Here is a 72,089-nt window from a genome sequence, read left to right on the forward strand (position 1 = left end):
AAACATCGCTCTCAATCCTGCCATCCAGTCTAACCATTCCCCCACTCAGTTCCCATACTGTTTCAACCCTCACTCATTTGTGTTTTGCTCTTTAGAAATTATGTCGTCACCTAAAGTGTTACTGATGCTATAAGTCTACATACCAAGCACTAATTACTTCAGCAACTGCCCCAAAATGACTAGTGACATTTCAATTTAAACATCCTACACTTCCTTGTCTCCACTGTGAAATAAATCCACCAACACTAGTTGCTCTTCTGTTGTGTGTCGTGCATGCAGTGTTTTTATATTTGCTATAGAAGCAATTTGTCTCATTTTTGTGATCTGTGTGTGTCTATATATAAAATAAAATGTGTGTGCGTGTGTGTGCGTGTGTGTGTGTGTGTGTGTGTGTGTGTGTGCGCGCGTGTGTGTGTGTGTGATCGCACTGGGGTGTCTCCAGCACATCCATGCACCTGAGACCCCTCCCACCCCCACAAGGGCAGCCAGACCATTACATTAATTAACTAGCGAGGGGGGTTGATGGGATGGAGAGAGAAAGAAGGAATGGAAGAGGGTTGAGAGACAGAGGCATGAGAGATACAGAAAGTGGTTTTGAGTGAGAGAGGAAAGAGAGATGGAGGTTAGGTTTTGGGGATGGGAGTGGTGTTGGGGGGGTAACTTTTTCTGCAGAGGCAGCAAATGGGTGGGGGCCATTGCCTTCCTTCCTGCCGTTAATCCCTGAGTGACTTTCGCTGCGTACAGTAAGGAGCGCAGTGCAGCCCAGTGCCCCTGCAAATTAATCTAGCAAAGAGCCTGGGATGTGCCCACCCCACCCCACCCCACCCCCCCAATCCCCCACTTTCCATCTCCCCTCCTCCACTTCCCATTGCCTGCTAAAAGACTTGGGAAGGAGAGGGAGAAAGAGAGAGAGGGAGGAAAAGGAGGAGAACGAGGGAGACGGAGATAAGCTGCTGCTGTATTGTCCAATGAGTGGAGAAAATGTGGCGGAGAGAAGGCAAAGGGGACAAATGCGTGGAGGAGGGAATGACAGGAGGTGGTGAGTAAGAAAGGAGGGGGTGGAAGAGATAAGGAAGACAGCGCAGCAAAGGATGACCGTGCGCCCTTGCTCCAGTGACATCACTCAGGAACACAGTGATGTCACTGACTGCGAGGAGCTTTTCTGCCACTGTATCATGACGTCACTCTTCCTCCAGCTTACAAACACATGTGTCATTCTAAAGGTCCCCTATGATTCACTTTTAATGAATGAGCACATGGTCTTAACTTCACAGTCCAAGTTCACTTCAAATTTATTAAAGGAGTAGTTTTTGAAAAAGTTCTTTGCTTTCTTTCTGTGAGTGAGATTATACAAAGCCGATGAAGAGTTTGAGTCATGCTTAATCTAGCTTAGTACTAACGCTAAAGGGAGGAGAAACTGGCCAAGCTGTATCCTTACCATACTGATGATTCTGAATTTTTCTAAAAAAAAAAAAAAAATGAGATAAAGGAGGAAAAGAGAGATATGTTAGCCACAAACTCTGAAAGACAACACACTTAAATTAAGAATGATTTTTAAGAAGTCATCTAAAATTTCCAATCATGGCACTGAAGCCTGCTATAAAATATAACAAATGGGTAAATAAAAGGACTACCATGTGCTATTTAAGAGGTATTTGTAAGCAGCAGTAAAAAACTAAGAATTATATAATGTTTCAAAGATGCGTGGTTCACTGAGAGCTGATTTTTTTTGACCATTTCAGGTATTTAAGTTCCACATTCACACAGGCCTAGAGGCTCCCTGGCAACTATCAATCACTAGGACAAAATGTGTACTCCCCAACTGGCAGGTGGGGGAATACACATTTTTGCTGAGGTTGCTGGCTGTTGCAGTGAATTTGATAGCTAGAAACTAAGTCATGCAGGCCTAGAGACCGGTCAGTGACAGGTCGCTGGGGGGAAAAAGTCTGTGCCATGACTGGATGGTAAGTACTTGCTGGAGGTTACTGGCAGTCACTAGGTGAAATCATTTGCAAAGAGGATGCTGCACCAACAGCCTCATTTTGACTGATTTGGTTGCTAGAATATTGCCGCTGTCGCCTGTAGATTGCGTGAAAGAGGCCGACATGTCTGCAAGCGCTCACTTACTACTCGCCTTCAAAGTAAAATTTGCACCTTTTGAAACGTATCGGTTGCAGGGGCACATCATTTACTTTGAAGGTGAATGGTCTCTGTTTCCAGTTTGCTTTTTCAAGTTTCCCTATTGCTTAGTGAGTACTTGGATAAGCACATCTTTCGTGCAAACTACGGTCAACCATGGTATTCTGCTAGCATCACCATCACCAGGTTTTTGGTGTAACATTGACTGATTTCACCTAGCGACTGCCACCAACCACTTGCCAATTGGTTGAGACCTTAGGGTTCATTTGGAGATGTGTTTATGCCCACTGAGGAATATTTGTGTCTTTAGTAACCATCTAGTTAATACTGCATCTGTGTGCTCTTCGGTGTTGGACAGTTAGTGCATACAGAAGTAGTTTTTTTTTTTCTGAGAATGGATGCCTGCGAATGAGACTGATGATATTGGTAGTTGAATATCAGAATACCATAACCAAAAAAAACCCCAAAAAACAAAAAAAGACCTGAAAGAAGACAAATACTGTCACATTAATGTAACGGCCAATACTTATTTGTGTAATTTGTGTAATATTCTACTATAACAACATTTTCAGAAGCAGAATTATTTCAAGAGGACCATTTTTAAAATACAATTCTTCCATTTGTGTAGCAATGATACATCCTAAAAATGCCCAAATTAAAGATTTCAGTTATCTAGGCAGCAGTGCCAGCCAGGACTAGCTGTTGTGGAAAAATGGGACTGCTCCAAGGAATAACTATCATTTTGTTAACTGTGGTGCGTTTTATTCATATCATGTACTTGAATAACAATGAGTCTGAATCTGGCTTGTGACCTTTACTACCTGCCATCCCCTCGCTCTGTCTGTCATATCTTTTTCTGCCTGCCTCTTGCTGTTTAACAGAGCAGTTCATATTAGAAAATCTTTGTTCGCTGTTATTCTGATTTTTTTTTTTTTACCTCTTGACTGTGACAGCCTACTGAACTGGCACTGATGAAACTAAAGCTTTTGTATAACGCAACGCCACAAGGCTGCATCTTTTGAGGAATGAGGCAGTGGCTGCAGTGCTTTGTAGCTGCATTAGCTCACTAAAGAGTGGGTGGGTGGTGCTGTTAAAGATGGAGTTCAGCTTAATCCTCATCCTCTTCTGCTGCCTCAAGGGTGTCCAGGCAGAACCAGCCCATTTTCTTTGGCTACTTCGTCAGTCTGTTTGTGCGCTGTGTGTATCACACATTTATACAGCTGCCCCCCCCCCCCCCCCCCCCCCCCCCTAAAAAAAAAGTTTTCTTTGGCTGCTTTTTCATTCATTTAGAGTCCAGTCTGTACCTGACCATTTTCAGAGCAATGCTGGTTTTGTTGGTTAAGCCACTTAACCCTGTCCTATGAATCATTCAAGCATAAAAAGCAGCATAACTCAAGGGATGAACCAGTGTTGTGTCTACACATATTGTAAAAGACAATTCTAATTTTAAACTGTATCTTTAGTCCCTTTGTTACTGCAGCCTGTCACAAAAACACATCATTAATTCATCATTACACACGTTATTTCCATTTATTTAGCTGAATCTGCAAAAAAAAAATTGCAAATTGAATTGCACCAATACGGTGATTCCCACAGAGCTATTAGCTGAACACTTGGCAAATCTCAGCATGGTGTGCAGTGTGTCCTTAAATTTTTTGAGGACACAAAACAAGTGGAGGACAAAGTGAAGGAGTGTCAGGCCCAAAAAGGCAGGTGAACAGTATCTGAAAGTCACATCCTTAAGAAACAGGAAAAAAATCCAGCAAAGACCTGACACAAGACCTGAGAGATGCATCTGACCCTTTAGTTGATCCATCTACGGTTCACTGAAACCTCATCAGAAATGGTCTCAGTGGAAGGGTGGCCGTCAAGAAGCTTTTCTTAACAGGGAGGAAAGGCTGAGGTATGCCACATTACACAAGAACGGGACTGAATCACCTATCCGGAGGAGGTCAGGAGAGAGGTGCAACAGTGAGTGTCTACAGCCATCTGTAAAACATGGTGCAGGCTCTGTCATGGTGTGGGGCTGCATTTCAGCCAGTGGTGTTGGGGATCTTGTCAAACTTGATGGAGTTATGAAAACAGAAAAGTACCATCACATTTTGATCCACCATGTAATACCATTTAAAAAGAGTTTGATTGACAATAGCTTCATTTTTCAGCATGACAGTGATCCCAGTTATGCTACCAATGCAGCAAACGTATACCTGAAAAAAAAAAAAACCACACACAGTGAAACACTATCAGTCATGGACTGGCCTCCCTAGAGCCCTGACCTCAACATTATTGAAGCAGTGTGGGATCATCCTGACAGAGAACAGAACAAACGGCAGCCAACATCCAAAGAAGAGCTCTGAATGTCCCTCAAGAAGCCTGGAGAACTATTACTGAAGACTATTTAAGGAAATGACAAGAAAGCTGCCTCAGAGAGCTCAGGCTGTGTTAAAGAATAAAGGTGGTCGCACCAAATATTGACTTTCAAGCTGGTTAGAATTGGACAAACTCTGTTTTTGCTTTTTGTTCTGTATTTCTATGTACTGGATGTTTGCAGGTTTCAGTAGGTCACTGTAATTATTTCCTGTTTTCCTTTCAAACATGTAAAGAAATGAGGGGTGGCTCAAGATTTTTGCACACTACTGTAGGAGAGAATATAAGAACAGAAGAAAAAAATTACAAAAATCCATCTATTGACTCATTGATCTGTTTGCTTTTTTATTCCTCTCCTTTATCATCCCATTTACTTTCATTACGTACTGCACTTTCTGTACACTCCAACCTCTGCATTCAACTCATACATCTTTATCAGTGGCAGCTGCTACTCTTCTTCAGGGGGACGACAATAACCAAGCAATGTATTGTTATGGCCAGCCAAGGAATGATGATAAACGATCATAGTACTAAACAATCTCCTCAATCTCCTCTTTCATTTAGTAAGCTGCCCCTGAGGCCAGCTGACGATTGTTGAGCTCCGTACTACAGCCTTTAGCCCAGGGGCTCACGCACTGCTCGCCTACACGGAGCTTGACTGACCTGATATCTCACGAGGATCCCAGGTGGTTCCCTCATTTACGCCTGTGCTGATTGCCAGGGTGAGAGAGGGGCCAGCGTTTGTTTTATCCGACTATGCGAGCAGTCATGAGATGAATCAAGTCAGCTGAAAAATCATGCGCTCAACAGCTGAACTTCAAACAGACGCATAGCTTGCAGCAGCCTCTTGGTTCATACGATCAGGCATTAGACCGTGCGCACGTAAAAGATAGGCCAACCCAGAAAGAGGAGTGCAATGACCTAAAGAAAACGGGCCCCTCGTCACTATCACACTGCTGTCAAATTGTGTTTTTGCTTTTGCTACCACCAGATTCAAACCTCTCTTTCCATTACATTTTTGGGGGGGGGCAAAAACTGACTTAATGCCACTTGATGATCACAGAGCTGGAGTAAGAAGACTGTGTGAAAACGATAAAAAAAAATTTATTTAGTTGGCAGTGCAATTATCTTTAATTCCCCTACATTTAAATGTGCACAAAGTAGTGGTTTATGCCCTTAAACTGCAAAGTGAAATGAGAGGAGAGCAAAAGCCAACTTCTAAAAAAAGGATAAACAGTCAATGAAAATACAGGGCGAGGTTATTGTATAAAAAAGGGAGAAAATCTCACTTAGCAATGTAAATAAAAGAGAAATTCATAGCTGTGTTGAGCATCACTCAAAATTCTTGCACCAACACGACCCTTTGGCTTGTTTTCATGCTTCTGTTTTGTTCACTGAGACTAGGAAGGACACAAAGCTGTCAGATTTCACTGAGTTACATTTTGAAAAGGTGCAATCCGTGCACTCATTAAACAGGCAAACAAAATAACCCAAGGACAAAAGGAAATAATTTACATGTTGGCCTAAGTGAATATTTAGTTCCCTTGTTTGTGTATTCTCTTACCCTCAGGAGTGCTGAGAAAAAACAGGTCAAAACAGAAAAACTTTTAAAGCTGCAAAGAGCTGCTGTTTCTTATTAGATGAAATATATCAATCAAGCACAACATTATGACCACTGACAGATGAAGTGGATGACACTGATTACTTCTTCGTCATGGCACCTGTTAGTGTGTTGGATATATTAGGGAGCAAGTGAAGATTTTGTCCTCGCAGTTGATGTGTTCTCAGCAGGAAAAACAGGCAAGTGTAAGGATTTGAACAGGTTTGACAAGGGCTCAGTTGTGGTGGCTAGACGACTGGGTCAGAGCATCTCCAAAATTGCAGCTCTTGTGAGGTGCTCCTGGTCTGCAGTGGTCAGTATCTACTAAAAACGGTCCAAGGAAGGAGCAGTGGTCAACCAGTGTTAGGGTCATGGGCGGTCAAGGCTCACTGATGCATGTGGGGAGCGAGGGTTGGCCCATGTGGTCTAGTCCAACAGACGAGCTACTGTAGCTCTAATTGCTGAAAAGGTTCATGCTGGTTGTGATAGAAAGGTGTCAGAATACACAGTGCATTGCAGTTTGTTGTGTATGGATCTGCATATCCACAGACCAGTCAGGGTGCCCATGCTGATCCCTGTCCATCACTAAAAGTGCCAACGATAGGCACAAGATCATCAGAACTGGACCATGGAGCAATGGAGGAAGGTAACCTGGTCTGATGATTTTTTTTACGTCACGAGGATGACCATGTGCATTGCTTACCTGGGGAACACCTGGCACCTGGATGTACTATGGGAAGAAGGCAAGCCAGCCGAGGCAATGTTCTGCTGGGAGACCTTGGGTCCTGCCATCATGTGGATTTTACTTTGACATGTACTACCTACCTAAGCATTACTGCAGACTATGCAAACCCTTTCATGGAAACTGTATTCCCTGATAGCTGTGGAGTGATTTGAGGAGTACAACAATAACTTTAAGGTGTTGACTTGGCCTTCAAATTCCTGACATCTCAATCTAATGGAGCATCTGTTCAATGGGCTGGACAAATAAGTCTGATTCATGGAGGCCCCACCTCGCAACTTACAGGACTTAAAGGATCTACTGCTAACATCTTGGTGCAGATGCCACAGGACACCTTCAGGGGTCTGTGGAGTTCATGCTTCAATGGGTCAGGGCTGTTTTGGCGGGCAAAAGGAGGACAATGGAGAGAAGACAGGAAAACTTGGAGAAAGTCCAGCTGAAGAAACTCAGGGTGGATTTAAACCCCAGCCTCTGCATTATCCTTTGGCAAACAGGTCACCTGCTCTACCCAGTGAGCTAAACTGACACCCAGTGTGGATAGGCTTTAAAGAGATTTCCCGAGATTGAGACTCAGGTCAGTTTTGACACATGTTGATGGCTAATTACAGAAGTCTATAACTCCATCCGAGCCCTCGCAAACACTTGTAACTCTAAAAAAAATATTGTGCCACAGAATCGATTAGCCACCACTGACACCACTCTGCCCTTGGGTCAAAAAGTCGTCAACCTTGCCGTAGGCAATCAAGAGCCCGAGAACAAAAGACAGTTGGTCAGATGGAAAAAAAGAAATCATAGTATCAACATTCAAAAATTCACCAAAATGTAATATTTAAGAGGTTTGGAAAGTCTTTCAGAAATAGGGAGCTGCTGAGTGGGGAAGTTGGATATACGGAGAAGAAAGAAAGAGGGGCCTTGGTGTTTTGTGTGCTCTAATTGGCTCCTCAGGCTTTCACCTTCACAGGCCATTGAGTCTGAGCAGACAGAGTATAGCAGTGTGGATGGACGAGGCCAAAAGGTGATTTGGTGCTCTGTATGCTCTGTGCCTTTGTGTCTGCTCATATCTGCGAATATGTCTGAGTATGGCTGTGTATGTGTGTGTATGTATGAAAAAAGAACAGTGATTTTATTTTATTTAACTACACTTGTTGGCTGTTATGAGGAACAGTGCGTATGATAGCCGAAAAAAATAATGGAAGCCAGAAGGAAGGAGAGGAAAAAAGCTCTATAATTTGCTGGCTGCTTTACTAATTGAGCTACCACAGCACTTCTCAAGAGGCTGGTCGGCTAGGAGATTGAATGGATTGATATGGATGCGCGCGCACACACACACACACACACACACACACACACACACACACACACACACACACACACACACACACACACACACACACACACACACACACACACACACACACAAAGAAAAGAGAAGCCCAGCTATGCACACACAGATAGGAAATGCCTCAGACAAGCTTTCATCTATTGTTTTCTTGGTAAAATTCGATTAAGTTCTGCACAGGCAAAACAGAAGAGATGGTGGCCGGGCTCTTAAAAGCTTTGAGAAAGCTACCACTGCCTCTCAGAGTGTTGTTTCATTAGTCCCCAAGGATGCATCTCAATGAGATTTCATTCACTGCCAGAGAGAGATGCTTATTTCATAAGTTTGACAGGTTTTTCTGTTCAGTTCAAAAGGAGACACCCCAGCATCAAAGGACCTTGAGGCAAATAATGACTTCAAAAAGGTTACAACATGCACTCGCTGTGCAGTGAGCGAGTGCATGTTCTATCTTCAGCCTGAACACTGTGGAAGAATTAGTCAAATATTAAAACCACTAAAAAGAGAGCATGAGAGACACGGAGAGCGAGAGAGACCGCAAGCTTTACGCAAGCAAATAAATCTCCATATTATTGTTATTAATCCTGTGTCAAATAGGAAACTTCCAGCATCAAGCAGACGCTTTCCATTGCAGCTTTGCATCTCAATGCGGACAATCCCCGGCTACACATGCAGCGCCCCTCACATTAGCACATCATTTAGGATTTTTAATGACACCCTAAGGCGCTACAATAATTTTGATGATGAGGCACAGATTTTATGTCCTCCCATATAGAGCATGTCCCCATGAAATAACTGGTGTTTTAATGCTGCGAAAGTGGGTTTGCTTTACACTCACAGTGTCACAGCGTCTACGTGCCTGTAATAAATACATACAGTTTTCTATTATTTCAACTGTAATGATACATTTTGGATAACAAAGAGAGAGGCCTGTGTCTCAGAATTAATTTTGCTTGTAATTCAGCACCTACAGATTTCTCTCCATTTACCTTCTTGTGGCACACCCAAAATGTGTGGCCACTTTTATGTTAATCTGTTAATTTCATTTATTTAATTTGCTTATCTGTGATTTCCAGCAACAAAGACTCAAAAATATTTTTGGGAAACATGACCAATATTTGTGATGATTTATTGTGCAACATGGACTATCCAGAAGGACAGTAAAGTTGGAGCAACACCTCAGGTGGAACTGTTGATTCCAGGGAAGATGCACCCCGGTTGCTTTAGGGGGTGAATTTCCGCCCGCTAAACAGATGCAATCTGGAAGGCAAACCGTGCGCACTGCATCTTCATTGCTCCTGAATGTTACCTGTATTTGCAGGGATATCATTTTTGTTATGGTGGCACCACCCCTGGGGCCCATAACATTCTTATTGTCTCAATGATTCCTGCACAAACTCAAAATGTCCAGTACAGATTAAATATCTCCACTCTTTCTTCTGACAAATTTCACCTTACCACTAAGCCCAAGAAACATTTCAGGTACCAACAGAGGGCTCAGTCTTACTTGGACTACTGGAGCTATTATTACAAACAGACTAACATTTAAAAGCCCTGACTGCCATACTTTTACTATTATGAAGCTAAGTTCTTCTCAAGCACCAGTTTCATGGGTTGAAAAATGAAGTCAGTGTCAAAGTGCAAAAGCTACAGTACAGTTCCTTGAATCATTGTTTCACTGAGTGACAAGGTGAACCCGGTTTGCCATGTTCAGCATTTACTACATGATTTAGTTAGCCAGCCTCACAAAATATGTTCAGATTTGGTTTTATTTAAATGTATTATTATTATTATTATTTTAATTTGGCTTCCTCAGTCCTCAGACTGTTGTCCCTCATCAAGGTTGGCTAGGTTCATCCTGTATACACAATCTCTGGTTCTTAAATTAGAAACTGAAAATAATCGCCTGTTGTCAACATTAATGATACACTCATTAGTCTCAATAAATTATGTTGCTGATTTTATAGAAATAATGAAAAACCCACATTCACATTGTGCTTGGATCTAAAGCTAAATTCCCTTAACACAAAGTATTAATTAACACAGAAATAAAAGCATGTTTTTGTGATGGTTAAACACATTTAGGGTACAGGGTCCACATTCAATAGACCTGCACCTATTGGCTACTTACTGTAATAAAGGGACATGTGTTCAGCTGCTCGCTATTATAATATTTTTATAATATTTTTATAATATTTATTTTCATTTTAGAGAGTTTGATTTTCTGTTACATGGCACTGAACAGGAGTGGCCCTCCAATCTCATTGTACATCCTGTATAATGACAATAAAGGCATTCTATTAGAAATATCTCATGAGCAACTCAGTCCACTTAGACATGTAGACATAATTAAGATGGCCTGCTGAAGATCAAACATCAGGATGGGGAAGAAAGGTGATTTAAGTGACCTTGAACGTGGAATGATTGTTGGTGCCGGGTTGGTCTGAGTATTTCAGAAACTACTGGCATTTTACCACACAACCATGTCTAGGGTTTACAGAAAATAGCCAGAATGTGCTGAGCTGATAGAAAGGCAACAGTAGCTCAAATAACCTCTTGTTACAATCAAGGCGTGCAGAAAAGCATCTTTGAATGCACAACACGTCGAACCTTGATGAGCGACAGCAGCAAAAGACTACACTGGGTGCCACTTCTGTCAGCTAAGATCAGGAAACTGAGGCTACGGAGTGCATCGAGTCACCTTGTATCAGTGGTCAAGGCTGGTGGTGATGTACTGGTGTGGGGTATTTTCTTGGCACACTTTAGCCCCATCCATCCATCCATCCATCCATCCATCCATCCATCCATCCATCCATCCATCCATCCATCCATCCATCCATCCATCAATCCATCAATCAATCAATCCATCAGTCAATCCATCAATCAATCAATCAATCCATCAGTCAATCCATCAATCAATCAATCAATCAATCAATCAATCAATCAATCAATCAATCAATCAATCAATCAATCAATCCATCCATCCATCCATCCATCCATCACCACTTATCTGGTGTTTGGTCCCCGGGGCAGCAGTCTCGCTTTCACCAGCCACCTCCTTCAGCTCATCCGGAGGAACACTGAGATGTTCCCAGGCCTGCTGAGAGATGAAATCTTTCCAGCATGTCCTGGGGTCTTGTTAAGAAAATAAGTTCTGTGTTAGTATAATAATCATTTAGTTATAATAATCATGCTTATGTATAAGTTGTTGTCAGAATTGCTGTTGATGAGCAGAAAGTGCCTGCATGAGGAGGAAGAAAACCTTGCATGATCTTTTAAAAGTTGCCTTGAACAGACTATACTTCACCAAGGACTACTTGCAGCTGGTGAAACTGTATCAACTGCCAGCTTTCTCCTTGTCTGCATTCCTTCTATCATACAAGGTTGTGTGTTTGCACATAATCAAGTGTATAAAAATGCTCCTCAGACCTTCCTTGAGTGAGCACATGCAGACAACTTCTTTGTGTATGTACTCTGCTCCTTTCTTGTAAGAAATTAAACTCCTTACTACGAGAGCTGTTAGTGTGCGCCTGGTCCTTGATAAAAGAATATATATAATTTTTCTGACAGGTTTCCCTCCAGTAGGACATGCCCAGAACACAACCACCACAGCTGGCTACTTTCTCAAACTGGTTTCTTCTCACTCTATCACTAAGGGAAAGCTGAGCCAGCCTGTATCCGCAATCTAATTCTTTCAGTCACTACTCAGAGCTTGTGACCACAGGTAAGGGTAATGATGTAAATCAACCAATAATTTTGGCCCCTTAGTACCAACTCGTTTAAACATCACAGCTTACCTGAGTATTGCTACTGACCATGTCCATCACTTTATGACCACAATGTACCATCTTGTGATGGCTGCTTCAAGCACACCAACGTGGCATGTCACAAAGTTCAGATAATCTCAAACTGGTTTCTTGAACACAACAGTGAGTTCACTGCACTCAAATGACCTTCACAGTCACCAGATCTCAATCCAGTAGGGCATCTTTGGGATACAGTGTGACGAGAGATTGACATCATGACATCATGATAAATCTGCAGCAACTATGTGATGCTATCATGCCAAAATTGGACCAAAATCTCAGAGGAATGTTTCCAGCAGCTTGTTGAATCTGTGCCATGAAGAGAATTAAGTTCTGAAGTTTTGCAAGATAAATGGGGTCCGGCATGATACTGGCAAGGTGTACCTAATAAAATGTCCAGTGCATGTACATTTTAATACTCTAAAGGTGGGTTTATTTTCTTAAGAAACATCCTGCTATGTGCAACAGATAAAAAGATAAACTTAGACAAGCAAAAGCTACCCTCTATATAGCATCTTGTTTCATGCTGTTTGATTACTGTACCTTTTAGCAACTAGCATAAATACAAAACAATATACCCACTACAGATGCAAAGGCCCAGTTAGAACCTCCCATACATTTGCAGAGCTTAATCTCTGACTTTATTCAACAAATTGCTTGCCCAGTGTATTCTCATATGAGCAGATTAACAAACAGTCAATGAGGCATTGTGCTATTAGCCACGACAATGTGCTGTGTGTTGCATGATTGGAGAACATTAAGTTGGCTGGAAAACCCTTCAAGAAGTAATTAAGAAAACTGCTGGGCAGCAATTCATTTCTGAATTAGCCGAATTGAAACTGAGCTTGTCAGACATTCAATAACAGTGACAACATAACTGTCTGGAGTGACCTTCATTCTAGCATCCCCCAAATGATTATCCCGGTTCATAAATGCCTATTTAACACCATTTTGACAATGCTAGCGGAGTGCAGTAGGGTGATGAGACAAAGAGAGTTAAGAATAACCACAGTTGCATTTATCCCAATAGCTTTTTATTAGATACTGAAAAACTTTAAACCGAAACCTTATTACCTTACCCCCACTGGATTGTGAATGACATTTTATACTGTGTGAGCATCATTTGGGGAAAATTATGCTTAACTAAGCCCACAGGGTCTTCTCAGACTCTATTTGTGATGACAGCCAGGCCTCAAGGCCCACAGTAGAAGTATTTCCCCAGAGAATGTGAGCAAACAGCAATATTAACAAGCCAGGCCAGCACAAAGTAATGGATACTTCCCAAAATGTGTTGTTGTGTTCATTTGATTTTTAAATCTGATCCTCACTCTAAATAATTCCTTTCATTATCCAGAAAAAGACTATAAATAAATAATGGAACCACATGAAAACATAGATAAAACAACATTATTACTCATCAGAGCCAGTTTTTCCATTTTTGCCTTAAGATAAAAGCATGGACGACCCAGGAGTTGATGCAGTCTCTACCATGCATGCCTTTGGCTTGCTGGGGTCTTCTCCTTGAATTCACAAACAGGCATAATTAGCAGCCTTGCTGTGCCTTGTTCTCTCTCTGTACCATGTGTCTTCTCCAACAGCACAAACAAGGACCATGTAATGTAGTGATGCCATCATGGCTGCACTGCATCTAGAGGAAGAGCTTTTAAGCAATTAACAAGTGTAAACAAGTTGGACTGGCACATGTCAAAGGCACCACCCTGTAGTGCAGTGGATGATTTTGAAAGACACCTCATACAAAATGCTGGATTTTATAAAATCAGCTGTGTTTTCAGTAGAGGAATCCTTTTGTTAGAGTGTGTATGCTCAATAATAACCATTTTGGCATTTATTAAGTGACAATTTAATTTAACTTAATATTTGACAATTGACTTACTAAATAAAAAAAGAAACTATTTCCATAATAAAATAGTGTTGACATCAGTTTGAGCTCAAATGTTTTAAGGCTTTAAATGATGCTTACACATCAGACATCATGTTCTGTCTATAAGACACTTCTCTCATCCTTTTAATTGTTTCCCCTGATGCAGCTTTTCATCATTTTTTCCCATCAGTGCATGTGAGACATGGGCAACAGATTTCCTATTAAAATTGTATCAGTCACCATTCCAAAGAGGAAAAGTTTGTCAAGATCGCTGATGTAACAAACCCCTGGGAGCCATTAGGGGCCAGTGTTCAAAATCAAAATGATTAAAGGATGCTTTGTTGGACACATTAAAGGGAGTGCAAGCAACTGGGAGAGACTTAGAGAGAACAAGAGCTCTTCTCCTCATGTCCTGCTCATCAACATGTTGCCTTCAGAGATCCTGGTGTCCTTCATTTACGCAGCAGCTGTTTATATTTGTCTTTGAAGCCTCACTGTCAGCGAACTGCTGACTGATTCATTACAGTCATCAAGGTCTTGTTGCTAAAGGGTGTCAAAACATCTCTGTGAGATTTGTGAAGGCTGTAATATGTATTTATATTTTAGCAAGGCTTGATTGAGTAGAGGTTCCAGAGATAAATACAGTGGACAAGAATATTGAGCCACATCTCTTAATTCAGGTGTTTTCAGTCCCATTTCCCCAGGTGTATAAAATCAAGCATCTAGCCATGCAGTCTGCCTTTTAGGAACAATACTAAAAAGCTCACTGAATTTGAGCGTGGTACTGTAACAGGATGCCATGGTTGCAACAAGTCAGTTCATGAAATTCCTTCTCGCCTAGATATTCCATAATCAGCTGTAAGTGGTATTCTTGCAAAGTGGAAGCATTTAGGAACCACAGAAACTCAGCCATGAACCATGTAAAGTTACAGAATGGGATCACCGAGTGATGAGACGCAAAGCCACCAACGCTCTGCTGACTCATTAACTGCAGAGTCAAACCTCCTCTGGCATTAACATCAGCACAAAAACTGTGTCCTGGGAGCTTCGTGGCATGGAATGGCACGACCAAGCAGCTCCTGTAGGTGCAAAGTTTAGGTGGTCCAGCACTTTTGTCCATATAGAGAATCTTAGTAGAAATCAGATCATGTGCTTTGAAAGTCTGAACTAATATTCATGGTGACCAAGTGACTTAGTTGATCCTGTGGCATTTCCTGTGTGCATGGTTAATTTGGTGAACTGGTACACTTTATCCCAAATTATGATCTTTTCCTAAACAGAACCAGGGAGTGTGTACAAAAGCAAAGTCCCAACACAGCACATAAATTACAGACTTCTGTTTCAAATCTTGTGATTTATGCCACTAAAACCCTTCTTCCCTCTGTTTTCTAGACTTTGACGCTTTGTCCAAACAATACTTTCATGCCGTTCAGTTTTGCTGTGGACAGTGAAACAAATTTGGTATAATTTGGAACAGATACCAAAGAAAAGCTTGTGTGTCTCTCAGAGATGACAAAAAAAAAAAAAATCTTAATGAGAACAGTTTGTATTTTTGTGAAATGTGTTTGTGACCTTTGAATACCACTATTTTTATACCCTTTAGGGTACATTTAGGACTTGAAAAACTAATGAAATTTTCATCAACCTTATTACTGCTTTTAATGTTAAAGCTACTTCATATGATGGAATTACATATAAATAATGCACTATTTCAAGCATGTTTTATATTTCTTGTCTACAGTGTATCAACATGACGCAAAAAATGCTTACAATGTCAAGGCTAGTGAATCAATACTTTACATAGCAAAAAACAGCATTCAGAAAGCAAAACGTGTGGTGCAATAATACACAAAGTAACTTCATGATATTGGTGTTACTCATTTTATACTAGGTTGAACATAAACCTAAGATGTTGAACGTGGTCAAAACTAAATCTTCTAAACATTAGCATGTATTAGTAGAGTGATGTTAGCCTATTCATATTAGCATTTAGCAGTACATTTGTATCAAAATGCAGTGTCATGGAGCTGCTAGCATTTTGTAACCAAGTTATTGCTGAAGCAAAGAGGCTTTTATTATTTTTAATATAAAAATAGGTTTTATATTTTTGATATAAAACTATAAGAGCGAAACAGCAGAGATGGAAGCAGAAGTGTGTAACACCAAACCGACATGGGGTAGTTTCCTGTCTCCATAATTGGATTATTGTTAAGGTAGGGCTATGTATGGCAAGTCATGCAATCAAGCAGATGATGAAAAGCACATATACAGTACTGTGCAAAAGTCTCAAGCCACCTCTTATTTCTTTGTATTTTGCTAAGAAAAAGGGAAATAACTGCAGAGATTTATTGAAACATGCAATACAGTACAGGTGCTGGACATAAAATTAGAATATCATAAAAAGTTGATTTATTTCAGTAATTCCATTCAAAAAGTGAAACTTTTATATAATATTTATTCATTACACACAGATTAATTTATTTCAAATGTCTGTTTCTTTTCATTTTGATGATTATAACCCCAAATTCAGTATCTCAGAAAATTAGAATATTACTTCAGACCAATACAAAAAAAGGATTTTCAGACTTTTTACCAATATATCATGAAATTTGTCAAAAGTCAAATGTTAATTCAAACAAGGTCTGAAAATTAGGAGTCTTCCAAAACAGAACGTTACAAAATTTAATGTTATGACAGTTGGTGTAACATATGAAAGTTGTACACATACAATACCAGTCGAAAGTTTGGACACACCTTCTAATTCAGTGGTTTTTCATTATTTAAAAATTGTCTGCATTGTAGATTAATACTAAAGTCATCCAAACTATAAAGAAACACATGGAATCATTTAGTAAACAAAAAAAAAGTGTTAAACAAGCCATGTTTTATATTTTAGATTCTTCAATGTAGGCACCTCTTAGCTGACAGCTTTGCACAAATCGGAATTTTCTAAGTCACCTGGAATGGCTTTCAGTTAACAGCTGTGCCATGTCAAGAGTTAATTTGTTGCCCTCTTAATGTGTTTGAGACCATCGGTTGTGTTGTGAAAAGGTAAAGTTGGTATACAGTGAACAGCCCTATCTGAGTAATGTTCTAATCCATATTATGGCAAGAACTGCTCAACTAAGTCAAGAAAAATGACAGCCCATCATTACTTTAAGAAATGAAGGTCAGTCAGTTTGAAAAATTTCAAGAACTTTGAAAGTATCCTCAAATGCAGTTGCAAAGACCATCAAACGTGATGATGAAACCTCCTCTCATCAGGACCGCCCCAGGAAAGGAAGAACAAGAGTTACCACTGTTGCACAGGATAAGTTCATCAGTTACCAGCCTCAGAAACCAAATGCTAGTTAACAGCACCCCAGAAAAGATCCCACCTAAATACTTCACAGAGTTCAAGTAGCACACACATTTCAACATCAACTGTTTAGAGAAGACTGAGTGAATCTGGACTTTCTGGTCAAATTGCTGCAAAGAAGCCACTTCTAAGGAAGAACAACAAGAGGAAGAGAATGGTTTCCGCAAAGGAACACAAGGAATGGACATTATACCAGTGGAAATCTGTCCTTTGGTCTGATGAGATTTTTGGTTCCAAACGCCATGTCTTTGTAAGATGCAGAAAATGTGAGCAAATGGTTCCTACATGTGTAGTTCCCACCTGAAATATTGAAAAGGAAGTATGATGGTATGGGGGTGCTTTGTTGGTGACACTGTTGGTGATTTATTCAAAATCCAAGGCACACTTAACCAGCATGGCAACCACAGCATTCTGCAGCAACACGCCATCCCATCTGGTTTGTGCTTAGTGGGACCATCATTTGTTTTTCAACAGGACAATGACCCCAAACACACCTCCAGGCTATGTAATGGCTATTTGACCAAGAAAGAGGGTGATGGAGTGTTGTCTCAGATGACCTGGCCTCCACAATCACCTGATCTAAAACCCATTTGAGATGGTTTGGGATGAGCTGAGTGAAGGCAAAGCAGCCAACAAGTGTTCAGCACCTCTGAGAACTCCATCAAGACTGTTGGAAAACCATTTCAGGTGATTACTTCATGAAGCTGATAGAGAGAATGCCAAGAGTGTGCAAAGCTGTAATCAAAGCAGAAGGTGCCCACTCTGAAGAATCTAAAATCTATAACACATTTTGGTTGAACACTTTTGAGTTTAATACATGTAAATTGCCTAGTTCTTATATAGCGCTTTTCTACTCTGAGCACACGTTTACCCATTCATTCAAGCACTTCCATGAGTAACTAAACTGCTTTCATTTCATTCTAACATTCACACACATTCATACTCCAACACTTGTGTCAGAGAGCAACTTGGGGTTCAGTATCTCACCCAAGGATACTTTGGCATGCAACCTAGAGCAGCCAGGAATCAAACCGCCGACCTTCTGATCAATAGGTGACCTGCTCTACCTCCTGAGCTGCAGCCACCCCGGATGCATGATTCCTTATGTGTTCCTTCATAGTCTGGATGACTTCAGTATTAATTTACAATGTAGGAAAAACAAACACTGAATGAGAAGGTGTGTCCAAACTTCTGACTGGTACTGTACACTGTCTTTGTTCAGTAAGCTGAGGTGGAGTATGGAGGTCTGCTGGGCTAATTTAAAGCCCTTCCTGGGTCCTTCCATTATTGCCCACATCATGATTGCGCTGCCTTAAGTTCAGGAGAAAGACATGCAATCTTCTGACAGAGTAAATGTAGAGTGATTATATCTGATTAATGTGTAAAGGAACTGTAGAAGATCTATGTTATTTTAAATGTATGAGTGTGTGTTTGTCTTCTGCATGTGGGGGGAAAAAAAAAGAAAACATTCCCATATTTCAGCACGAGCATCTCCTAATGTATTGGATTTGCCAAAGAATCCCCAGTGATCAAGTCCAATTTAGCAGCACTGCCCTAATAAGGTCTGTACATCAAGGCTTTTCTCCTTTTTCCCTCCACTTCGCTCCCATACTCTCACCCTTCCTCCTGCCTTTCCTTTTGACTGCCACCCATTAGCCAACCTAGGCCACACAATAGAATCCAATCACATCTGGCAATTTAAATTAGCTCTATTTTTTCTGTCTCTTGCGCTTCAAAACACCTCTCAACAGAATGGACCCTGTGCTTCCGCAGCACCCAGATTATTGGCTCCCATTTATCTGTGTGCATGCATGTGTGTGTGTGTGTGTGTGTGTGTGTGTGTGAGTGAGTGAGAGAGAGAGAGAGAGAGAGAGAGAGAGGGAGAGTGTCATTTTGTCTGAATGCTACTCTGAGAATAAGAAAAGGGGAACAAAGAAACTGGAGCCCAGCAATGACAGGGCCACACTCATTAGGCTTTCTAAAGCTATTAAACCAGAATTCCAGCACTATTCTGTCTAGAGCAATTAGTTTTTGCATATTCGCTGTATGCGTCGGTGATGACGGTGGTGTGCTTATACATGAAGACAGAATGAATTAGACAGCCTGTCAGTTAGAGAATCCCTCGCCACCTCTTTCATTGCTCATTCCTTTTGAGTTGCTGGCTGGGGAAGTGGGTTAAAATACACACACATGCACGCATGCATGCACAGAAACCTAATTAAGAGATAAATGCCATGTGGACGCATTTTCTTTTTCTGTAATGTGAAAGACTCGTGAGTATTTATGTGTGTCATGCTAGCATTTGGAATTAGTTGTCACGCATGCTACTTGGGTCCGTGTCCCAGAATGCATTTGGATCGTGTGATGTAGGTTCCCTGGCAGCAGAGCAATGAAATAAATGCATTAGTCTTAACAAGCTGCCCGCACAGGGAAGGAGAGGGGAAAAAAAATCTTCAATAATAAAGCAAGTCACACTGAGGCTCCAACGTGTGTGTTACTGTTCACACAAGCATGCCCGCAGTACAAAAAACACACATGCATTTTCTCTGTCTTATATTCAAACTATCCGTTTCTGTTGTTTACGCATATACACAGACAATCACATAACCTCACAAGGTCTTTCTTAAGAGAAAGCCTAGCAGACAGCTGAGAGGCTTAGACCTCGCTGTGACTGATTGGGAGTGTATACGACTCTGAAGGCAGTGACGCCTCTAACCCAGGGACAAATAAATCACCATGGTGAAGAGAAAAGAGAAGCAGGGGAATAAGATAAAGAAGTCTTGCTGTGAGGAGCAAGACTGCTCCGTGTGCCAAAGAAATCAATTAGAATAATGTGCAATACACATTAAAGGCTTCATCAAAGTAAAAAATAACAAACAAACAAATAAACCAAACGTCTGCATACAGTAACAGGCATCTTTAATTCATACCTGTAAATACATGCGGTATTTTCTGTGCATATATATGCAGATTGGAAGGCTGAGGTGTGAAGAAAAATCTGCATTTTCTTGTGTGATCATTATCATAAATACTGATGCACACAATGAAAATTCAAATACCCAGTGCATAATACAGCGCAGATATGCTACGCCTTAGTTTGCGTATGTCAGTGCAGAAAATCAACTCAGGGATGTTGGTTTTCTTTTATTTCATGGTTGCAACACACGGTCATGGTTAGAGAATAGTCGTGTTTAGAAGAAATGTTCAAGTCCAAAGCTTTGGTGGCCCACTCATCCACTTCTACCTCGTCTTTATGTGAGACTATCTATTTGTAGAGCTATAACTACATCACCTCACTTCCTTCTTTGTGACGTAGGGGTTTGCTCTTTGGTAGAACAGTCTCAGTGTAATTTGACTTTATACCAGATTAGTGCAACTCGTTTTTTTCTGCACCAACTCAATATGCTAGAGTGATAGCTGTTACATGGTCTACTTTCTTGATCAATTAGTTGCTAACCTTCACCAAGTAGTTTGGTTCTGTTGACTGTTGATTGGTACTGGAGTTGTTGAGAGTTCTGTCAAAGACATGATGAGATGGTACATTTTCTTTTAAGTGTTTTTAGGTAGCTAAAATTAGCAGCACATTTAAAAAATCGTGCTAGCTAGCAGTACATTTTTGTCCAAATACAGAATAGAATAGAATAGAAAGCTTTTATTGTCATCAAACATGGAGTATGACAAAAATGTAGCAGCTGCCACAGTTCAGTGCCTTTTTTGTAAAACCTAAACAAAAAGATAAGAAAAGCATTGTAAAAGCAGTATGTATATGCTATATAGAGCAAGAGTATAACAAGAAAACAATGACTTACAAGAAAATAAATAAACGCAACAAATATACAAAATATACCAAATACTGCACAAATGCCAGTTATTGCACAGAGAAGATATTATGTTGGATGCAGTAATATAGCACAGGATTGAGGGAAATAAATGAATAAATATGCCAGATATTTATGGTAAACAGTGGTCTGTGAGTGGTCAAACATTGAGCAGTGTGCTGTGACCAGTGAGGAAGTCAGAAGAAATGAGCAGTGAATGAGTGAAGCTACTGTTGTGTATTATTGTATAGTGTTCAAGAGTCTGGTTGTGGTCATGTCCTTAGGAAAAGGCCTGACACAGGACCTGAGAGATGCATCCGGTCCTTCAGCTCGTCCATCTACTGTTCACTGAAGCCTCATCAGAAATGGTCTCAATGGAAGGGTGGCTGTCAGGAAGCCGATCTTAAGGAAGGGAAACAGGGAGAAAAGGCTGAGGTATGCCACATTACACAAGAACTGGACTGAAAATCAGTGGCAACAGGTCTGATGGAGCGATGAATACCAAGTTGAAATGTTTGGCTCAACTTATCATCAGTATATGTACAGAGGAGGTGAGAGTCTGCAGTCATCTGTAAAACAAGGTGGAGCCTCTGTCATTGTTTGGGGCTGCATTTCAGCCAGTGCTGTTGGAGATCTTGTCAAAACTGATGGAATTATAAATGCAGAAATGTATCATCAGATTTTGATCCACCATACAATATTGCAATATTGCATATGGAAAGAATCTGATTGTAAACAGCTCCGTCCCAAAACACTGTCAATGCTGTAAAAGAATACCTGGATAGGAAAAACAAGTGAATATGGAATTATGGAAACCACTGACAATTTGAAGCTAGAATACTGTTAACCAAAAGTCATATAAATTCATTTTAACAGGATCATATAACAAAAATAGTTACACATTTCTTTGCTTCGTTATTACTCGGTTAATAGAAACAAGTCCCAATCTTGTGTTTAGAATTTTGAAGCCAAGTCATAACTTTTTGTTTATATTTAGATATCATATTCTGAAGACTGATACAAAAAAATGCTGCATTTTCAAGAAGGGAAAGTTTGAACTTTTTTACTGCTTTAGATAAAGTCTGTGCCAAGAGAATAGAACTCGATGCTCCTGACCTTCCATCCCTTCCTCTGTGCTTCCTCCTCCACTCTTAGCTTTTTTTTTTTTTTAACACTTGTCTCCCTCCCACTCTCCTTTTCTTTCTGTCTGGCTTTCCATCTCATTTGGTCAGTCAATCAATAATGCTGCAATAATTTGTCTCCATTTCCCACAGCCAATTCACATGTCAAAGAAATGGGCTCCAGTCTGACATACTCCAGTGAAAATAATCCAGTCCTCCCACTCACCTGCCGCCAATTAACTTATAAAGTGACTGCAGCTAGGCTAATTAGTCACTGTTACCTTACAGATGTGTTTTCAAAAACTGCGTTTTTCAGAGGTGAACCTAAGTGTTCATCCTTTGCCACAGTCTTGTGACTTTAGTGTTTTGTGCTGGTTTTCCTGACATGTTTGCATGCTCCAGTACGACTAATGAGCCCACTGATGGCTAATTACATTTGTGTTTATTTTCAGACAGGAACAGTGTTGTCCTTCATCAAATACACACCCCGACCCCACCCCCCCCCCCCCCCCCCCCCCTTCTTTTTCCTCTCGCACACATCCACACGAGAGCTATTGTTTTACCCAAAGCACCCATCTTTCTCTTAACTTTGTGACGTCTGCGTTGATTAAGCAGCGCGCCGAGCAGCTGGGGAACGGCGGCGTTTGGGAGTGATAAAATGCCTTCAGGTGGAACTCTTTCAACACCTGCCATCTCTGCTCTGCTCAGCAGTCGCAGGCGGGCACCAGGCTGGGCAGAGAGAGGAACAGCAAGCACAGCAGTGCAGTGTAACAGCACTTCTGCCGTCTGGTGTACCCAGGACACCTGAGTGCCAAGGACGGGTCAAGCGTGTGTCTGTTTGTGTGTGTGTGTGTGTGTGTGAATGGATATGAATTCCTGCAGAGGGAAGGGGTAAAGCAAGGCATGGTGCATGCACATTGATCCAATCCTAACTTTTGCAAAGCAGATGTTTTTGCACATTCTCTTGTTGCCAGGCCTCCACTCGATTCTGAATCACACACAGTTTTGATTTATTTCGAGTCCCTGGACGATGCTGTTAACTCCCATTTCCCAGCATCCTCCTCCTTCACTGCTCTCTTCCCTTCAATCTCTCTGTTTCGAGAGCAAGTCATTTCCTGCCATCTTTGCCAGGGCTTCTTTTGTGACAGCTTTCTCTCAGCCCCCCCTTTCTTCAATAGCCATTGGTCCCTTTCTCCCCAATAGACACTAACAGCTGCATATATATGGATCCAAATGAGGCCAGGCGAGCTTTTTATGGCTCTTTATAATATATTAATATTTATGCCTCTGCCAACCAAGATAACGACAGCGTTTGAATTTAGCGCCCGCAATTAACAAGTTCCAGCTGCCTCTCTCTAGGTTTGTGTGGCTTGTTTATGAATGCGTGAGCACAACCATGTGTGCATCAGTGTGTGTGTGTGTGTGTGTGTGTGTGTGTGCTCAAATGAGAGGGCATGAAGATGGGAGGTTAAATGTTCCATTTAAATGTTATGTCACGAACTAAAGAGCAGATCAAATCAATCTTGTTGAAACACCATTAGGACATTTCCGCTATGAACGTGATGCTACTTCTCGCACTCTCAACAGAGATAATAATTCTGAACAAAACAGATAAGAACTTCAAAAGGGTTAATGATAGCCGTATTAATGTGATGATATTAGAAAGCACCAGACTGATGACTGGATTGAGTTGAATGCATTTTTAATCATCATTCATATGGGGATATTATTGCACCTACATTTTCCCATATTCCAGTTCTCCTTTTTCCATTATGCTCGGCAAATACCTGCCAAAATCTAAATATAGAAAAATTAAATTAAAACCAAGTGATTTATATGTATATATGCCACTATCAGGAGCAAGGAGTCTACCCTGCTTGATTTCCGTGAGCTTTCCTCATAGCTCTGAAGTGTGTGTGTGTGTGTGTGTGTGTGTGTGTGTGTGTGTGTGTGTGTGTGTGTGTGTGTGTGTGTGTGTGTGTGTGTGTGTGTGTGTGTGTCATTCGCTCGGTGATATCTACAGAGAGTTGAATAGTCCTAGTCATCCCTGCCAGACATGTTGGGGGAGAGAGGAGGGGACAAAAAGGACAATGCGTGGCAGCATCCATGAGTCACCAACACATATCTACTTAGCAGCAGCTTGGAGCACACAGACATGAACGATGACAGCGGCGGTGGCAACCCAGTGAGGTGGAGAAATGTGCTTACACTACTCTGTTTGTGTGCACGCGTGCCTTCTTTTTTAATGATTAAGCCCATTCCATTGCTAGTCCTCAGTTCCATACTTCATAGTTATTCTATGCAGTAAAATGAACTCATCTTCCTTTTACTCAGTGCTGATGAATAATGCAATGCCAGAACTTTGCAAAGCGCCAATTAATGCAAGCAAAGAAAAAAAATGTTTGATCAAAAACGCTTTTGGTTTTTTTTGTTTTTGTTTTTGTATTTTTGAGGTTTTCCTGGAACTATCCACAATTAGTATGATTTGTTTTCTAGCTGGAAGCAGCTCCTCTGTTCCCCTTGTGCAATGCATTAATGAAGAATAGTATCTATTTAACAGCATTTGCTCTCTCTCTCTCTCTCTCTCTCTCTCTCACACACACACACACACACACACACACACACATACAATCTAATGATGTAGACATTATGTGCCATTGGGAGTACACTTTCTTTCGTCTTTTTTTCCCCCCAGTGTGACCACACTAAATACTGAAAGAATTAGTGTGTAAGATCTATTTGGGACACAACATATCCACTGGTTGCCTGGTAACTGGTTCTTGGGAAGAAATGGTTCAGCTGATAACATTTAATACTGTAAGATGGGATTTGTTTTTGTAAAGATGTGTATATTATCCTATTTTTATTGTGTTTTAGGAGGACTTGAAAATTGTTGAATGTAATTTTTTTGGATATTAAAATGTCTGAGTTTGTTTGAGTTGAGAACATAACACTGTCCATCTTTGTGGGTCTTGATGAGATTGGTTTAGATTGGGTGGGGTGATTCATCATACTAACTTTGAAGTGATGCATCTGCAGTCCTGTTGTTTTCAACAGACATTAAAGTACTCATATTTATTAATGAAGCTGCCTTCTTGCTTGTAGTATTCCACAGTGCATTCACTCAAGGTCTCACTCTAAACTCATCACATTTAGAGGCCTGCTCAGATCTTTCATAGCCTCACATTTAAACACTCTTGGTACCTGTGTATAAACCTAAGCAAAACTTAAGCGAGAACTAAAATAAAATGGAATGAAAACAAAGAAAGTCACTGATGCCAAACGTCACCTTGTCTCCAATGTCACATATTAGTCATCTTTCGTTTATGCAGGTTTCTCAGGACTACTTTGGTCAAATAACTTTTAAATTCCATTTTCAGTCATTTATTTGTATCTTGATGGCACATTCACTTCCCAAAAGGGGGTTTGTGTGTCACTAGTTGACTAGATGCTGAAACATTGCTGCTCAAGAAATGAAGCTTAGGCTAATAAAGCTTAGATGTTCAATAAGGAAGATCTGTATTCACTCCTGTCTGCTTTCCTGGGTATTTGGCTGCTAGTTTATTCTTCACAACACTTCTGCTTCTCCATGCTGTCAAACTCAAAGCTGATATCATCGCTCTAATCCAATCGTCTTTCTGCCCGACGTCCTTGCAGACTCAGTCGTGCAACCCACCTCCTCAGTGCACCATCCAAGCCTCCATCTTTATCTTCACCACCACCAACGTCTCTACTCCGGGGGATCCTGCCCTAATTCCTATCATCGCTGGGATCCCGTTCTGCTTCGGAGCCATCGGAGTCTAACCACCAAATAGATTAATTGAATTCTGTATATCAGAAAATAATGTTCAACTTTTCCTAATGAGCTCTCCTTATTGAAATACTAGTTGGTTAAACAAATTATTCATATTCTGTTGATGTACAATGTTACTTACCTGTTGGTTCAAAGATGCTACACTGCCACTAGCCACTAAGCAGCCCCAACAGACGAGAGCGCTTCACTTTCCAAAAACCAAAGAGATTTGTAACCACCTTCTGTACAGGTGTGTGGACACAGGGAAGTCTACTGGTGCTAACACTGCTAATTTAGGCACAACTGCCAAACTACTCTGCCATTTTGTGTGTGCATCAGTGGTGCAGTGGTGAACACATCGAGTTTTCTGTCTTTTATCTGACTAGTCTGATCATTTTTTTCTCTCATTTAAGTGTCTAGTAAATTAGTTTACAGGAGCGTTCCTACTTCCCAAAGGCAGGGAGAGTACTGGTGACAACAGAAAAGACAAGTAAGCAGTAGAAAGCATGAATAGCATGAAATGGATGATCTGGGGTGTAGGTGGGATTACAACATGCTTTAGAGAGGCAACAGAAATTACATGCAGGCTAATGCTGCTCAAACAGCATTGATGTATACCTACTTGGATTCAACTCAATTCATTTTCATTATGCCTTATATGATGGTGGACCCTACAATAATAGAAAGAAACCCCAACAATCACACAACCGTCTATAAGCAAGCACTTGGCGACAGTGGGAAGTTAAAAACTCCCTTTTAATAGGAAGAAATCTCCAGCAGAACCAGGCTCAGGGAGGGGCAGCTATTCGCCAAGAGCGTGCAAAGACGGCCATTTTGCTAGTGATTATTTAGCACTGTCAGTATGACATTAGTACATAGTTATTTTTTTGCACTTTTTATGGTTTAAAAAAATAAGCTATAAGAAACATGGAAGCCAGCGATATGAGAATACAAACTGACGCCCAGCACTTTCCTCTAATTTGTCCATTTCTCTCTACTAGTGACATGCAACAAATCCAAGTTGATTAATTTGTCAGCCATAGTGTCAACATTGCTAATATTCTTTGCTCTTTAAACATGTTAAACCTATTTCATGTCTTTCCATTTTTGGTCACAGATCAAACTTTTTCTATTACAAGTTCACTACGATTCATCCTCTGGGAACCACACATCTGCACAAAACGGCAAACCAATCAAGACAGTGGTGTTTTCAGCCACAGAGCCATGAGGCTATTTCCTCATAATTTTATGCCATCATTGCTTCAGTCTTTGCATTTTTCCTTCTGAATAAGCCCTGGAAACTGAAATCATACAACACAATAAATGCTTCTCAAAGCAAATGAAAATGTAACTGGCAGATCAATAGCGGTGTTTCCAACAGACTGAATTCTTGCAGGTAAATTTATTTCAAAGGAAAGACAGTCACAATACAGATCTCACACATAAAATTAGAATAACCAGTTCTGACCCTCTTTCATATCTAAACAAAAAAGCCAATACTTATCTGCATGAATGCTTAAAAGTCAATCTCCTGCTGGCAGATCTAACTACAAGTAATGAAGCCATCTCGGCTCACGTAAAGAGAGGGAGTGGTTGACGGACAGTCACATGCTTCGTAATTCTCATCCAACTTTGCCTCCTTCAATTTCTTGTTGAATTCTGCCTGGCTGATGCTCATAGCACTAATAAGCTATCCAATGCTCTCTAGGGCCCAGGCTTGACATCTCTTTGTGGATGCTGGGCTATTCTTATAAATACCTGAACATAATAAGAGTCCAGGGTGTAGACGAGTGAAGACATCCAATCAGCCACTGGAGGGGAAAGATATTGCTGGCTGGACCCAGCTGCTCATTAGTGAACAGGTCCAGTTATCCTTTCTGACAACTCGGAAATGTCTAACCTTGCCATAGATGCATTATTCCTGACATTCCTCAACCAATCAGGCCAAGTGGAGAGCCATGGGAGTCACATTTGACAAAAACATGCCTGTAACTATTGAATTATTCAAGGCTAAAAGTTCACAGGTTAGTTGCTGGAATTTGAGCTTGCAGTCTGTATTTGATTCATAAATAGATAATTACATATCTAGGGAAATAATCTTGCTTGCAAGAATGTGGGTGGACATGGATGTACAGTCATGTGAAAAAGAAAGCTTTCACAGGACTCTATGCAGTCAATTAAGAGAATAACCAGGTGCTCAGATTGAAATCAGATTGAGCACCTCTATAAAAGCAGAGGTTTTTGCAGTTTGTGGATCTATAGCAGTGGTTTCCAAAGTCAAGAGTACTGTGGCTCACTTAAAAACATGAAAATCAAATCCAATCGGCTTTAGTTCACTTTTTATATAAATAAATACATTTATATAAATATGAAACTATGCATATTTTGGGAACCACTGATCTAGAGTAACCACAATCTACCTAGGAGTGGGCATCCCAGCAAATTCACCTCAAGGCGCAGCACTGACTGAAGTATGACTTCTTTGGAAGGGTTGCAGGAGAAAATCTCATCTCTCTAAAACCATGGCAGCTTGGCTTAGGTTTGCAAAGTTGCATCTGAACAAATCACAAGACTTCTAGAACAATGTCCATCGAACACCTTACAGTCACTGAATCAACCATGAACTCATCTGTACAGCAAAGTATTCTGGAGTCAAATATGAAGACATGTGTCTGACACTTAAAGCTTGTTTGAAACTGGGTCAAACAACAGGAAAATAATCCCAAGCACAGCAGTAGATCTACAAAAGAATGGCTGGAAAAGAAAAGAATCAATGTGTTGCAACGGTCCAGTCAAAGTCCAGACCTCAACCTGACTGAAATGCTGTGGCAGGGCTTTAAGAGCACTGTGCACAAACAAATGCCCACAAACATCAATGAAGTGAAGCAACGGTGTAAAGAAGAGCGGGCAAAAATTCCTCCATAACCATGTGAGAGACTGAGAAAGTAATACAGAATACAAGTATTTCAAGTTGCTGTTCCCAAAGGAGGTTCACGAGCTATTTATTCAAGAAGTGCGTTTAGTTTTTCATGTCTCTACATGACTGTATGAGCCCAATATTTTCTATTAGTAAATTAGATCTAAATCATCAATAAAAACCTGTTTAAACTGTGGCTCAACCTTGAAAAAAGCTGCACTGAATAGGCTGTTTCATTCTGTGTTAATCTCATCGTCATGATCTTTGGGAACCACTTGACAATCATTTAGAAGTGGGCATATAAGAGACTGACAGCAGAACGAGCACTGCAGAGTTTCAAAGATTGTTGGTTATTCTTGTGTTGGACTTATATACAAGTACCAGACCAAGGAAATGGTGAGTAATGGATTTTTCTACCATTCAGGTCGACCTTTTAAGTTCACATGAGGATTCCCATTTAGAAATAATTAGATTGTCTTCTTGTCTCTCTTAAAGACACAAACTGATCTTTGAGAAAAAGCATCCTTAACTTGATTTTATTTTTCCAAAAAAGGAATGTTTGGAGATTGATGCTGGTCAAGATGATGCTCTGCGTCACTTACCTTAGGTTGATGTCCTTCCTGTCCTCCCACTGTTTCCTCACACCTGCTCTCTCCCCCTCTCACACTCATTTATTTATTTATTTATTATTTTTTTTTTTTTAAAGCCTGTCATGTCTGGTAGATCTTGCAAGCAGAACTGTGATCTGAATGCGTTGTTGTGCCAAACATATTTGCTATTTCAAGATGAGCTCTATAGGTTCTCAATAGGCTCTTCTTGTTGATGTTTTAACCCTTTATTTTATTTATCTGAGTTATTTTTCCACATACTATGTAACAGCCAGAGCTGACAGGCTGAAGAAGAGGAAAATAAAGAGAAGAAAAAGGGAGAGAGAAAGGGAGCAAAAAAAAAAAAAAGGGGAAAGAGCACAAGTCTATTAATCAGATACTTCATCACTTTAACATATAAAAAAATACTATCAATACTTGCAAAAATAAATTTGTGTGTGAAAAACAAAACTAACAAAGCATGTTACGCACACCAACAATTTTGTTGAGTTGTGATTGAGTGGGCGTTTGTGTCTGTGTCATGTTTGTGTCTGTGTCATGGAACGTACTTACCAATGAGGGCAAAACGCTGCAGCTCCACCCATCAGAAGCCAGAGGCAGGTACGGAAAGCCCCCGGAACCCCAGGCCCCCAGCAGCCCACCAAGGGCCAGGAAGGCCCGCGGGCCATCAGTCCAAAGACAACCACACACCTACCCCAGCAGACGGGAGAGGGTGGTCCTCAGACGGAGCCCCCCCAGTCGAGGAGCGAGGGCTCCAGGGAACCCAAGGCGATGAGAAGCCAGCCCCCCCCCAGCGGCCAGCCCCCTGCACTGGCCGGCGGCAGGGCTCCCGGGCCCACGGCACCCAAGGACCGCCCGACCCTCCACAGAGCCCCCCCCCACGCCGAAGAAGCCAACGCAGCCCCGCACCGCACCCCCAAGGGGGGCAGGCCAGCACCCACGCCAGAACACCCAGCCCCACCCAGGAACCCCGAGGCACCCCCATCCCAGGGGGGTAGGGGGGAGGAGGCAACCAGCAAGGAGCGGCCAGGAGGCAAGGCACAAGGCCCAGACCCAGGTCCAGCCATACATACAAACACACCCAGACACCCGTGTACACATTTATACACAGATACTCATACATGCCCATACATACTTACCCACACACAGATATGCCATACATACACATTCACTCACCCACCCATACTCACGGAGACGGTGACAAATACACAAAGACACACATTCATCCATAGCTACCCACCCTCTGAAGGCGGGGCAAGTGGAAACCACCCCAGGGCCAACAGCGACCCCAGGACGCCACCAGCCCGGTCCCCAAGGAACCACCCGACCCCTACCCCGGGCGAGACGCAAGAAATCGGGGTGTAAGATGACCCATCCACCCCTCCTCCTCCCCAACTTGTAGGTCTATGTGTTAATGTTTGTGAGTGAATGAGGTGTATAGGGTGCAGTTAAAATTGAGGGGACAGTTATGCCACAAGCGCCAACTGTTGGTCGTCAGCGCTTGCCCACACTGCCCCCCCAAAACCCTCCATGTCTAAAGTGCAAATAAAATTTGGAGACAGACAGTGACGAGGATCCGAGTGGGGCCACCTCAGCGGCCCATCTCATCAACCTCTGAGTAACATGCCTGCCCCAAAGGTCCTATGTGTATCAGGTTGTAAGTGTGTATGTGTTGTGAGTTATAATGACTAAAGTGCAATTAAAACGGAGAGGCAAGTGGTGGTGCAGCTCTCCACGTGGCCTCTCCATCCTACATCTGTGAGTGATGTGTATTCTGTGTGTGTGTGTGTGTGTGTGTGTGTGTTTGTGTATGGGGAGGGGGAGGGGGGGGGGGGGGCATATGACCAGGAAAAATCCTGGAAGAAGAGAGCCAGCTGTCCGCTGGCTCAATAGGCACCCCGACCTCCCACACCCCAGCACAGGGCAGGGGGAGGTGAGCCCGGGGCCGCGGTGACAGCATCCCGGAGCACTGCAGCACCCGAGGTTGGCGCCCTCGCCCCCACCGCAGAGGGCGGCCCGCTCCTCCTAGATGCCCATTCACTCAACAATAGACACAAACAGGCGACAGGACATACTGGCCTGGGCATGGAAATGCAGTGCCCAGTCCCCCCCAACCACCCCACTGCGGCCCCATCCCCCACCCCACCCCCCTACCCCCCTCTCACACTCATTTAGCCGTCCACTGAAATTGCTCTGATGGTGACATGCAGTCATGTGTGAGAAGGCCATCGTAACACAAGCAAAAAAAACATAAAAGGTAAACGACTTGGCATCCAGGTACCCGCCCTCACATTAAATTAGCTGAGACAAGGGTATGACTTTTGCGAGTTGTGGTTCCAAGCTTAACAGTTAAAATAGCAAATGTCACCTCAGAGTACTCATCTTGTTCAGTTTGTGGGCCACTCCAGCCTCAGTTCCCACAGTTCTGGGTATGCGTGTTTGTATTCTGCTGAAAGAGAAAGGGAAAGAAAGCAAAAGTGAAGAGGTGAAGGTTTGTCAATTGCTGTGAGAGATTTAAAAAGGTTGAATTTTACCTCAACCTCAAAAAGCTATATATCCTGTGAAACTATATAAATGGCATTTTTGGAAGTATTATGAAGCTTAACATGATATCTGAAAAGATTACAGCTGTTCTGTTTTGTTTTGTTTCTTATTCTGTGAAAAATTTACTCTCTACAGGAAGTTCATTACCTGGCAGTGGAAGAACTGTTATTGATGGGTGCATTCCTCCTGTTCAGTCAGGAAAGGCCTCAACTCATTATTTATTTTCCACTCAGGAGCCAGAGATAAAACGGCTGACAGTGATATATGAGCATCTCACCGAGGGAAAATCCACGGTGCTGATTCTCAGAATATAAACAAGAATAATAGGCAAGAATCTAATCGAAAGTAATTAAAAACAAAATGAATAAAACCGGGGGGGGGGGGGGGGGGGGGGGGGACACAGCCCCTGGCCTGGTCCTACAGAAAAGCTAACCCAGGGGAGAGAAGTCAGGATAGGATGGGTGAGGAGGAAAATGCAGCAGATTTCATTCTCATTTGCTAATTGAGGAGATAATGTAAATCATTCTCAGAGTCAGAGGAATAAACGGGCCTTTAAAAAAAAAAAAAAAATCAATGGGGTTTCCAAAGCGCCTGCTTCTATGGTTGGGAGTGAATCAGCATGTCTGAGAGCGGCGGGTCTCATCCTGGGGTTTGCTTTGCCTCTGGTCTTCTACGATTGATCGTTTTAATTGTGCTAAAGGTTAATAACTGATCTGCAAGGAGGCAGAGGGACTTCAGGACATGTAGAGCTTTCTCGAAAAACTATATTCCATCAGTAAGAGACCAATATGAGTTTAGTGAGGGTAAGAAGACATCGCAATACAGCCATGTTTGAGGGAGTTTGAGGGAGGCAGCCTAATGCAAATTCAGTCAGGTTCTCTGAGCACAGAAGTCCTTAAGAATCCAGCTTCACATTTACTATTGATCTTATGACATTTTCCAGTGAAGTCAAGGAAAAGTGGTTAAGAAATGACATAAATAACCAAATTTTCAGTGAGCATTGATTAATTAAATGAGTGCAAACAAACCAAAAAAAACAAGTTAACATGATTTTTTTTTTTTAATCAATTTTGTTAAAATCCTTCTGCTTCTGGAAGAATAAAACACACGCAGACGAGCAAACATGAGCACCAGCATCAGAGGGGCTCTAATTATTAGTCATGGAGCAATGCACACAGTGTTTGTTTTTTAACAAACAACTCGAGTTTAAGTTAATGAAAACTGTGCATTGACTATTTTGTAATTAAGAAAAGTAAAGATCAACCAGTCCAAAACTTCTTCAGCATGCAGACAAATATTCTCTTTTATCAGGGGGATCTGCAAGATGTGTGGCCTATCCAGCCCCATAAAAGGTAGCCTTACACTTCACTGGGGATACAAAATAGCGCTCCCAAACACTGCAAGTACTGGCGTTAGCAGTTCTGCTTGTCCAGTCGTTACATCTTCTGCAATAGGAACCAGAGCTCCAGCTGTTTGTTCATTTATCTCTTTGAAGGTCACATTTCTCATTTATAATGAGTAAAAGGAGCTGCTACAGTAATAGTTAATATTTTAAAGCACTGTTGATTTTGTTTTGTAACAGAAATATAACCTCAGGTTTTCATTTGAAGGGGAAGACTGGGAGGAAAGTCACATTTAATTGGTATTTTTTTAATATATCAGGACACGCTTGGAAACCATGTACCCATCAATACTGCTGACTCTTAAATGATTAGCTGATCTTAGAAAGCCATGTCCTTTCATTCTTCAAAACAATCAATAGAAAATCCCAATCTAATGTTGTAGTGAAAAGGTCCTTGATGTGACTGTGCTGGAAAGGATGAGGGGGAGCCCCTAATGAGAGAGTGGGAGGAAGGCTGCTGAGATCGTTTAATCATTGTTCCTCATGCACCCATTTATCAGGCTGCAGCAAAACTAGCTTTAATGGCTATGCTGTGTTAGGTAGGATATTATTTCATACATGAGGGAGTTAAATGAATGCATGACAGAGTTCAGTCTCCTGGAGAAAAATAACGGGAATCCGCGCGGCTTAAAATATTGGATTTGTTAATGAATGGAAGCAGTTAATCTAAAGCTTGACTCTGAGAACTGTCACCAAAGGAAAAAAAAAAGATAGTGCTGACAACAGAGGGAGAATAAAAAGAAAGATAATAAAACAGAGAGGAAAAAACACCATGTTTGCTCTAAACACTCTGATTTCCTTCACGTTACAACCAACGTCCATCACAAGTGGAACAACCGTGAAAAGCCACGAATGCATATGCAATGGTTGTCAAAACTCTCCCCAGTGAAGGGTTTATATGAAGGTCAGCCATTGTTTTCTCTAGCACTGTCATCATCTGACAGTGAGGGAGAGATAAGAGGTCACCGATAATAAATGCTTCACCATGACTGGAAATAATCTTGACAAGAGCCTCTTCAACAGTCCAGAAAAGTCTGACAGCTAAACAGGATTGAAAATGACATGTTTTTGGCTGTACCAGCCTCACGCACTATGGTCAAATTTTTTAATAAAACTGCAAGCGGTGCAGTTGACGAGGAACAATTTATGCAAGCGGCTTAACTGCTTCTCACTGGTCATAACACTTGCGCAACCTTTACCTCGGAGGGAAGAATTGAAAGTGGTGATGTGTAAATTTTTCCACTGTTAAGCAAACTAAGAAGTTGGGAGAGACATAAAGCTCATATTTCAAGACTGAAGTGTGTAGCACTGTCGTTAAATTGTCCTCTACATGAAATTTTAGAGTCGCTTTTTTAGTAAAGTGCAGACTTTTACATTGTCATATATATATATATATATATATATATATATATATATAAAACTTTATTCAGAGTCCAGTCCAGTCATAAGTCCAGTCATTTCATACATTTGAAACAGAAATTCCTCTACAAATACTGACATAATTGCTGCATGATGGCATATTAAGTGCAAAATGACACAGGTACTCAGCAACCTCACTTATACAGCAATAGAATACAACCATCTGAGTCGAGTTGCACTTATGAATCTGGCAGTGTTTATAGATTATTTGCAAATCTTCTCCAATCTAAGTCTGACCAAGAGATAGGTTGCCTTCCACCAAGTTAGATGTTAAATTCAACTCATTGTCATTGTGGACACAGCGAAATGAGCATTCCAGCAATGTGGTTCAAGGACACAACACCAGTGCAGGGACAGGGGCTTGGCCCGTCAACCCTAGGGTTGCAAGACGAGCGCATACCTACGGTGCCGCTGCCACTAACGTGTGACCTGTGCGATGGTCATGTTATTGAATGAGGTCACCTGGAGGTTGAGTGTGTGGATATTCAGTGTTGGGGTCATTGCTCAAATAAAGTAATGTATTACACATTACTTACAGTAATTATGTTAATTACTCCCCAGAGAAAGTATTTGATCTTTAAATGATTCAGATGCACACAATGTAAAAGCAGCTGGACAGGGAGAAATTGCACTTATGCTTTAATCTTTGTATTTTCAAGTAGCCTCGCCTACTTTCACAGGAGAAACAATTCAAATGACCAGTTCATTTTGCAATATTGAACGCTTCCTAATAAAAGTTAAGTAATTGCAGGGTTGGCCTTTGGAGCTCTGGCTCCTCCATTTGCTTAAGTGTGCTTGACCACAAGTTAGATGACGGGCGAGTGCATTTATGAAACTAAAGTTTCAAAAATGTAGTTTTCTCTAAAATGCTGGTGATCGCTCTTTTCCAAATTCCATACACACCTTTTCAGATGAGTAGCAGTCCGAAACGTCACTGCCTTGTTACGGATCTACAGTTTTGACTGTCACGTGGGAATTCCTGCTCTGGACCTGAACAATATTCTTCTAAATTACCGCAAGAGCATGTAAAAAAAAAAGCTGAAATTCAGCACTTTAACCACAGGGTTGAATTTTATATTCAATTGTTCTCGGGGACAAAGCCAATCAATAGAAAAATCTACCATTGTCCAAAACCTTGGAGTCTGCACTCTATACTGGCCTGGTTCAGTGAGCAAATGTTGTTGCTGTGAGTCACACTGAAGTTTGAATATCCATTTCAAAATGGGCTGTTTGTGATTCAGTAGTTGTGTAGCTGTAAAAAGAGGCGGCATGCATCATTGTCTCCATTTATCTTTTTAGGCATGCGCTGTAAATTTAATCTGATGATTTGTTTGTGTGCCTTTGGTTTCAGAGGAAAGTGATTTCTTCCAGGTGCTCACATAAAGCAGAAAATGAAACAAACTTAATCTGGATGAAAAAAAAAAATAGTGGCAATCAAGAGTCAGTTATTCACTGACTTCTCCTTCCAGCTGCCTTTAGTCATGAGCCTATTCCAACAAGTTTCAATACACTTTGTACTGCAGTACAGAATCAGGACACAGTGTCAGATTTGTGTAGACATCATCATTCGATATTATCAAACCTGCTGCCTGTTATCACTTGGAAATCTACATAATAAGGCCTTTATCAATAACAACGTGATGGATCGGCAAAACTACAGGAAAAAGTGCTTGCTGAGACTGACATCAAATACCATAATCAAGACTTTAGGCTTTGTGAGTAATTTCTGCAGTATTTGCAAAAAGTTTATCCATCATGTGTGAAGCGCAGGTTGAAGTTTTGTATTTTCAGTTCTGTTAACACTGGCTGGCTTTTGTTTTGGTCTGGAGACAAACTACAGGAGGAGGGTCATTAATCTGTGTTTTTCTCTATTCAAAACTGGGGATTGCAATCAATAGTTTTTATCTCATGGCACCAAAGGCAAACCTTGGAGAGTAAAGCACGTATGGGGACAAATGATTACTCCTTTTGGGTTTTACTGACAGCAAGTAAACAAAGGTGAATAATAAAGTTCAACTAACAGGATCCTTGGGGGCCTTGGCGATCTAATATACCAGAGCAAGAGAGTACAGAAGTCAAAACTGGAGTTGTGCTGGCAGTGCAGTCACCTTGACAGCCTTCATATGTCCTCCGGGGATAATTCTTCAGAGAAATAAGTTTGTGAGGTTGAGCAGATGCTCACCTTTGTCTGTCCTTCTCTATTTTGCAGGCTGCTAAGACAACTGCTGATTAGGAGCAGCTGTGCTGAGGTACACAGGTGTGGGTCATTAGAGGCAATTATCAGATCCCAGAATTCCTACTCAGTACTGTGTCATTGCATCTTTCACGGAAAAACTCCTCACGAGCACAGAGTGTCAGCTGGTGTGCTTGATCATTAGTGTATCACAGTTGATGAACTGACACTATATTTGAGGCACCTCGGGATCTTCAGTCACGTGTCAATATCCACAAAATGTCTGTACACTGACCAGTAAGGAGAACAGGAAAACGGCAATCAACAGCTGAGGTCTTTATATGAACAGCTAATCTGACCCTGGGTCCATCTGATCAGGCTCAAATGTCACGTACCATGAACCCAGTCTAAGGCACCCAAGTCTGTGTTTTCCACAAATGTAGCTCTGTAGCATCAGTTAGTTAAAAGTAGCAAAATTCTCCTGAACTGTGTAATGTGATTATTTGTTTGTATTTTAGGCAAAGAAATTATTGCTACCCATTGGTCCCATCTCTCTTGTTTGTGCTGTAGATAATATTATACATTATATAATTATAAAGTGTTATCCATCCATCTAAGTTAAAACTAAGTACACTTTTACACCCTCCACAGGAATTAGAAAGGTAAGTAGCAGTGAGGTGCTGCTAGACAGCAAGTGTGAGCACCTCTATAAAAGCACAAGTTTTGGCAGTTTGCTGCTCTGAAGCATCCAGATGTGTGTTAACACACTGTCACAGTCTTCCCAGGAGTGGATGTCCCAACAAATTCAGCCTGAGGTCAGTGCTCAGAGAAACTGCAAAAAACCCAAGAGCTACATTGCACACTGTACAGGCCTCAGTTAGCATGTTAAATGTTAAAGTTCATAATAGGCAATTTAAAAAAAAGACTGAACAAGTGTGGCTTGTTTGGAAGGGATGCTAGGTTACATTTTAACAAACCACAAGACTTCTGGAATAATGTCCTTTGGACAGACAAGACCAAAGTGGAGACTCAGCACCATGTCTGAAGAAAACCAAACACAGCATTACAGCATAAACACCTCATTTCAACCAGTGGCGGTTTCTGATATGGGCGACATGGGCAGCCGCCCAGGGCGGCATTTCATCTAGGGCGGCATGACCGCCCCCCTTCCCCCAATGCATTGCGATCGCCGCAGCAGCGCCTACCGCACTACTCCACTTGTGGGGTAATGGGCGCCCTCTGCCTGCTGTGTATTGCATGTAGCTTTCTGCAATGGTCAGACAGGTTGTAACAGAAGGAAAGAGGCAGGCGGGGGATTCTCTGTCTCGCTGTCACTGCTTCACTAGATCGTCACACACACACACACACAGCGCTGCCCCGCCCCCTTCTCCTCTCAGCCTGGGGTGCGAGTCAAGTGAAGCAGTTATGGCGTGAGAGTGAGACAGTCAGCCGGGTTCATTCATTCATGCCTGTACAGTTTTGGCCTGGTTACAACCAACAGTAACTGCTGAATTATAAATAAAGGCAACTCACCCAAAGCTCTGTATATTTACCTCCGCCAAGGAGGTTATGTTTTCGGTTGCGTTGTTTGTTTGTCTGTTTGTCTGTCTGTTTGTCAGCAGAATTACTCCAAAAGTTATGAACGGATGTCACTGAAATTTTGTGGAGCGGTTGGAAATGACAAGAGGAAGCAGTGATTAAATTTTGGTGGCGATCCAAATCACGATCTGGATCCAGGAATTTTTTTTAAGGATTCTTCAGTATTGCGGGATACAGGCAGAGCCTTCCCCTTTAAGAGACACCACCCACTTTTCTCTGCCCCGTGTGTGTGTATGCGGGCTAGCGTGGGAGACGAGCGCGAGGGAAAAAGTGTGTTCGGTGGCGGTGGAAAAAGGAATAAAAGTTCTGTTGCTAAAATCCTTCGACTTGCTGCATTTCTCCGCCTTGCTAAAGGTGACCCACATGGATGAGCAAGTTAGTTACCAGCCACGAGCCAAGCGAAGTAGAGACCAGAGGTCTCCCTACTACGGTTAGGAGCCGCGATCTGGTCGAGGTAACACACTATTGCGGGATAGGGGGTTATTGTTGTCTGGGAAAGATGAAAGATTATTTCAAAGTATTTATATACACGTATTACAGCGTCAGTGACCCTATGGCCTTGGCGGAGGTTTGCGCTCTCTGAGTGCTTCTAGTTAAATATATATCACACCTGGTGCTATTAACATGAGTTTCAATGGAGGTTTTGTTGTGTTGGGCTGGCAACTGTCAGTCAGATCTGACAACCCTGTGGATGGGCGGTGGTGATAACCTATTCAGCTTCAGTGCAAATTACGGCAGATGGAAAGGAAAAGGTCAAAGCCATCAGGTGTGCAGTTTAGGAAAAAGAGAAAAGAACAACAGGAGAAATAAGCAAAGATGAAGGTAAGCAGAAGCTGTGTAATATTTCAGTTTCTTCCATGTTTTTTTCAAATAAAATTTAAATTCTTTTTTTTTTTTTTTTTTTTTTTTTAATTTTTAAAAAATTTAAAAGAAATTCTGAGTGTGCCTGTGATGGTGGGGAGACCTTCAGTTAAAACCTGTCTGTCAGACCATGGCAGAAAGCTACATGCACCACACAGCAGGTGCTCATTACCCCCCAAGTGGAGTAGTGCGGTAGGCGCTGCTGCGCGATTGCTATGGGGGGTTGGGGTGGGGGTGGGAGGGCGCCGGCAGGGATGCTCGCCCAGGGCGCCAAACAGGCTAGGACCGCCACTGATTTCAACTGCCAGCACTGCTGAGGGCTGATGATGAGGGCTTGTTTTGCAGCCACGGGACCTGGGCACTTTGTAGTCACTGAGTTGACCAGGAACTCCTCTGTACACCAAAGTTTTCAACCAACTAGTATTTATGGGTTCAATTTGCAACTCCAGCAATATTTCACTGTCTAGTCGTGCACATCTCTAATCCATAGACCTCAGTACTTTTTTTGTTTTGCAGTCATTCAGCATTTTTGTGAGTTAGCTACTATTCTGTCATATACATAGTAAACCTGTTTTGTGTGAAAACATTGTTAGAGAATCATGGCACTTACTTTTCATTGTGAGTGACAAGTTAACTTCTTTGGTTTTTGATTTTCAGTCCCTCTGATGTTCAAAAGCTGCCGCATATCATCACCCTCTTAAAATAATGGCCTAAGTCTTTTTTTTTTCTTTTCAGGTTTTTCAGAAAAGATAAAAAACTGAACCAAACATTGACAATATGATGATTTAGGCAAAAATGAAACTTTCATTAAAAATGACTTAGGCCATCATTTTAAGAGGGTGACGATACTGCATCCTCTGCACTGCCTTTCCCTCCTTCTGGTAGTCGCTGGCCTTGGTGCTGAACCTGCACCATTGTCAGCATCTGCTGGTAAACAGCTGACAACAACAACACAGATTAATGCCAAACAGTGAGCAAGCCTGAGGAATGCTTTGCATGTAAAGCAAGTCTAAGTAGGAGAGCAACAAAGAGCTAAAATGGGATGGACTTCTGCATTAACCAGTCCTATTCCCTACATTTCCTGCCTGCATCCTCCGCACACACACACACACATTTGAAATACAAACAGATCATTAGATAAGCAGTAGACATTTCAGAAGCTTTAGTTTTACAAAACACCTTCTGTGCATGCATTTAAATGTGTGCAAATATTTTGTTTAAACATGAGCAGGCATGCGGTTCCACACATTACTTTAAATCCAATTACAGCGCGTGGTCCAGGAGAAATCTCACCAATGCAGAAACACACACAGTCCACGCAGTTAATGAGCCACCGCAGCACCAGCCACAGTTTGCCACGCCTTCTTTTCCTCTTCTCCAAGTGTTAATGCATTTCTCGCTCTCCAGCTCTGCACGTCAAAGGATTACAGTCTCATTTGGAGTTAGTGTTTTCCGTGTGTGGCTCTGTCAGTAGACTGGAACCCTGAAATAAAATGTTAATCGTTACTAAAATATTTTTCCTGTTATAGCATGTGAAACATTCTCTTACTGCACTGAGACAAGCTCTTTTCTCTAAACAAGACATTGTTAGTAGAATCATAGAATTTCATATGTGCATACACCGATCAGGCATAACATTATGACTACTGACAGGTGAAGTGAATACCACTGATTATTTCTTCATCATGGCACCTGTAAATGGGTGGGATATATTAGGGAGCAAGTGAACACTTTGTCCTCAAAGTTGATGTGTTAGAAGCAGGAAAAATGAGCAAGTGTGAGGATCTGAGCAAGTTTGGCCTGGCACCTGGATGCACTATGGGAAGAAGGCAAGCCGGCAGAGGCAGTGTGATGCTTTGGGTAATGTTCTTGGGTCCTGCCATCCATGTGGATGTAACTTTGACACGTACCACCTACCTAAGCATTACTGCAGAGCATGCACACCCTTTCATGGAAACAATACTCCCTGATGGCCGTGGCCTCTTTCAGCAAGATAATGCGCCATTCCTCAAAGCCAAAATAATTCAGGAATGGTTTGAGGGGCACAACAACTAGTTTGGGGTGTTGACTTTGCCTCCAAATTTCACAGATCTCAATCCAATTTTGCATCTGTGGGATGTGCTGGACAAACAGGTCCAATCCATGGAGGCCCCGCTTCACAGCTTACAGGACTTAAAGGATCTGTTGCTAATATCTTGGTGAAGATACCACAGCATACCTTCAGGGGTCTAATGGACTCCATGGCTCGAGAGCTCAGGACTGTTTTGGCAGCAAAAGGGGGGACCAATACAATATTAGGCAGGTGGTCATAATGTTATGCTTGATCGGTGTATATATTTTGCAGTCATTCTGTAGAACTGATTTAAATTCATTATGATTTCTGAGATGCATCCTAAAACCCCATTCTTCTTTCCTTCCTGTCAACTTGAACACACTAATCCCTTTCCTCACTCTCCACTTTCCCTCTCTTTCTCCCTTTCTTTTATACCCCCAGTTATTACAGACTCTTTGATGTCTGGCTATTCTTGCCACTCTCTCAACTAAATGGAGCATTTGGACTAAAAGAGCCTGAAAAATCAGGGAGAATGGAACACAGCGAAATGTCACATTCCCATCGTTATATATTATTTTAGAAAACACACACACACACACACACACACACACACACACACACACACACACACATACACACACACACACACACACACACACACACAGCTACTCTCCTAAACAAGTTGTAGAGAGCAAATGAGAGCAAAGTGATGCGCTGATGGAAGCAATGAGCCGAGGGAAGGGAGGAGAAGGAGGGCCAGAGCGTGAAAGGTACAGAAAGATGAAAGCTAGGAACATGAGAGTGGAGAGAAAGGAGACGAGGTGACATATTAACATGTAGCAAAAGAGCGTTTGCTTTTAGGATGAATTTTCTGCTGTTTGCTGTCACTTTCTAAACGCTCTCTCCTCATCTCATTCTTATTCTCTTATCAGCAGTTCTTCCATTTTTCCCCCTCCTTTCATTTCCTTCCCTCCCTTGCCTACGTTGCTGCCTAGTCATTGGAATTCATTCATTTAATCCTGACAGCTCTGGTAGATACAGCACTTAGTGCTTATTGAGGAGGTAATTCATCTTTAATTCTCCCAACCCCTACTGCAAGTTAGTCATGCCTAAGTGTCTTCACAACGCCATCACACGTAAGCACAGCTTTTATGCACTAAGTAATAACTACACATGAAATTATGTAGAAAAAGTCAGCAACTGCATCACAAAATAAAGTACAAAAGATTGTACTGTAATACTGAAACTGACACACTGCTGCCAGGTTTGCACATTTTGTCTGCACACTAGCATGAACAGTCAGTAAAGATGAAGTATTTTAAATATAAATGAAGTATTTCTTGTAAGTACTGTATAGTGCATGTTTTGTTTTCTTTTACATTTGCTTAAACTTGCAAAATCTTGTCATAACAATAAGCAGCACACTGCCCCTAATTTTAGATAGATAGTTAACCCAGGCTGCATTATCCATTTCATGAGGATGGCTATGAAAAGGTGCTCATCTTAAAATTAGGATTTAGTCAAACCAAGCCAAGGGGAAAAACATTTTATTTAGTGGTGACGCTTTCCAAGCGAGTTTGTTCAATCTGACCAGCATTTATTTGGTTTTCGTCTCCCAACTGCAAGCTGCACTGAGACACTGTTTGTGGCATTATATGAAGCATTATTAAAGTATTGTTTACAGCTGTTCAGAGTGGAAAAACTATGACATAATAAAAAACAAGTTCACCCTGTAGCTAGAACAGCAAATCCAACCCAACTCTAAATAGTTCTTGGTTTACATAAAGCCTCTTATTTAAAGCTGGTACACCTACACTGAAGTTTTGACTTATTGTTCCTGATTGGACCTCTTGTCAGGACTGGGATGGTGTGAATAGGCTGCTGATTGTCTCCCTGATTCACCGTTTAGTTTTCTTTCACCTGATATAAGTGAAATTAATCTGTCTTCACAAAGTAGGAAGCATTAAATGACTGGTAACACAAGGAGTTTTTACAGTAATAAATTACTGCAATGGATGCACTAAAAGCTAGAACTAACATCCTACCGGTGGTTTTCTGAGCTTCCTTCCTTTTTCCTTCCTTCCTTTTTCTACTCACGCCCACCTGAGAACAGGTGGGCGTGAGTAACCAGTGCCTTATTTTATTCAAAAGCAGGTATTGACAAGGAAAAACAAAAAAACTAACCTTTGAAATTAATAAAATCAACTAAACTAACAGGAACAGTGGCTAATGATTCATTAAATTTGAAAGGGAAGTTGGAAATTCACACTTCCCAGAACAAAATCTTGGCTGGGATACCCTTACCAACAAAAGCGGCATGGAAACACAGAAGTGCCCAAAACAATGACATAAATGGCCACTTTAGGCTGCTTCTAAAAGTCTGTTTAAAACAGACTTTTAGAAGATGTTTACAAGCATATAAAAAAACAGCTTTGGTGTCTATAGCTAATTCCCCTTCATAACAACTTTATAGTAACTTTGTTTAACTCATCTTGAATGAGAAATATTAAGCATAACTAAAGGAGAAGTCACTTTGAGTGACCAGTGGATTCTTTTCATCTTGTTCAACATTTGGTTGTACTTAAATGCATGAAGGAGTCAGATGTTCTGTTGTTTTGTAAGGAAACTTTGCTTAAGCCTGTTTTACACTAGCCTCAATTGGCATTTAACATCACAGTAAGTTGTGCACCTTGTTAATCAAGCTAGCTAGTCAGTGCTAGCTCCCCTGATCCTTTTTCTTATCCCAAAAAGGGTCAAGTCCAAGAAAAAAAAAAAAAAAACAAGAACATGGATGTCCTCGATCTTTTGTGTAGAGTCTCTGAACCACCCCAATTTCAAAATCCAAGATGGCTCCTCAGTAGCTGCTCCACAGTAAGTGGAAGCTATAGTAATATGGAAGGTTTGTACTGTAGTCCGCATGGTGTCAACTTTTTCCCCATTTTAGATGTGTGACAATCATGGTGACGATGTAAGGTTGAGTGAATAAGGCCCCAGTCACACAGGCCCAAAGACTGGTCCATGACCAGCTGGCAACCAGCAGTCGTGAAAGGAAAAAATGTGTACTCTGTGCGCGGTTGACAAGTGGTTGCTGGAGTTTGATGGCAGTCACTGGGAAGTTGATTGTTAAAGTCACAGTCACGCAGGCGTGGTAACCCCTGGTAACCAGTATGTATTCCCCGACAGGTTGGCAAAAACTGGAAACAGAGGCCGTTCAGCTTCAAAGTAAAAGTTGCTCTTTTTGAAACATATCTGCAGTGATAAGACAAAACTTTTACTTTGAAGCCAAACAGTCTTCATTCTCAAGTGCATTTTGAAAACTTGAAAAAGTTGTGTTGCAGAGTGTGGTGTCTGATCGATCTTTGTGTTAAACTGTGTGTTAAACTGCATTTATATATAGGTTTTCTCCTTTAGGATTATGGCCTTGAGTTCAGGGCTGCTTTGATCAGTAAATGGTATGAGAGAGTGTAATCTCTTGTTGCTCTCTCCAAAAAAGAGAATGACCTCACATACATGCAGGAAACAAGATATACCTGGTTTTTCAGAAAATACTATATATGGGGTTTGTACTGCTATGCTAAAATTCTATGTATGCATATGTGTTCTCTTTCTTAAAGTCTTTACTGGAATGTATGTATTGTCTCTTTCCTTAAGGGCTCAGGCAAAGGAGATGTGATTTAAACTTCCCCCACAGAAAGAATGCATAGAATGTCTTTGTAGGATCTCTGGCTTGCCATATAAGGGATTGTCCAGATGTCCAGCTATAGGTTAGGAGGCTGGAGCTGTTTCTTAGCCATATATGCAAAGGCAGGATGTGGGGGTTTGCCAACATTATGGTATATAACCTTTGTCTCTTCTTTTGTTTGGTGGAGTTAGGAAGATTGGGCCTCCTGTCCCCCGATGGCTTTACAAAGCATCGGTTTTGACATTGTCTTTTTTGTAAATAAACTCTATGTTATACATTAAGACTGTCGGCGAAGGATTTCTTCAATACACAACATTATGACATCAAGATCAAGAAACTACAAGAGAAAGTTCAAAGTAAAAGTTGCACCTTTTGAAAAATGTTGGCTGCAGTGGTAAGGCACATCTTTTACTTTGAAGGTGAACTTTCTCTGTTTCTGGTTTGTGTTGCACTTTTTCAGCTTTCGCTATTGCTTGGCTGGTAGTTAGTGTTTGCAGACAACTAAGCGTCTTCCATGCAAACTACAGGTGACCTCGGCAAACTGCTAGCAGCCAAAGCACAAATCACAATTTTAATTTGCTACCGATTTGTGACCACTTTCACCTAGCAATAGCCAGCTACCTCCAGGAACCACTCGCCAGTTTTTCCCTAGTAACCAGTGATTGTATCGCATCAAACTTGGCAGACAATTCTGAAGCAATCTGTACATGATGTCACATGGCCAGCTTTTTGGTAGAACTTCTGTCTGTTTATGTCTCATGAAATCTATTTTATACAAAGTTCTTTCCAATTTTTACCTGTATCCATGTTGCTACAATGTTTTTCTAGGCAAAATAACATGGAACACCTTATTCTCCATATTTGTTCAGCTGCAAACATTGGCTATCCTGGCTAGAGGGCAATCCCGATTGGCCCATTTTGGTTTTCTGGCTTTCAATGTGTGGCATATTATCTGAATTTAGATTTTGCCTTGAAATTTAGCTGATTCAAAAAAACAGCAAACCAGGCCTTTTGATAAAACAGAACAACTACTTTTAATAGTATGCACAGTTTTGTGATGTCATTTTAGCTCTGCATACTCTGAACCTGAGCAGAGCTCTAACTGAATGCACGATAAAGTATATAACTGAAATGTTGAAGGTGAAATAGTTGTTATATTTACACATTCATAGTGACATTACAATGTGTTAGCACATAGAGCTGCATTCAAATGCTCCCTCAGACTGCCTCTCAAACAAATCCAATAAATTGCTGCAAATACAACAAATTATGAATGCAAACTCCACAGCTAGCAGTAAATAATCTATGCTAATTTGTTTTCTCTATGGATGCCTACTAAGTGTTTTATGGCATTTGCAAACAATGCAAGACTCCATGCTGGTTTACACAAACGCACCACCCACACACTCGCACACACAGGCACAAAGCGCCACGGCACGACAGGATTGGCTGTGCTGAATCCCCGGGGCCGCTTCACCAAAATGTAACTAGACAAAGTCCTTGCATCACAAACACACACACACACACACACACACAGATGCAAAGAGAGGGATTCCCCAGACGCACAATCATGCTGACACAAACACACATACACGAGTAAATGAGTACATATTAACACATTTTGCACACAAACACCACACCCAAAGTCACATGCCCGCACACACATCTGACCACAGCATGCAAGCATCTGAGGAGATTTATTAACAGAGTGAGACAGGAGGGAAGAAATCTGCCTTGCTAAAGGGCTTAATGACCTCATCTGTGGCCGGCAGCCGACATGACTGATAACATCCAAGTACACACTCTTACACTGCCAGAGGCTTATCCTTTCCTGCCCTCTCAAACACACTCCTTACTGTGTTGTAAGGGTTTAATTTTACACCATGTTACATTGCACCCTGATTATCAGTGAGCTGCACCTTCCGCAGATTAAAAACAAAACACACACAGACACGCAAAAAAAAGTGAAAATCGCACACGCTGTCGGAGCCGGCAGTGAACTGAACTGGTGCAGTAGGGTTCTATTTTCTTCAGATAACCAAAATACACAGCAACAACAACAACAACAACAAATATCCTAAAATACACATCACACACAACACTGCACCAAAACACCTAAACTCCATGAGACAGAAAACGAGAGCGAGATGGGGGTTTAAGAAGAAGATCAAAAGATGGATTGAGATTTCCAGAGGGAGAGATGAAAAACGGATTATCCTTCCTCTGACTGCTGGTTCATTTTTACCTGTTTTCTTTCTTGGCTTGGGTGTTGCATTACATGAGATGAGGCTTTTTTCAGGCAGGAGTGTGTTTGCAGCCTGTCTCACCTCATGTTTTTTTTTCCTGTTTTTGGTAGAACTCTGTAATCTGCTGTGTGTGCGTGTGTGTGTGTGTGTGTGTGTGTGTGTGTGTGTGTGTGTGTGTGTGTGTGTGTGTGTACCCTTCCTTCTTCCATACCATTAAATAGTGTAGATCAGATACACGTGTGCTTTCTACCTGCTCTGAGACACTCAAACTTGTGTGTCTACAGCATGACACTTCTTAAAGTGGATTTTCCAACTAATACCCTTCAACTTATTTCTCCCCACCTTCTGGCTACTTTATTTCCACTCAAATTTTCAGCGTTGCAGTGTAACAGCATGCTTTCTTGCCCCATGCTGTTTCCTGGATACTTCTCCATTTTTTTCTCTCATTACTTTCCCCTGATCCATTAGGGCTCCTATGGCGTAAAGCTCTACCGGCTCAGCTCCACGGGATTGGGTGGGAGAGATATCCATTTCTAGATGTAAATAAATCTGTTACTTCCCTGACAGCACAATTCATTAGTTCTCGCAGCAATCTGCCTGTTCACGCAGAGTGATTCGACGAAGCGGCAAGGGTATGTGTGTGTTGTGTGTGTGCAGCAAAGAGAGTTGGGGGTGTTAGGAAAGTGTGTCAGATTGCTCTTTGGAGGTTTGGGTGTGATTACAGGAGGAAAATGCCTTCAAAGGACAGAGTAGCATGTTTACAGAGGTTAACAGTGACTAATTGCAGCATTGCCCATTCCGTTACCTCACTCCTGGCTATATTTGCTTATTATTAATAAAATAACTGAGGTTTTTTTTTACTTAGGAGTGGATTTCAGCATGTTACAAAAAGTTTAAAATGGCATATGTAACAGTGGCATGTGGCAACTTTCAGAAAAGCAAAGAAAGACATTTAAAAACATACCTTTCCATGACTTTCTGTTGCCTGCCTTTTATTCTTTTATGTATGCTGACAGTCTGTTGCACCTTGCTGCACTTTGAATTGATGTCTTCACCTTTCTGCACCCCTTCCTGGCTGAAAACATGTAAAATACAGTCATCATCTACAGTCATCATGTAAATATTTAACATTAGCTGACAGTGATGAGTTCTGGAGGAATTTTTAGAGCCATTCCTCAGCAATAAAACACTATCAAAACACCTCCTCACTACACATAAAACTGTATTATCTCTGCAAACATGCCCGTGTGGACCCACAGTGGGTAGCTGCAGGTGAACTGTGAGGCAAACCCACACTTACAGTATGGGTGTGGCCACACAGTGCCAACAGCACCTTTCCCCTGCTACAGAAAACCCATGTAGGTTAGCCCATACGGGACCCATAGCAGTTTTGTCCATTTGGGCCCACAAGAAATTCTGTGGCAAGCCCACTCTCAGTGGCCTCCCTGTGGACTAGCCTGTGCAGGCCCCATAATAGTTTTATCCCACATGATAGTTTTCTATGGGCAACCCACAGTGGGCTTGCCCATAGAAAACCCATTTGGGGTCCCCAAAAGGCAGAACTGGTGTCGGCACTGTACAGGCACGCCCATTTGGAGCCTGCGTAGGTTAAGTGTTTGCTGGCACACTATTTATAATAAGGAAACATCATGCAGTGAAATGTGACTATTGTGCAGAAGATGAAACTACGGAATATGGTTTATTACACTGTCACAAATATGAGGCTGAGAGAAGGTGACAGAGTCAAAACCTCACTAAAAGGCCATTTGGGTCTGCCCACAGCGCCCCCTCACATGGGCCCCCAAGGGGGCATGTTTGCTGGGATTTGCAAATTGCACAAAAGCATCAAAAATAAAACTAGTGTCTGTGTTATATGAATCAGTATTATGTTATAGATATTTAAGGTTGAGCTCAGTTCAAATTCTTTATATTTTGTGTCATTTTCAAAACATGGGTTTTATTATACCCCCAAAATAAAAAAGATATCAAAATTACATAACCAACAAAATAGGCTATTTTAATAAATATGTAGGCTCATAAAATAGTCCAGTTAAACAGAACACTACATGAATTAATGTGTAGTTATATCTTCCTACAAATTGATGCATTCTCATAAACTTAGGACTGATCCATTAAAAATACACAGGAGTGAGTGCCAGATTGCCCCACCATTTTGTGTACTACATACATGTAGTACACCAAAGAAGGAAGAGAAGAGAAGTCGTAGGCATTCGCATGCCTGCACCTTCAGACTCAAGATAGGAAAAATCATAACTATGTTTTATCATCTGAAAAGTGATCCCCTTCACCAAAGAAGCAAAAATGTGAACAAAAGAGACAACACAACTGGTGTCGTGATAAAACAAGTGTAAATATCGGCGCAGTAACCTTTCCCAAATGGGAGGAGAGAGAAGGATTTTAAAAGTTTAATCTAATTAATTAATTTAATTCAACCCAACTGAATAGATTTTATGTTTTTGAGCTCTCTTGGCTGACTAGAGCACATTCACAGGCATAAGGCTACAGCTAGTTTTACTAGTAGCTGTACAGTACCTTTACAAAGGTTTGTTTTCACCTCCTAACATTACACTTGGCAAGAGAAAGTTATAGTTAATAACGCAGACACTTGGGTCCTAGCATGTGTTTATCCTACAGCGGCCACCACAGTTAGGATTATGCACTTGAACTGGGAAGGGTAAGAAAACAGAATTCAGCTGAGTCCAATCTGCAATATAGTGACATCTAGTGGTGAGATTTTCCTGAACTGTTCCTTTAAAAAAAAAAAAAAAGAAAAACAACTCAACAAACTGACCTAAACAAATGATAAGCTGCTCAAAATGTACTAGTGGAGTAAATGATTTTAAATGCAAAGGGGGAAACCACCAACTAAATGCAACATAAATAACCCCCACTCTTCCAGTGTGGTCATGCAGATGGTTCAGACCCTTTGGCTGGTCTCTGCATTTAATCCAGCTCCACCTTCAGTGTCCACTTTTGCGCATTTAGAATACAGCGAAGTGTCATAAAGTTTAGTAAAACTAATTAACCAAATCAACTAAACTAAATTTTCCATTTGACTTCACTGACTGCTAAATTGACTTAAACGTGAGAATGAAGCATTAAATCTGCATCTGATTCATGTGAGTGTGGAGACTGAATGAATATTACCAAATTATTTTGTTGTACAGTTGTTGATACAACTATCACAAACATCAACCAAGTGATTTCTCAGTGTTTCGGATCTGCCAGAACAAACAGACTCCAGAACAGTTTCTTTGCCAAAGCAATCACCACCCTGAGCTCTCTCACACACACACACACACACACACGCGCACACACACACACACACACACACACACACACACACAGTCTAACTTTGCAAAACGCACATCTCTGTGCAATATTACATTATTCATACTGAACAATATCTGTCACTCATATTGTGCAATATCCAATATTCATTACCCCCCAAACTCCTGCTGTTATCTTAATAGCAGCCAAACCACAAAACATGTAAAAGCAAATCATGAAACAAGCACATGCAGCGTGAAATAAATTATTACCCAAACTAACTTCTCCAAGGTGTTGAGATGGCTGCTAAGTGGTGAAACATGACAATGACAGGTGTTACTATCTTCCTGGATTTTTGTCTTCCCGGCGCTTTGATACACCAAAGTTCAAGAGTGGGATTAGTCAACAAAACAAATTTGTAACTCGTTAAAGTTGAACTTGGAAAAACTGACCCTGTGTGTGCCCAAGGAGGGACTTTTTACCAGGAGAATGGGATTCATGTCCTGCATGAAATCTAAGAACATTAGAGCCTCATAATGAGCTTCAGGCATTATTCTTATATTGATCCAAAACACTTGCATTTTAATGCCTTTAACCACCAAGTGGAATTGATAGTGAATCTGTTGTAACAAGGCTATGTTAGATTGCTTTGTACCTATGTTGTACTGGTAATTTCTCAAGCATACAGTACCTGTTTTGGCACAGTGTGCTGTTGATGTAATATTCATTAGTCGATTGTGTTTACCACTGTTTGCAAACAGCGTGATTATGTCTCTCAAGCTTATTTAGTTCTCTGTGTGTCTCTGCTTTCTCCCCAGTGATCAGATCAGCTCTGGTGAGTTGAAACCACACAGTGAGAACAACACTTCTACCCTGATAAAATCTGCTCTGTCACTGTTTCCCTGAGAGGATCTAAGCACCTTTTCAGTGCCGACACTTTGCCAGAGAGCTACCTGATGCTCGGTGTCAAAAGGCCAGAAGAGTTTTGCACGTCAGGAGGAAATTCAGTTCAGGTTTCCTAATGTAGCTATGGACACGATGAGCATGAAAGAGGCGGTGACTGCAGTGTGTGACCAGCAAACAAGGACAAGTCTGATGTAAGCGGCCACTTATTTTTGAAAAATCCTAAAATCTTTTTAAATTGCAGGACTGAATAAGGAAAAATAAATAAGGAATCTCACTTTTCAACTTCTGACTGCTGGGGATGGCTCCTAATTTTTTCAAGAAGCTGATATTTTAGCCATATTTTAGTCACAATGGAACTTAGAATGCAAAGCAAATGTTTAAACTGAGAAAGTGGTCCATTTTAGGAAAAATATTAGCTTGTTTTGAATTTGATGGCAGGAAAAAGAATTGGGACAAGGGCAACAAAAGCCTGGAGAAGTAGGTGGTACCAAAAAGAAACAGCTGGAAGGACATTTCACAGCTAATCAGGTTAACTGACAACAGGTCAGTAACATGAATGGGCCTAAGGTTCTTAGAGAGGCAGAGTTTCTCAGAAGTAAAGATGGGCAGAGTTTCAATCTGCAAAATAAAGAAAATTAAAAAAAACTGCCTGCAGATAGTGGAACAATTTCAGAATAATGTTCCTCAACATAAAAGTTGAAAGACTGAATATAATTTCATCTGAAGTGCATAATCTCATCAAAAGATTCAGACAATCTGGAGAAATCTCTGTGTGCCAGAGACAAGGCTGAAAATCAGTATTGGATGCCCGTGATGTTCAGGCCCTCAGACAGCATTAAAAACAGGAGTGATTCTGTCAGGGAAATCACTGCACGGGCTCAGAAACACTTCCAGAAATCTCTGTCAGTAAACACAGTTCACCTTGCCAGCCACAAATGCAGGTTAAAGCTCTACAATGCAAAGAAGAAGCCGTATGTGATCATGATTCAGAAACACCGCCCTGTTCTCTGGACCAGGGTTGTTTGTTTTTATTTATTTACTTGCGATTAGAAATCTTACGTTCTGTATAGATACTTTACACTTTATTTGCTAGTCTTATTATTTGAGTCCCCCGTTAAGCTACTGATGACTTTAGGTTCATAATTATTTCCCCTTTTGTGTTTCCATTCTGTTCCTTCCATCAGTCTCATTCCAGTGTTTTTTGTTTGTTTGTTTGTGGGGTTTGTTGGGGGTTTTTTGCCTTTCAACATTGTAAAGCTGTGTAAAGTTAGTCTTGTTCCTCTGGTTAGCTGTATCATGCCTCCTGTTTTGTGTTGATGACTGTTGTTAACTGTCTTCAGTTGTGTTCCCCACCTGTTTCTTCTCCCCCTCATTAGTGTATATTGTCCCATTCAGATGATTTTCTGTGTTCTGTTGTGAATAAAATGGGGGTTTATGGGGCTTCCAAATCACTGTGTTCTGTTTTTATTTACATTTTACACAGAGACACAACTTTTTCTTTTTCTTTTTTTTTTTGGACTTGAGCTTGTAGAAATCAATGGTGAAGCTTTCTTAGATGGTTTCCACAAACGTCTTATTGGTCAGTACACCCCACTGAATCCCTTCTGACCATGATAACAGCTGCAGCAGCAGATAGTGTCTCTGCCTCCAAGGTTTGCTGTGCACGCTGTGAGTGGCAGCTAGCTCAGACTGTCAAAAGTGAGGCTGAAGCCGTCACTGAGCGGCTGATGGAGGTCCTGAAACAGCACATTTCAGTTTCCACGACTGCTGATGATTTCACTGAAGGTCCGTGTCCCCTATTTGCTAACAAAGCTGCTTACAACTAATAGCTCACAATGCAAGCACATTAACAATGCTGTTCATTTAGTGAGCTGGCTCTGAGCCCAGACTCATTTTGCTTATGGATTTCACTAAATTGTTTTTTAGCTTTCTTGGGTATTTTAAACTGTGAATTTTATTATAACTATGCCTTTTCCAGACTAAACATGTCCTCAGTGTTAACAGTGTACTTTGAAATAAAAACCTGCAATATGCCTATTAAGTATGTAAATGGCTGTATTAGAATAAGTGTTGCTACTACCAAATTAAACTTAGGTTGAGATTAAGAGAAAAAAACAATACAATCGACATAGACTGAGGAGAGTCATGAGACTATAGAGAATTAGACTCATGATAACGTAAGCTTACTCACCTTGTGGCTCTGCAGTGAGGATGAGACAAATAAAGAGGTTTGTGCCAAACAAGTGTTTGAACTACGAAGAAAAAGTTTGAAGCATTTTGAATTTTTTTTAAATCCCAATTATATTTTCTTTATTTTTGCTTTACTTATTTCCCCCCTAAAAATGCACAAGTCAATATTTTTATCAACAGTGGGTCGAACTCTTATGTCTGATGTAACAGGGGAAACCCACACATGATTTCAAAGATTCCCTTTTAAGCCTCTTTTAGCTCGTTGTTTTGGTTTCATAGCCACAGTTTCACTACTACTCCTACCAGTCTCACTCCATTTCCATAAAACTTCTCATTAATCCATTGCACACTACCTGCCCAGCACCAAACAACACACAGCAACTATCTGGTGAACGTTCTGATGCATTTAGCATGTATTTTACTCAGAAGTAAGAGAGTAAGGCCTCAGTCAAACAGGCCTAGACATCGGTCAGTGACCCCCAGACAACCACAGGTTGCTGGAACAAGTTGTGTATTTCCTGACTTTTTGATGAGTGGTTGCCGAAGGTTGATGGCATTCGCACGGTGAAATTGGTCACAACACCAAAATCTCTTTGTGATTGCTTTGGTTGCTAGCAGATTGCCACGGTCACCCGTAGTTTGTATGGAAGATGCGAACTTGTCAATGAGTACTTGCTAACTATTAGCCGAGCAGTGGTAAAACCAGAAATGGAGGACATTCTCCTTCAAAGTAAAAGCTGCATCTTTGAAATGTGTAGGCTGCAGCAGTGAGGCACAACTTTTACTATGAAGGTGAATGCTCTCCATTTCTGGTTTTACTATTGATTGGCCAGTAGTTAGCAAGTATTTGTAGACAAGTGGTGTCTTCCATGCAAGCAATGGACAACTGTGGCAATCTGCTAGCAACCAAAGCAATCACAAGAAGGTTTTTGGCGTACCTTACAACAGCCAGCAACCTTCAGAGCAAACACATTTATTTCCTCGCAACCAGCCTCTAAGGCCTGTCTCTGGGTATCTGGGGGCCTAAAGCGGGAGCTGAACAAATTGGGGTTAGCTATCAGTGACTGACTAAAATGCATCATAAGAGTCTTTTCTCAGATTTTTTGTGAGATTTTTGTTGTTTCATGCTGATATTTTAGTGGTCTGGCTCTTCCAAAGTCTCTTCCAAGAACTACTGTAACTCTGTCATCTCAGATTCTGCCACTCTGCCGTGCTAACCTCTGCCCCTACCGCTACCTTCACGTGCCGCTCGTGTGACATGCAAAGTTATGTAGAGAAAACCCCAGAGAAGATGCATCCGCACTTTCCATACACTGTTACATAACAGATAGGCACAGAAGCAACGCAGCACAAAAAAAAGATCATTGTGGGGTGTGTGTGTGTGTGTGTGTGTGAGAGAGAGAGAGAGCGAGGGAGAGAATATGTGTGTGTGTTAGGACGAAGGCAGGGACAGAGAAAACTAATTAGCACAGCACTTTAAGGATCACGGGCCACAGACTGCTGCAAGTGGGGACTGCCACAGACAATCCCAGTCAATTTTCCCACTCAGCGAAGAGAGCTGAGGCGTGCTCTGACATTGTGTTTTATCTCAGCGGGCCTCTTCACTCATGTCAGGAGCTGGAGAGATGGGAAGGAAAGAAAAGCGAGAAAGAGAGAGCTAGAGAGATGGAGCCAAGGTTGTTGGTCTGAAAGTTAAGGAAAAATAGATGAGCAAATTAAGAAAAGAAGGATCGGATAATGAAGAAAAAAAGAGTAACAGAGCAAGAGGGAGACAGTTTTGAAGTAACATCCAAAAAAAAACCAAACAAACTAAGGAGAATGGGAGATGGAGACAAAGAAAGCCAAAGGGGCTTCAGTGCTTGGATAGTGTCTAAACAGCTGCACTTCTTGAGGATCATTCTCAGCCTTTAAGATGTAAATGAGTGATATTTCAAAAGGGAGAGCTACAAAAATATTGGTGTTCCACTGACAAAACATCACTACATCTAATCAATGACATTTGCCGAAATGTCAGTGGACTGTGGCTCATTCGTGGAAAAAAGATGCGCAACCTGGAAGCAACTCGATTGTTGCAGACAAGTCCAGACAATTGAAAATAACGAGTGCCCTTTGCGAAAATCATTCAACTGCCAAAACACAACAATGCACAGTTTGACTCACAACAGGGCTCCAGTGCACTTTTGATGAATGCTGTCCTAAAGCTCTTCAGTGCTGTCTGGGGAAAAACAAATTAATACAGTAGCTGTGTAAAAAGCGCCCAGCACAAACAGAGAGCAAGCGCACATATGGCCGCTGCATGTGCAGTTGTACCTAATGTGAATAAATCATTGTATGAGACAGGCTTTGCACTTTAACAGCTATTTTTATGGCCTCCCTACCATTAGCACAGACACACAACACCCATCCACTCCTTTGCAAAATACAATATGCATCAGACTAAAGTGTTGGTCTACTGGAAAAGCATCACAAATGCTACCATAGTAGATTAGATGCAGCCAACAATGCTGAGGAGGCATATGAAGATGCTTTTATTGGTACTAAATGAGCATAATCTTTAGTGTATCTTTTTTAGCCATGCTAAAGGCATAATCAGTCTGAAATCTCTTAATATCTCTAAGTGCATTGCAATTATTTTCTGTACAAACATTCATGATCCCCAGATCATGTATACTACTTATACTGGGGGATTCAATGACTTTTGATGGCTTCAGGCGCTTCAGAATGATTCTGGATGAATTTAAGGATGAAATTTTATGGCAGGGTTCAGGATGTTTTGCTCTGAAGAACCAGTGAACCAGAATAATTATTTTTACGATTATTAATGAGAAGAAGAAGGTGAGCTTAAGGTTTCTTCTACTGCCATCTTCCAGTAAACATTTCACCTTGTTCAATACTTTTGTTTAGGACTACACATGTGCACAACTAATAACGAGTGCGTTTGAAGCTGATTAGCAACTGTAAGCACATCCCATGCTACACTGAGGAGGTAATCAAGGGCACTGGAGGTAGTGGCGCCCCGTCCCAAACTATTTTTAGAACACAGATTACTGTGTCTCATTTTTAAATCACTCCCCAGTCATTCACTCTAAGAAATTAGGATAATAAAGCAGTGAAACATAGAACAGGAAGGATATTTTGACTTTAAGTCAAGTTTTTCCAAAATTAAGTCTGCTAAATACATTTTTTAAGTCCTTTTGTTTCTTTACCATCTTTTAAAGAAAGAGACCAGCTCATTTCAGGCTTCTTCTTTCTCCTTCCTCTTCTTTCAGCCATTCTGGTCACTCCCAGTGAAAATCTGAGCATCTTCAGCTCTGCGACCTCCAGCTCATCCTCCTGTCTTTTTGTCAGTGCCACCATCTCCAAGCCATACATCACAGCAGGTCTGCAGCGGCAAGCAGATACTGAGCAAGATGGTGAGTTGGAGTAGGTTTTTGCGCCACCCTATTAACATCAGCATCTTAACATGAGCATGTGAGCAACACAAATGTAGTTAGCAACACTGTACAGCTTCACAAAGCTGGTAGGGTAGTTAGGAGATAGAACTGCCATTTTTACACAATCCGCATTTCCTTCAGGTTTCAAACATTTCTGTAGTCTGTTTAAATTAACATAGATTAAAATTATCACCTTTAAAATTTACTATCTGGGTGAGGATCTCTATTTCATTAACTACCGTACTCATTCTCTTATTTGCAGATACTAAAGCCTGCACAGTGTGTGCAACAATCACGCAGTCTTCCTCCTGCTATTCTCCATATGGGGGAAGCACAATAGATGAAAATACAGAAGAATTTTGGAGACTTAAACAAAAACGAGAGCGCTTTCTCCATTCATACCACCCTACTTTCTCCTTCACACACACACACACACACACACACAGAATCTGTTGGAATTCATTAGCCAGCCGCTGATTTATAGCGCGCTGTTGTCAGCGCATAATTAGCAGTTGAGGATTGTTTATGATGGCTTTGCAAGTGGAGCGGGAAAATGTGTGGCGGAGAGCGTGGTCCAAGGTTAAGACAGGCCAAGAAGGGAAGGAAAAGAAGGAGGGAAGACCCAAAGCAACCGGTGCAGATACATTTATTATTCACAGATGGTGAAGTGAATATAATTAGCTGATAAAAACTGTCTTCAGATCCAAGAAAGAAATCCCACAAGAGGGACAAATGCTCACAACATGGTCAGTAAAGGGCTTATTTTTCTTGAAATCCCAGTGAGAACACTTTGCAATCATGGACAAATCATGGACATTCTCAGGCTTATTATGCCTGAGAATAAATATTTGATAAATATTGAGCACAAATATATATCTTTTTCAATGATGAAACAAATATTATTGTTTTAAAGCTTATGTTGAGATCAAAATAATTATATTGTGCTCACAGGAAGACAAAACAAGTGGCAATTATCCTCAGTGGTCTTCCATAAGAGGCTGATGTGTACAGGGTTGCATAATTGCAGCCCAAATTCAGCTAAGGTTACCAACCATATTTGAAAAGGCCATGATGATAATATCCACCAAAAAAACTTTAGACTGTGGCCTATGTTTTATTTTCTAGCACCAGAAATCAGAAGCATGCATTTATAGTGTGACCAGGGTCAACCAATAACTGTCCTTGTCTCATCATACCATGAACACAGCAACAGCACTGCATTCGACTTTGCTACCTAGTGACTACAACTGGATGTAGTCGCTATGATGTCACCCACCAATTTGGGAACTTCATGTCTGCTACGTCCACAGCTAAGCAAAATACAAATAAAAACATACTTGAATTTCGCTCAACAAAACTGCAGCACACACACACACACACACTTCTTCGACAGGTTGTAAAAACAATAAACGGCACCACAAGCCATATAATTTCATTAAAAATGCTCCAAAAGGGACCGACACAACAAACACAGTCAAGAAGTCCAGTTCAGTGACTCCAGTTAACAGAGGTGATGCCTAAAATACAGCATGCATATGTGAGCATTAGGCCACTCAAAGCTGTCATGTCACTAATAATGAAAACTTTAAGACATAAATGGATTTAAATGGTTGAGTTATTTAAAAAAATATATTAATGGGAGAGGTTCATGAAGGAGCTAATGAGCTATAGAGACCAAACGCATTTTTGTATCAGAATGTAAATGTGTGTTTCTGCTGTAAAGTTGGGCATTTTAAGGAGCGTCTGTGTGCAGGCTTCCAGTGGCTGTTTGAGGAACTGCAATTTTTGGCACAAAACCATAACGTCACTGTGAGTGCTGCAAAAGAAAAGGCAGTACAGGTTTGATGTGCTGAACACATTCAAAGGAAAAGACCAGCAGCAGAACATGTACTATTTCCATCGGCCACATTTAATTTCATTGGCATTTCACACCGGCGTCCTATTGCCAATTACTCCCATCCTCAACATCCGAGCTCCTGTAGCGACTCCTCACGCTGATCTCTCTCCTCATGTCTCGCTGTCACTGTCTCTCATGTGTAGAACAGTGAGTGAGCCAAGACTCAGCGCACAATCCTGTCAGTACACAGATGATGACAAAAGCAAAACAAAATGACGAGCCAGAGATGTTTAAGAGAAAAGATTTTAAATAACAGGTGTGTCCACATACACTCACCAGACACTTTGTCAGGTACACCTGTTTAACTTCTTGTTAATGCAAACACATAATCAGCATATGATAGAAGATTGGAAAAACGTTGTCTGATCTGATGAGTCTTGATTCCTGAGGCGATATTCAGACAATAGGGTCAGAATTATGCATAAACAACATGAAAGCACGGATCCATCCTGTCTTGTACCAGTGTTTCAGGCTGGTAGCAGCCGTGTCACAAAGCTCAAATCATCTCAAACTGGTTCTTTAGACATAAGGGTGAGTTCACTGCACTCAAATGGTCTCCACAGTTACCAGATCTCAATCCAATAGAGCACTTTGGGATGTGCTGGAACAGGAGATTTACATCATTGATGTGCAGCTGACAAATCTGCAGCAGCTGTATGATGCTGTCATGTCACTATGGACCAAAATCTCTAAGGAATGTTTCCAGCACCTTGTTTGAATTAAGACAGTTCTGATGGCTAAAAGGGAGATCCAGCTGGGTACAAGCAAGCTGTGCCTAACAAAATGGCCGGTGAGTGTAGGATTTTCCGTAAAAATGTGCGTACTTTTTTAAGTTGAACAATCAGTGTTAAATGGTTGTGGACGCGCTGCAGTTTGGGAATTATAATTGCCTGGCATACATCATATGAAATGCTATGCCCCTTCAGCTGCAGCGTGTTCTCATCTTGATGCCGTTAGGACTGAATTACAGACAGAAACCTGTGAATTACAAACTACATGATTTACTGTGAACCCCTTCTTAATACGCAGTTAATCTGATTCCAGCACAGAAACTGCACTGGCTTTTGCTAGCAGTGAAAGCTGTTATATCGAAGTAATTTACACAAAGTAAATCATTAAATGGCTAATGCTGAGAACATGGAGCGCAAGAGTGAAAATTAAGATTAATTTCATGAAACTATTCTTGCATTTCTGTTTGTGTGCAAAGCAAATGAGAAACAACACAATAATTGGTGAGCTTTGAAGAAAAGGTGTATTTTTCTTTTTGCTTTGACAGAGCCTGGCTGGCTGTTCACCCCGCTTCCAGCGTTCACATTAAACCGGGCTCCAGCTGCAGACTTCACACACAGATGTGGAAGCAGTGAACGAGTCAGCTGCACGTCTTCGTACTGAACCAAATGATTAATCACCAAATGCAACCTTGAATGGACAAACTGTTGGTAAGCTGTACTCCCTTGTTAAAACTCTCTCATTAAATAGTCACTACATGCACATTAAATTGGGGCAATTTATTGACCATGTGGTGCGTGTCTAGACTGCCCTGTATTTCCAATGTTACTATAGGCTACCATGTATAGTGCAGAAAAGCCAGTGCATTGATATTTGTCTGCGGCTGGCATCCTGCATGTGTGAGCTCACATTTTTGGGACACAAAGCCAGCAGCCATCATTATCCGTCTCGGTTGCTTTGACCCATGTGCACATCGTGGCAAACACACACACATACACCCTCAGACGGACGCGCAGAAAATCAAAGGCGTGTTCATCTCTGAAGGAGCCTGAATCAGTGTCTGATCTGATCTCAGGTCAGCCAGCCTCCCCTCAGCAAAGCATTGCTCGTAGTATGTGTGTTTCGTGTGTGTATGTCAGATCAATACCCAGATACAGACAGCTCAGCCCCACCCTGCCTCAGGGTCTGGGCTTCAGGGAACACGCACACACATGTGCACACGCACACACACACACACACACACACACACACACACACACACACACACACACAGAGAAAAGAAAGAAGAAAAAAGTCTGACAGTACATGAGTCTATCTTTGCTTCTGGCACAAAACAGAAAATGAATAAAAGCAAGGATTGAAAACGGCAGGGGAGGCACAGGACAGTACAGCTCAAGAGAAACTGCTTAAATCATGTGATCATGTGCACAATGGGGGGGGGGGGGGGGGGGGGGGGGGGGAATGAGCAAGAGATTAAAAATGACAGATAAGGACTGTGACAAGGACAAATAGAGAGGAAGCAGGAATGATACGAAGAGTGTTACATAAATAAGGTCCTAGAAAAAAGGTAAACTGATGGTCTTTGAATTTTGTTTTTGTAACCGATGTGAAACACGAGACTACTAAACCCCTTTTTGCCATTTAGAGATGTTTCATATCATTCTCACACAAGGGTCCTGCGAGGCTGTTTCATGCACTGTCTGGCTCTTCCTGGTGACATCGTTCCCAGTAACGGTGGTCAAGAGTGTGTCGGAGTGTGTGTCGCTACAAACCAGTTGATAAAACCAAATTATTTTCTTGTATTACTAATAAACTACTCTTTTATCAGGTCATAAACTGTGAGTGCAAAGAAACCAACTTCTGTCAAGTTATTAGTGTTGGAAAATCCCAATGAGTTACATGTTTCTGTTAGCTATCTGTTGCATTCAGAGAACATACTATATATTGCTAATTAAGCTCAGAAACTTTTGTAAAAGAACAAATAAACAACACTGTTGTTCCTTGTAAAGCATTATGAGTGTTTAAAATGTGCTAATGTTATAAGTGCTACTCATAATGCTAGGTGGGATGCTAACTGTTATGTTCAGTTAGCCTAACCCCCAAACCAGGAGGAAAGATAGAGGGGAGTACTCAATACAGGCTCTTGTGTCTGAGAAGGTTCTCAGTTATCCAGGTCATGGTAGTCTCAAGAGCTTGAAAAAAAAAAAAAAGGGGTGGGGGGGGGGGGTGGACTTCTTGAGGTTTTTTTGAAGATGTTTCAGCTCTCATCCAAAAGGCTTCTTCAGTTCTAAAAATGAAAAAGTGGCGAGTCCCAAGTATTTTAACCCTAGTGGGGATTGTCCCCTTTGGAGGTGGTTGTTGACCCACCATTAATCATGTATGCCATCAGAAAGTAATTTATTAGGAATGTCAAAGCTAGATTCCATTGCCTGGCGGCTGAGACATTTGGAGAGTTTACCTGGCTGTAACTTCATTATTTTTTGGGCTATTGATGTGGTTTAGGTATCAAACTGCATCTTTTCCCGTGCTATTTATACCTGCACAGGTTTCAGATAGAATTGGAAAGAATGAAATTTTTTGTCACATACAGGACAAAACAATTGTCTTCTGACAGGACTAAAATTGGGATAAATCCATTATTTCAGAACCAATTTTGATAATCTTGGTGTCATTTTGTTTCTTTTTTCAAGCTCTTTCTGATAATACACTTTATCTGAGTTTAATCAAGATGTTTTTTTTTTTTTGCCACATACCTGTGAATGATCATCATTGAACAGAGGTGGTGGCTTACAACACCAGCTGTCAGCCACCTACAATGCAAGTTTGAGGTCCCTTCTGAGGCGCCTCAACCCCCACTTCAAGACTCTCCACCTTTTGGTTTTAGAATTAAAGAAGCCTCTTGGAAGAGAAGGGAAACGTCTTCAAAAAACTTAAAGAAGCCCAGTTTCCTTTTCTTTCAAGCTCTTGAGACGAGGCAGGCATTTGATCTGTTTATATTAAAATGGTTCTGTTCAGTAGAACCATCCTCACTCAGGATTGAAAGCATTGCACTGTGAATTAATTCACATTGGTTGTTAAAAGAAAAGAATGATAAATGTGTTACTTTTCATTGCACACAGCATTGTCACAATTCATCTCACTTATTTTATTCCTTATGTGACATTGCAATTGTGATATAATAAACATGTTACTGTTCAAACTTTAGCTGTTATAACCTATGGTAACTCATGATTGTTTGTGAAGCTAATAAAAGAGCCTTTGTTCTTAAGACATATGAGAATTGAAGTATACTCTTGAATATATGACTATACATGATGGATAATATCGGATGAGATCCTCTTGGAGTAGAGAAAGTTAATGGGCTCATGTTAAGAACATAAGAGAGAATGAAAATTCATTGTTCTGCACTGATTGTGTAGATTGTTTTGTTTTTTATTAACTACTAATAAAGGATTCTGGAGAACCACTGATGGTGAGTCCAGCCCAGTGAGATTCTGGATGATCTTGAAATGGTGTGGCCAGCCATGCGATCAGATTACAGGAGATCTCTGAAGAACTGAGTCAAGCCATTCCTTGAATTTCAGATAACCCCTCTGCACTGTTAGTCCTACCAGGGGAGCAGACAACAGGGGCAGCACACTGACAATTTCTTTACAGCACTGCTCTTTGAGTTTCAAGGAACATTAAAGAACATTTCAGACTGGACTTTATCATTTTAAGACAGGATGACTTTATTTTGGGGAGCTCCGATCCAATGCGACTTCATTTTCTTTTTAAAATTTTATTTCATTTACACCTGTGTACTATTTACGTGCAAAATGTTTATGAATGTGTATATTTATGTATTGTTTATGAGTTGTGCTGAGGCAATAAAAGGTGCCAGTTGTTTGATTCAGACATGAGTCATTAAAGTTGGAACCTCCTCTCAAACCCAGCTAAATGCTTAGGGTCTCTATTGAAGTTGATATTGTAGTGGTCCTGAGTAGAGGCACAACATTTAGTTTCTTTTCTCCCGCCTTTGCCTAAATGACATTGTGCCATAAAAGGCCAGCTGTGATTTGCCAAATCATTGTGAAAGCATGTGGAGATGAGCCTCTTCTTGCTGTTGGGGTTTCCTGTATTCAAAGCGTTGGTCATCTCCGATGCTGCATTTTTGTGAAGCTCTTGTTATGAGGGACTGAAAGAGTGGAGTTAGTGTGAGATCAAGAGACATGAGGGAATAGAGAGAGGGAGATTCCTTAGGGCACCCACTGTGCTCCACTCACCTTGAAAAGGTGTAAATTGCAATGAAAATGTGATTTGACTTTAATTAAAAACTTCTGTATCCCACATCTTCCATCTTTGCCAGCTCAGCTTCATTGATTCCCACAGAAAACGTTTTGAAGCCTAGTGTTTCTTCTCTATTTAGGTTTTTTGGTTAAAGGATGGTCTCTCGCTAATTGATAAAAATGAACAGTTACATCCCTGTGACAATAAATCCAGAGCTGGCAGCTGCTTAGCTCAGCATAAGCTATTTTCCTTCTGCTTCCTTCTTCACAAGGAGAAAAAATGTGTGGCTCCACATTTTTGATTTGGCAGATTATTTTACACCAGATGCCCTTCCTGACACAAACCTGAAGTCAGGATTTGTGGGGATCTTTTGCTTGTTAGGTGAATGTGGAAAAGATAGGGCTCTATGACTGGTTGGCAAGTGTTTGCTAGAGTTTGTTGGACATCACAAAATAGTCACAAAGAGGTGCACGGTGCTGCACAAAAAAGAAAAAAAAAACTCCTTGTATTTGCAGATTGCTGGTGTTGTGTATCATACAATGAATTTTGGGGAGTGGGGGATAAAAAGGAAAAAATATGATTATTACACCTGAAACCGCCAAGGACATAATTTTGACCCCATAGAAATTCATGTAAAACAAAAACTGCAGCAGGCCAGGTTGCCTAGTGCGCAAACATACTGTATATGAAGGCTGCTCTAACATGACCCTGAGCCAATGTTTGTGTTAGCCGACTGTGAGGTCAGTTTCAAAATGCAGGCAATGGCACCTTCCTTTATTTTAGCATAAATGATACTACTCGTTATCCAAAATTCATCTTTATCTTTTCCATAATGTTCTTCAATACAATAATAGATCTATTGGATATTTTGTTGCTTTTTGTAATATTTATTAGTGAATTTTAACATATATTTTAATTTTATGGTAATATTAAAATAATTTTTAAAACGAATAAAAACCCCTGAAACATCTTAAATGCTTATTTTGTCAAATCTTGTAATTTATGAAAATTAGATGAAAATTAACAACTTAACTTCTTCAAGAAATGACTTCATTGTTGCAGGACAGGGTCAAAATGATGTTGGAAGGAAGCTTGGAATTCTGGCAGCTTTAGGAATGCTGTAAAGTTGGAGAAAGAGTGGGATGGTGGGGAAGTGGTTAGCCCTGTTGCCTCATCGCAAAGGTCTTGGGTTTGAATCCACCATCGGGACCTTTCTGTGTGGAGTTTGCATGTTTTCTCCGGGTGCTCCAGTTTAGTTCCTTGTGTAAGACAAGTAAACAAGCTAGTAAAGCTAGTGAAAAGCAGAAAAACTGGATATATAATTGCTAAATTTACTATTTTTATGTTAATCTACAGTAAGCTAAACCATCCATGGCATCAACTTCTTATCAAACATTCTACACAACATTTCCCAGTGTAACAAAAGCACACATGAAGCACACAACCAAGCCATTCTTCTGTGAGGAATAAAATTTGAGGTTTAAATGATTATCGATCAGTCGCCCTCCATCCTCCCCACCTGGAATATTCACAGGCCGAAAAGACATGAAAAGAAAGCTCAGAAATTTCATCCATCAACAAACACCTTTGATTCTGCCCATGCACAACGCAGCCCTGCCTCATCAAAACAAACCACAGACTGATGAAGAGAAATGGATTAGAAAGTCAAAGTCGTTGATGCTCTGCTCAGAATTTATTGATTGCCTTTTTTTTTCCCCGTCTCCCCGTCTCTTTCCATTCCTCCCTTCACTCTTTTCCCTCCACTGAATTTTGCAAAACCGCCGTAATCACTGGCAATTTGCAGGGCGCCTCACAGCTGGACTCTTGCCCACTGCTGACAGAGTGCGAGCGTGTCAGTGTGTGTGTGTGTGTACGTGTGTGTGTGAGAGTGAGAGAGAGAGAGAGAGAGAGAGAGAGAGAGAGAGAGAGCAAGCGAGTCGGGTGTGTTTATTGTGTCTGAATGCGAATGTGTCCAAAAAGGTTCATTTTGGCAGAGCGGGGATCCTTCTCCGTATTAGAATTGGTGTATAGGGTCAGGTCCTGAGGGGACAGAAGAAGATTTTTATAAATTGTTGATTACCTAAGAGTCCCTTGACTTAAATCGAGTCAGGGCCAGATACACACACATACAGTTTGAGCACATCCACCTTTAGTTATGGTGTAGTACTGAGGCTATATAACACATTGTGAATCTTTAATCCTTACAATACACACTTGAATCTGTTATACTCTGCACTCACCTAATGACATTGCATGACTGCACTAAATGTTAATTTGCACTAAATGTTATGTACCATTAAACATAAAACAAATAAAAACAGTCATGTTTTAATAGCACTATTAGGAATTTTTGTGGTATTAATCATGCTTAAGCCTGTTAGGATCCGTGTCGGTTTTTTAGGATTAGTTAGCATTCTGGGACATGTGCTGATGAGAAGCTTAATATCTCTCGCTTTAATAGGGAGCTACACCAGGAGATGCTTAACTAGCTTAGCACAAAGGGGTAAAACAACCAGGCTCACTCTGTATGAAGGTTAAAAACCAACTAGAAAGCCATGTTTGTTTAATGTGTACTAAAACAACTGTGCTGAGCTAAAAGAGGTGGTGGTGGGTGATGTTCTGCAACAGTGTCTCGGTGGGTGGAGCAACATCGACCTGATTGATTGATTGCGGGGCCCAAAGTTTCCCAGCAGAAATGCCTCAAATCTGAAGGGTTGCTGTAAACTACCATATACACTCACAGGCCTTTTTGTTTGGTACACCTTGTTAACACTGGTTTGGACCTTCGTTTTCCTTCAGAACTGTTTTAATTCTTTGTGGCACAGATTCAACAAGGTGCTGGAAACATTCCTCAGAGATTTTGGTCCATAGTGACATGACAGCATCACACATCTATGAGAGTCTCCCGCTCCTCCACGTCCCGAAGGTGCTCTATTGGATTGAGATCTGGTGTCTGTGGAGGCCATTTGAGTGCAGTGAACTCATTGTCATGTTCAAAAAAAAAGACATGGCTGCTACCTGCCTGAACCATTGATACGATACAAGATGGAGCGTCCATGTTTTCATGGATGGCAACATTTCTACAACCTTCTGTTGTACAATTTTGGTAAGTCTGTGCAAACTGTAGCCTCAGTTTCCTGTTCTTAGCTGACAGGAGTGACACCCAGTGTGGTCTTCTGCTGCTTTAGCCCCTCTGCTTCAAGGTTCGGTGTGTTGTGTGTTCAGAAATGCTCCTCTACACACCTTTGGTGTAGCAAGTGATTATACGAGTTACTCTCGCTGTCAAAGCAGCTCGGAGCAGCCTAACCATTCTCCTCTGACCTCTGGCATCAATGAGGTGTTTTCTCCTCTTCATACCATTCTCTGTAAACCCCCGAAATGGTCGTGTGGGAAAATCCCAGTTTCTGAAATACTCAGACCAGCCCATGTGGCAACAACAACCATGCCATATTGAAAAGCCACTTAAATCACCTTTCTTCCCCATTCTGATGCTCAGTCTGAACTTCAGCAGGTCGTCTTGACCATGTCTATGTGTCTAAATACCCTGAGTTGCTGCTACGTGATTGGCTAATGACCAGTTCAACAGATGTACCTAATAAAGTAGCCAGGGAATATGTCTGTATTTATATTTATATTTATTTATACTTGTTGTTTTACATTTACTGTATTTTATCCTTGTGTAATTAATCATAACTATATATAATAAACTGTTTTAGGGGTTTTTTTTCTGTTTCCTAATTATTTGTGGGCAGGTCAAAAGATACAAATTTACCATTTAAATAAAAAGGTTGACTCTATTCTGTATAGGACCAACATTCCTATGACAAATATATATATATATATATATATATATATATATATATGATAGATACAAATGCCAGCACTTTAAAAAAAAAAAAATCTAAAATGGGCTTAGCACACTTCAGAGAAACTGTGAGTGCTGCTGGTTGATTTTTCTGCTCTGCAAAGGCCACAGCTGTCAGCATCAAGACTTTCAAAATGACTCCGTCCAACAGCAGCAGGAAAATTCGCTGACATTAGATGTGAGGTGAAAGCCCTAACGCAGCTCTGGCTAAATTTTAGATGAGACTGAGAATATCGCTGTCTGGAGTGGAAAGTATGTCTTGCTGTTTCTTGCCTCGCCATATTCATTTGGCTGGACAAAGTGAGAATGAAATCAACATGCAACTCCAGATTGCAGCACACAATATAATGTAATTATTGTAGAGATCATTGAGACCCACTGGATTATTAGGCTTTTTATTGTCATGCATGTTGTGCATATTTCCAGACATGATTGGCTACTTGTAATCTTTAGCTCATTTTATACGGTGTAATAGCCATTGCTGCAGAGGTTTGTTTCCATTAGAGCAACTTGGGAAATCATATTATCAGCGTCACCTGATTCTTCATGGATATCATAATATTAGTAATGAAGTAAAATATTGTGTTGTAAGAAGTACAAAACTGAGTCACACACCTTTGCTGACTGTATCTGTAGCTGAAGCTTTCCATGCCTTTTCATTCCAGGGCATTAAAACCTGCCATTATTCTTCCTTCACTCTCCTGCAGTATAAAGCCCTGGCAGGTGTCCATTTGTCACCTGATTGTACTGAATTGTAGTAGTATTATATCTTATTATCCCAATAGAGCATTTTGCTCTCAGACTGCTGGCTTACTTGTGGTTCCTAGGGTATTTAAGCGTAGAATGGGAGGCAGAGCCTTCAGCTTTCAGGCCCCTCTTCTGTGGAACCAGCTCCCAGTTTGGATTCAGGAGACAGACACCCTCTCTACTTTTAATATTAGGCTTAAAACTTTGATTTTTTTATTTATTTTTTTTTAAGTGTATAGTTAGGGCAGGATCAGGTGGCCCTGAATGGTCCCTTAATTATGCTGCTATAGTCTCAGGCTGCTGGGCGCTTCCCATGATGCACTGAGCATTTTATTCTACTCACCTCTCTAGTTTTCCCTCTCCTTGTTTTCAAACACCACTATTGCATTTAATTGGTAGTAAACTCTAAACTCTACCTCTCATTCCCAGTGTTTCTTTTACTCTCTTTTCTTCCCCTCACCCTCAGCTGGTTATGATAGTACACACCACCCAATGTTTTTCTCTCCCCTCAGCCCAACCTTTCGTGGCAGATGACTGCCCCTCCCTGAGCCTGGTTCTGCTGGAGGTTTCTTCCTGTTAAAAGGGAGTTTTTCCTTCCTACCGTCGCCCAGTGCTTGCTCTTAGGGGGTTATGTGATTGTCACCCCCTACTTCTGGCCTGCGATTTGATGTAAAAAATATATGGGATGGTAAATTACTTTTTTGACATTTCGCTAACTCCTTTTTATTGGAGGGGAAAGCAAAATGTCAAAAAAGTAACTTAAAGGGCCAAAATGTCTTATAGTTTTGACATCAAATTGCAGGCCGGAAGTAGGAGGCAGGCATGGAAGTGGCCCGCAGGCTGGGAGTTTGAGACCGCTGCCTTACAATATAAAGCACCTTGAGGTAGCTGTTGTGAATTGGCACTATATAAATTAAATTGAATTTAATTGAATAGTATCACCTGGCTAACTAAGAGAAGTTAATTACTAGAAAATTTTGATATTTTGACATTTGAACTTGCCTGGCCTGTCCTCGTCCTCCTAGAGATAACCTCAGAGGCTTCTACTTGTTTCACCTCTTCAGGATACCCACCTGCCCACACTTAAGTGTGAAGCCCAAGGCTTATTTGCAAGTTTCCATATATTTCAAGCTCCTGTAAAAACACAAGTGGCCGTGACAAGATGGCCGCATTTGACGCCCTGGATAATATGCTTTGAAATCCCTATTTCAGCACACCTGCCTTTTTTCTTCTTCTTTTTTTTTTAAGTCTTTGAAATGTACCAACAATGCACGTTTTTACATTGCAAGGAAAAGGACACTGATAGTACACCACCCAATAATTTTTCTCTCACCCACATGCACAAGGAAGATAGTTAGATGCAATACATTCCAAGGAAGCATCAATAGCAATCAATATCAGGACAGCCTGGTGCTATTTGCAATAGGCTTGGCTATCATTAGAGGACAGAGTCGCGGCACAGCAGGTTAGCACTGCACAGTCCCATGACAGCGGCAAAATGTGTTTAATAATCCTCAAGATCAATAGAAAAGGGAGAAGAAAGCATTCTTTATGTTATGAGCATTTCTGATGGTTGCATGTCTGTTCATTTGTCATGCTTTCTTATGTTTCCATGGGGGTTTCTTTGTCCCCCAAAATACAATAAAAAAAAAAGAGTACTACTATGCATTGTAAGGGCAGAACTGCAATACATGTAATAAACAAAAGCACACTGGATGTACACAGACAATTTTAACGCCTGTTTTTTTTTTTTTTCTTCCCCACACAATCCCATGACACTACACGGTCACCCTGAACCTGGCATTTTCAAACCATCTGATGGTTTTTACCCCTGAGATGACAAGGGCATATTTATTGTATGGGCACTCTTCTCTGAAAGGCCATGGGGGAAATGATTTAATTGGTTTGGGTGTGCTGGTCAGGAAGACAAATTGCAGAAGAATACCTCTGGGAAATAAAGGGCACACATCCAGATATTATCCATGAGCTAGAGTAGTCATATGTATGTAACTGCGTGCGTGCTTGTGTGCACTTTTCATGCACAATGTATTGCTAGTGGTTATCCTGGAGCCCTTGAATATGCTCTCAAAGGACTCCACAGCAGGACTGGATGCCTTCTGGAAAGCTGATTGCAGGATTGGTCACAAATTTAAAGTAAAACTGCATATTATTATTATTATTATTATTATTATTATTAAACTGAATTTAACTTGCGAGTTGACTTTGATCGAGTTGATGTTACAAAAAAGAGCACTAGAATTTGGGGATTAGGAATCGCTCCAGAGTGAGAATAATAATCAAAGGCCATAATTTATGAACCTGAAACGCCATAATTGTTGTGGTGTTTTTATTAGCCACACTTACAGCATCACTCTAGGGACAGCCATCACAGACCTCCACTGTGGCCCAGACTGAAATAGAAGATATTCATAGTCCTCGGACGCCACGAGTCAACTATGTGTGAGTGAAAATGTCGCAACAGTGGACGGCATCGCTAAAAACATTTTTAAAAGAATCTCCAGAGCTCCTGTGACATTTCCCTGTAAATATAATGACATTCCCATCAGACTTGACTCTACTGTGTTTGGTGCTTGAACGCTAAAAACATTTTCACTTTTACTATTTCTTAAGCATCTGAGTACACCTGCTATTGCTGGTCAACAGGAACATACTGTACAGCGCAGTAGCCCATAACCATAATCCTATTAGACGAAATGCTAATATGGATGTAAAATTAAGTTAAATACTGATTGCTTGCTGAATGCATTTATTTTATCCTATTAATATGTCAGATTTGTAAGAATTATTTTACTCTTTTTTCTAAATTAGCACTACCTTCTATAGTTTTAAGTGTCTACACTGTTACAAACACATTTATACACACACAAACATGTCATGTGCACGAGTGTTTGCTCACTTCACAGACCTACTTTGCAGGTCTCGAGCTACGTGTGCTGCCTTTTATCAGATAATGGAAACCCCACTGAATACACACACAAACACACACACACACACACACACACGTAGAAAGCTATTTTTAGGAGCTCACAGATCTTCATTTAGCAACAGCCATGAGCTCATGAGTCTCAAAGGAACAGTAGGCTTTTTCTTTTTTTTTAGAGAGAGTTGATTTCTAAGACCCAAATACCAACAGTGTATCAGTCAGACAGCATGACATGGATCGCGTTGTGATTTTAGTTTATCTATTAGGGCACAGACAATTTTAAATAGAAAATATGCCGGGCTCAGTTTGAAAATAGATTTATTTTTTTATTGCTCAAATATCACGATGCAA

Source organism: Archocentrus centrarchus, chromosome 18, assembly GCF_007364275.1.
Source record: "Archocentrus centrarchus isolate MPI-CPG fArcCen1 chromosome 18, fArcCen1, whole genome shotgun sequence".
Classification (NCBI taxonomy): domain Eukaryota; kingdom Metazoa; phylum Chordata; class Actinopteri; order Cichliformes; family Cichlidae; genus Archocentrus; species Archocentrus centrarchus.